Source organism: Falco biarmicus, chromosome 8, assembly GCF_023638135.1.
Source record: "Falco biarmicus isolate bFalBia1 chromosome 8, bFalBia1.pri, whole genome shotgun sequence".
Taxonomy (NCBI): Eukaryota; Metazoa; Chordata; class Aves; order Falconiformes; family Falconidae; genus Falco; species Falco biarmicus.
Window position 1 is genome coordinate 47093307 of NC_079295.1, and position 65277 is coordinate 47158583.

Below are 65277 nucleotides of genomic sequence, written 5' to 3' on the forward strand. Positions count from 1 at the left end.
AACATTAGCTGCCACAATCGAGCTTTGCTCACGGAGGGCTCTGGGGCAGGCACTGTGCCTGGATGCTGGCAAGTCTGGCTGGTGGAGAGGATGCTGCTGTGGTGCATGGCTCTCGAGGCACAGCTGGCAGCCAGAGAGGAGAAAATCCTAACCTTTGCAGCTTGGAATTCATCTGGAACAATGGTGGGATCGGGCACCTCCTTGGAGTGCTCCTCAAGCACGATGACGTGGCCTTCACAGATGCTGAAGGTCAGTGAGGTGCTCGCAAAGTCCAAGAGCACCGAAAGCCCCGCAGGCAGGGCACCCGGAGATGTTGGCTGAGTCCCCGGCTGCCGCAAGGCACAGCGGATCATTGCAACCCTCTCCCATTTTTAAGCCAGTCTCACTAAGTCCTCTCTGAACTAATTTAATTCATTTTGCCATCTTAGCTCTGATAACCGCAAAGATTATTCGCCTTTACCTCACAGCAAATTCTGACTCTCCTGAACCTTCTTTTCATTTATTGATCTCCTGCAACCTCCTGGGTAACCGTTTCCACTGTATCTTTTTAAGGCTGAGTTTAGATATTATCTCTCTCTGGTTCTGTTTGTGTTTGCATAGCGCATCCTCATTAATTAGGATGTCTTGTTGGACAGAGTGTAGTCTTCGGGGAGTTCCTCGAGTGATTTGTTTACAGATGTCAAGTTAGCAATAAATGGGGAGAAATAATTGACCTTTCCTGTAAGACTTTGCTAATCCTGTTTCTTCTTAACTGTTTCCAATTTTTAGTGTACTGCGGTGTTTTTCTTAATCAATTGTTCAGACTGTGAGAACATTAAGGGAGATGCGATCAGGAACACATCGTGGTGATGCAATTTTAATGATTCATTCTCTGTTTCTCATTAATTCATTGCATTTCATGTTTCTTCAAGTGCTGACTTTGGAAGTTTTCAAGACTTTAAATAGTTGAGGTTTTTTAAAAAACAATTACAGTAGCCTTTGTGGATGAGTTGTGTTGCGGTAGGGCTGTGGGCAGGATCGGCTTAGCGGGCAGAAGGCGGGCGCGGAGCAAAAAGCTCGTCCCAGCCTCCGGGACCTGTCATTGTGCCTTTAGATTCCAGCTAACATGCAAGCAGAACAGTCAGCAGAACATTTCTATTAAAAACTGTTACTTTTAAACAAGTTAATTTCCCCCATGAACCAAGCCACTGTGAAGGGAAATCCCACGTGGCAGGCCAAGTATAATTGTGATACTCTCATTAGAAGTGCTCAGACTGATTTTTATTTTTTTTTAACTGAAGAATTCAAACTTTTGGAAGTTAAGTGACTTGGAAGAGATCTAGCTTTTGTTTTAAAGGAAATTGTTCTGTTGTTATATTGCATTTCAGAAATTATAGAAATGTTTCAGATTTTTGAAAACAAAACCTGGGGAAAGAGAACATTGCATTTCATGAAAAATTAAAAGATTGAGGCTTTTCTACATCAATTATTTTGAGTGATAACATCCTTGTTAAATCAGCTGCGCTAACATCTAATGCTGCTAATATGCAACTGCAGGTCCTTACTCCTGATCCTTGACAATTGCTGAAACAATGATTAAGTGTTCTGCAAGAAAATCCTTTCTCCAACTAATTCCCTAATTAGAAATTCAGAGATTGACTTAAACTTATCAGATACAGTCTATCCAGTGCAAAAGCATCTCTCCTACCAACTGCGATAACCCGCAGCCAAGTGGTTTCTGCTGGGGTGGGGACAGATGTGACGTGAGATCAGGTAATGTGTGCCCCTAATCTGCCTTTACACAGGCTCTGATGTCATGCTAAAAACACTGTTAGACCCATCAGTTTATAAATTACAGGTTCATTAGAACAAGCTGTTATCTTGTTTCACACTAAGCTGTCAATTTAAGGCAACATTGCAAATTACGTGTTATCTCCGGGCTGTAATTGCCTTCGGGATGCTCTGCGTTATTATTTTGCAGCATGGGATACAGCAGCAGTGTCCTCTGCCAGGAGCACTGGGATGAGGAAGTGTGATGAATTTTCCAGTCCCAGCACTCAAATCACCACCAGTGACTTTGGGCATCCTGGGTGCAGGTCATGCAGGAGCAGAAAGACACGTGCGCATCTAAAACATTCAGTCTTTTTAACCCAGCTATGCCCTCCATAAGGAATATTTAAATGAAAAGCCAAGCCAGTGGAGTAAGTGGCAGCATGTGCCATTCATCAGGTGGAAGGAGACTCTGGATGTTTAGTTTAGAATTAAAAAGTCATGTTTGTAATTTAAAAAAAATAAATAAATCTCCATGCATTTCAGGCAGCCTCTTGCCAACGGCATTCTTGCCCCCTTGGGTTTTTAAGCAAGCCTTGGAAAGATGAGCTGGTGGCTGAGCCTTTGTAGCCAGGAGGCAAATCTAGTTTTCTTGCTCTCATTCAGAAGCTTTGGGCTTATGAGGTGCAATTTTTTGAACGCCGCTCCCCAGAGCGCAGCAGCATTGCCCAGACAGGGACCAGGCTGGCATGTCCAGTGTGCAAAGCCCCTCACTTGGACTCACTTCCCAAAGCACTTCCTTAACTGGTCTGCACTGGGCAGCAGTGCAGGTGTGTGCCTATTTGCAAACTCCAAGTCCATCAAAAGCCAGTCTCCCCGGGGCTGAGCACCAGGCTGCTCTGCACCGGGGCAGAGGCTGCTCATCGTGCTGCAGCCCGCAGGCAGCAGTCCCTCCAGCTACGGCTTTAGCCAGGGGGAGACAGATGCTAATTAGTTGCCGGGCATTTTATTTGATTTTATTTTATATTTTATTTCATTTCATTTCATTTTCCCTTCTTCCTTCTTCCTTCTCCCTTTCCCTTTTCCCTTTTATTTTAAGACATGCCCCCACCCCAGGTGCAGGGACTTCCCATGCAGCGTGCACACAAAACCAGGGCTCTGACAGCACCTCCACAGTGGCTGTGCCCTGTCCCCAAGGGCAAGGCAGCCTCCTGGGAGATGACAGCACAGCTCTTCCAGTGGGCCTTGTGCACCAGCAATGGTTATCTTCCTCCATCCTGGGAAAACCTTCTGATCTGGGAATATTTCTTGTCTGTTCAGGTTGGCTGTCACCACGTGCATTTGTGATAGCACTCTCCCCCTCTGCCGAAAATCACTGTGAGGAGGGATAGACGGAGAGACACATCACTGCATGCCTACTCAGAGGGACAGATGGCATCATCGTCACAGAGATTTACGCTCATTAGGACCAAAAAAAAAAAAGCTAAACGTGTTTAAACTGAGGCCATTTCCAGCTGTCAGGATAATGGAGCGTGCTGGAAGGACTGCGAATTCCTCTGTCTTTCTCCAGTTGCTCATGGCTTCGTCATGCTGCTTCCCTTCAGCAGCAACAAAACTCCCCCTTGCCAGAACACAGCCTGGAAAGGATCTCCTGCTCCCTCCCCAATTAAACAGCATGCTCACACTCCCATCCAGGAGGGTGAGTTTAATTATAAGCTAAAAACAGATCCATCTAGTTGGGTGAGTGTGGGGTTGGCTTTTTTTTCCCCAAACTGATGGGGTTTGGTCATTTTTCTCTTAATTTTAGGTGCAAAGAAATAAAAATGATTAGACTCTGGCATGAGTGAAGGCTACTGCAAACTGTACCACACCGAGCTGCCTCACTGGCTTTGGAGGTAGAGAGTAAAAGAAAAGGGTGATGAAACCCCAGTCCCATGTCTCCATCCCTTCCCTTCTGTTAATTCTCACCCTTCCATCGTGGTGTTATGGTGAGCCATCAGGTTCCCATGGGCTTTGCCTGGAAGAGCACAGTGGGAGCCATCCCCCTTCAATTCTGGGTTCATTCAGGGTTATTTTTATACATTTCTAGTTCATACCTGTTAATGGGTTACACTCCTCCCTCCCCTGTTGGTCCATGCGGTTAGTCGTACCACGGTTATTTAGGTTTGTTTGAACTTATCTCTGTACAATATGATTTCTTTGATGGATGAGAAAGTCATGCAATTGCACAAAGCTAAGCAATGCCTAAGCTAAAAGAAGTCAGTAATAATATAACTAAAATAAACCCAAACCAACAGGACAGATAACAGACACCAGCTCGGGCAAGCTGCGCTAGTCATCTGAATGGTGCAGGCATAGCAAAAGTTCCTGGAATACTTTTTCAAAAGTTATTAAAGCTAAAATAAGTATATTTTAAGCTAAAATAAGTTCAAAATCAGACCAGACCTGAAAGCTCCTGAAGCTGGTATGACTAATTTCTTACCAGCGGAGCGGCTGGGGCAGGGGGCTGCGCTTCCTGGGGAGGTGGAGCGAGGTGCTCGCCACCCCCAGGCATGAGCCAGGAGCTCCACACAGGAGCACGGCAGAGGGGCAGAGGGCTCAGACCCAGCCGGTGCGAGCCGGAGAGCCGCCAGCTTGAAATGAAAATGAAATGGGAAAAGCTGTTCTTCACAGGGCTGCAGGCGTCGTCCCCGTGCATGCACCAACGCAGCTGAGGCCTCAGGTCTACCCAGCTGTTCTCACCGCTTGGCAACTCCTTCGTGATGCTGCAGGCTCCACTCCCGAAGGGTTATTCCCGCCTGAGGACTTCAGTGCCTACTTGCCAGCCAAAAAAAGAATTTCCGGGCCTGTTGAGGAGAAGGATGTTGACTGAAAGAGGCCGTTAAGCACTGCAGGTGGAGGGGTCACTCCATCCATCCCTGGCTCCGCAGCAGGATTGACTGCGCTGTTACATGGTGGAGAACCACGATCTCTGCATAGATTTAACCGCCTGACAAATGGAGGGCCCGAGTAAAGGTATCTGAGTTTAAAGCTTGTTTTATGAGATTGACCATACAATAAATCAAATAGCGCTGAGCTCAGCAGCCTTCCCCAAGCAACTGCAACTAATGACTACCTCCAGAATTGATACAAGTGCAGCACGGTTTGATGTCTGCAAGGCTGTAAAACCAGAATCTGCAGAAGTAAAAACTGCAGCGAGCTGGCGGTGGGAGCCAGCTCTTTGCCAAGAACTGTTAGCAGACCTGGGAAAAGTGCCTGAAACTCTGGGGCATGCACGGTCAGAGAGAGAGAGAGGCAGATGGGCCATCCTGGGTGATGTTTGACTGAAAAGTATTGGGAGTGGATGTGGGGAAGGCACAGCTCTGTCCTTGTGATAACTGTGCTCCACAGCTTCTGGTCCCCAGCCAGCCCCACCTGAGAGATCATTTGAGTTTGACTTGCTTGTGGGTCTTCTGCTGATTGGAAATAACTTTTTCTGCTGGTAGTGGTGGTGGTAGGAAAGGTACTAACCCCCTCCCACATCAAAATGTCGACTGGCTTTGGGGGGAATGGGGTTGTGTTGGGGCTTTTGGGGGGTGGTGATTCCTGTGAGCGGTGTCTGTTACGCACATGGCGATGGGCACCGTCTGCATCCTGTAAATGACTCTCAGTTGTTTTCCTCTTCCCCTGTCACTGTAAGGGTTTGTAGGATAAGAGAATGAGAAAAAAAAAAAAAAAAGGGCCAATTTCTGCTCTAATCCTGTCTCTGCTGCCGATCCCATGTGTGGGTGGGGATACCTCTCCATCGGTTTGGTTCCTGCAGCCTTGCACCCCCCTAAGCAACCTGTAACATCTGCTGTTTCATGGTCTAATCGCATTACAGGGGCAATCTAACACCATGCTCCAGGTCGCAAGTTAATCTCCTCTTCCCCCTCCAAGGAAAGCCTGGCACAGCAGCCATGCGCGATGGAGACTGCGCTTCTCAGGAGCCAGGGTGGACCATTGCCCAGGACCGGACACCCCTCTGGCAAACCAGTGCCCTCACCCAGCATGGCAGCGACCCCCTGAGCTGTAACATCACGATGAGTGAGGCCTGGCCAAAGGAACAGAGAATCCCTCAGGCAGAAACAAACTTTGCAAACCCAGCTACCCTCCATGCCCCAGCGGCGGGCACGGCAGGGCTCCTCCTTGGGTCACATACCGCTTCTTCATTAAGGAAAAACATCTAAAACTCACACAGTATCTTCCATGATACTATGATATCTCTATTCGAGATCTAGCAGACTTGCCCTTCCTTTTCCAATCTAAATTTGCTCATTTATTCAGCTTCTGGGTGCTGACAATCCCTTGTGCCAGTGACTCGTGCCGGAGCAGAGGGAGGCTGTCCAGCACGGCTAGTCCTCGGCCACGAGCCCTGACCCCACTGGTGCAGGAGAATTTGTGCTGCTTTGATTTGTGCTGTGCCTGGCTGGGAGATGTTCTCACCATCCCTCTGTGTCATGGGCAGAAATAGTAATTGGGTGGTTGGCAGGCAATCATCACGCATTTCACTTTTTTAATAAGCACTTGCAAGAGAAATGATCCGTTCATCTTCCCAAGCTTTCCACGAGGAGACATAAAGCTGTAGAAAGCTTGCAAGGCCCTTCAGCCAAATGCCTGAGCAGGAATGCTGCAGGAGTGGGCCTCCTTCACCAGTGAGCAGGAGGAACCAAAGCAAACCAAACCAGCATGGCACATGGCACAGGGACCGGTTCAGCCCAGCGCCGAGGGGCAAATACCGCAGTGAGCTCCTCAGTTCTGAATGTTACCTGCATGTTACTGGAGGGGTGATTTGGGTAACTGGGTCTTAAAAAGCAAGATAATACTGCCTCTGGTTTTAAGAACAGTCAGTAATAATTGTATTAACAGAATAGGTGCTGATGATTTACTAAAAGATGTGAAGATCCCCTGGTTATACTATGGTTTTAGGGTCACAGCTTATTGTACCTTCAGGTTGAGAGTGTGCAGCATGTTAATTCTCTGTGGGCGTGACAGGACCACTTCAGTGATGTTTTGATTCAGCTCTCAGAGAAGCACTGTGATTTCAGAAGGTCCTTGATTACATCTAACTCGAAGCCAAGATCTTTCCAGCTCCTTGTTCTCATGCGCTTTGCTGCCCTTGCGGCACATCCCTGGCTGACCGATGACCCCAACACCAGCTCCATGGCACAAGTTGGACTCTAAGCTATCGTAAGGCTAAGAAAAAAGATATTTTTTTCCTAGAAGAGTCATATATAACCTTTGAGAGGTAGCCTGGCTTTTGGATTGCATCTGCCCCTGCATTCCTTGATGTAACAGTGCATGAAAATTAGAAGCTGAAGACATAAGCAAAGCTGAAGCACAGAAGCAAAGCTGAACTCTGAATCGTGCAGTCACTCAGAGACAGCTTTTCTCTGGGCCCTCTGCATGGTACTGCCTTCCCACCTTGCTTTTCCTCACAGCAAAAATGAAAACCAGGGCACATTTTTATGATCTTATCTCACTGCACAGAGCTTTGGTAGAAGTGACAAATGGGTCTTGTTCTTCTCCTCCAAGGCTGGATCTGAGATTGCCAGGGGCATCACTGTGCATGGCTTGCTTTCCTCACCCATCCTTCCAGCTTTTGTTTTTCTCCTAAGATCCACCCCAGCCCTTTGGTGAGCTTGTCCTGTTTGCCCAGGAGAGGACCAGAGAAGTGGGGTGGAATTTGTGGTTCCAAACAGCATGACCCAGAGAGGAAAATCTGCCTGCCCTTGCCCTTGCCCCTGCCCCTTTCCTTTTGCTGAGCTCCCCCCTGAGATGCTGAAGATCTGGCCACAAGTCCCTGCTATGCCACAAGACCTCGGGAAACCACTGAAAACCAGCATTACATCCATACACACATATGCACACTGCTGAGCAAGCCAGGGATGTTCAGACTCAAGCCTATTTATTTGCTTATAAATGGATGCAGTCATGGCCACGCTGCTTGAGGTGCTTCACAGCTTTTCATTCAAACACATGAAAAAGCACTTGAAGGAGAAGGGATGTGACACAGTGACGGAAAGCAGGGCATGTGGTCTAGGAAACAAAATGCAGTTACAAATAATTTGGGGCTCCCCACCCATTTGGCCACAGTTCACTGGGGAAGGGAAGGCAGCTTTCTCCAGCAAAAATGCACAGGGTGACAGGCAAGCACTGGTGCTGTCAGAAATCCTTTGGCAGGAGCAATGGCAGGGAAAGTTGGTGGACCAGGGGGCATCTCTGCAGCGGAGTGTTGCTCTGAGAGCAGAGTGGGCTACGGCGCTGGCAAACATTAGCTTGCAAGGAAGCAACTGCAGCAAAGCTGTGGCCACATGGACTTTGCAACGCTCTGGCAAGGACAGCGCATCTCTGGGGTCCTCGGAAGTGTTTCCATCTGATGTGCTAATGCTCAGCGACGCCTCTGCGCTCCCCTTCCCTGCCAGTGGTATTCTGCTAGCATAGCTCAGCCAGCACGGGGACCTCATGTGCCTTGTCATCAGATCTCTGCTTGCTGTGTAGATACGGCCACGTACCTAACACAGTTAAATGGGCACAAAACGTGAGCAGGGAGCAATGGCAGGTCACACTTCAAAGGTCAGTTTTGTTTGCTTGTAAAGTCTCAGTATCTATTCACCCCTTTTTGCAGGAACACAGTAATCCCACACATGCATTGGCACAAAGGGAATGGAAACCAATTATTTATTATTTTTTTTATTGCACAAATCAAGACTGACGTAGAAAATGCAGAAGGAGACAAAACACTGAGCAGTCCCCAAGATTTTGGGGCCGGTATTTTCGAAGGAGCCTCATGGAGCTGCAATGCCATGCTCTACTGGCACACATCCCCCCAGGCACACTTTAAAATCCTGGCCTTAAAACTCAGCTTGAACAAAGTGCTGCTGTTAGTACTTTTAGTAACGGCAATAAAGATATTTTTTATTGTTGTTTCTTATAGGATTTCACAGCGTGTCCCTATTGTTATTTTGAGGTCACTCCTCAGATCCAGCTGCTACAGCTGCAATAATTGAAGAGGCCAACACGGAGCATGTTCTGCACAGCATTGGGATGGCTGTAGCCGTCTCTAAAAAGCTGTGCTGGAGCAGAGAAAGATGCTCACATTCCCTTGATGCGGAAGCCCTGGGAGGGCCCTCGGCTGCTTCCAGAGGATGACTGAGCTCTTGGGAAGGAGCTACAAGGCTTCTCCAGCAGAAAGCCAGGAGCGTACAGGTGCGTGGCAATACCAGCCCTCCCAGTTGGCTCCCAGTCCCTGCCATGCCCCACACCCACCCCACGGTGGGATGGGGAGCTGATGGTGGCTTCGCAGTGTTCATCCCACCCAGGCACTCAGTGGCTCAGCTCCTTTGCCGGAGAGGTCAGGCCACTGCGTGAGCTGCTGCTTTAACATTCCTGAACATAAATCCTCCCTCTAATACACCGACAATTGATGTGCACGCTGTTCCTCTTGTAGCTTTGCAACGACGCCCATCTGCTGGGGTGGCACTGTGCCCACGGGGGTGTAATGCCAGTAACACGGCTGAGGTGCCAGCTAAACAAGCACGGAGGGGAACAGCCTGCGCAACACGGAGAGCCAACAGATCCTCCTGTTTGCAAACAGTGCCAACTTTGGGCAACTCGCTTCACTGCAGAGCGTGCATCTGGAGCGGCTCGCAGGCACTACCCCCCTGGCACGCACCTCGGAGCTGCTGCTCTTCTGTCCGGCTGCCTCCGTGCCTGCTTTTCTGCACGTGGGCGGTGAGCTGGGAGGGGAAAAAATATGTTGCTCGCTTTTCAGACCAAGGGCAAATGATAACTCACTGGAGCAGTGCTTCACAGGCAGTTTTTGCCAAGAGCTGGCTCATCGGATGTTCCCTGTGCTTTACCTCCCTTGTTTCCAGCTAGGTTGCCCATTCTTAGTATTCACTTTCACCAAGAGTTTTTCATGTCTGGAAAAGGGGAAAGGCAGTTCCCGCTATCGCAGGGGGTGAATTCATTGCCCAACGTACAGGCTTTGCATTAAAAGGTGGCCTTCACCGGGAAGCACATAGGGAAACCACTATATTTAAAATGTAAGCCTTGATGGGAGAGTTGCTCAGGTCCTTGTGTGGAGAGCAGCCCCCTGCCCACGGCCAGGGCAGTTTCAAGATCAGAAGGGCTGGCTGATGCTGTTTTGGGGGAGACTTGAGTTTCCCAGTGTGCGGATACCCTCTGCCAGACCTTTCAAGTTCCAGATAATTGGAAGGGATCATCTTGCTGACAGTGCTTGTTCACGGCCTGATGCTCTTCGCTGTCAGCCAAGAGATGGTAGGAGTCAGAGCGAGGATTTGTTTGATATTAGGTATCTGTCCCAAATCATTATTTTCTGCATTTGCACTTATCGTGACTTCTCGGAAAGAGGTAGCGCTATGCAGACATAACGATGTTCAGATCATAGCTGGACTTGGGGAAATACTTGTCATCATGAAATCTATTTTATACGGGTACCAGTTAGTCTGGTCTTGTAGCTGAAAGGCATGAAGGATGAGTAGGAAAGCAACTGTAACTAATGGAAGCTTTTCTCAAATGTATGTAGTCATAGGAGTTAATGAAAAAAGGAAAAGAGCTGGCTCTTGAACTCTCCATCAGGAGAAGTGAAGTGTAACACTATGCAGAAAAAGAAGCTATCATTTTCAGATTCCTTTCCAGCAATTATTTTGTATTTTCAAGTCTCTCCGAGCTCCCAGATCAGCTTAGGAAACTGTATTTTCTGAATATTTCCTGGAAAGACCCAACACTGCTGCAAGAAACCCCGCTCTCACCACATTCCTACTCTTCCTTGCAGAAGCAGCAAGTGCAGGGGAGGATTAGCTGAAGTCCTGTCCTGCTGGATGCTTATCCCAAATGAACTATTTTATCACCCTAAGCCTGGCTCTCGCACCTCTCCCTGTGGTATCTGGCTGCCACTCCTGCCATAAGCAGCTCAGCTACCAATTCAAACCGCTCTTATTTATTGCCTTCAGGAGTGTAAGTTCGAGCGGCTTAACTTAATTGCACTGGGAAAGTTTGTAGGAAAGGCTCCTCTATGAAAGCAAATGGAGGAAAGTAAGCAGCACCGAAAAAACTCTTGATTTATGTGAAAAGTTAGAGCCGGATTAAATATTTCTGGTTCTTTGTAAGAGATGACTATGTGTTGTACAGTGGATTTTGAGGTCTTGCAAAGACCTCCCTGCTCCTCAGTCTGGGCAGCGAGTTTGGAGAATTACTTTTTCTGCATCCGTGGATTAATCGGCACTTAATCGAGGCTCTGTCCTCGGCGGGTCGCTTGGCACATGGACCGAGCACACAGCTTGCAGCCTGAGAGTCTCTCCACTGCTTCCCAGATCCTCTAGACCCAGACCATGTTGCTGGTGTCATACTGATCATTTAGTTAGCATCTGTTTCAGACATTCAAACAGAAAATGCCTCACATGATGCATTTATTTGATTAATGCAAAATATGTCCTCCAAATTCGGAATTCAGGCAGCCCAACTGGAGCTTTGTAGCAACCCCCCATGCCAAGACAAGCCTTGGGAGTCCACGCTTTCCCAGGCTGGAGGCAAAGCACGGTTTTCTCTGGGATGCAGGGAGAAGAGCACACAACCCTCTCAGCACCCAGGGCAGGCTGTGCGCCCCACACGCCCGAAAACCCAAGGCTGCTGCCAGCTGGGGAACCGCAGCCCAAGCAGAGCTCTTGGCACATCCCAACCCTCCAGTTTGTGGCAGGGCAAGGATAAAAGGAGCTTTCTTGAATTTGGCTCTTTTATTCTAGTTACATAAAGCTATTACCCAGCTTCAAGAGAGCTGGCCAATACCCTGCTGGCTTCAGCTTGCGTCTACCCTGACAGATAAGAGCAAAGCTGCCTGCTTCCATCAGACAGCAACCAATCTGGGTACAGCAGGTGCTTAAAATATCTGCAGGAAGAAAAATCAATTAAAGAAATGAAGGGCTGCTGGGGGAGGCCAGGTGGTTAAGGACTGGAGGAGGGTGAGGACAGGAGCTGGAAGGGTTTTTATGGGTGGGGGATGCTTGGGCAGGGTAGGAAGAAGTGGGATGGGACGGGACGGGACGGGACGGGACGGGATGGGATGGGATGGGATGGGATGGGATACGATACGATACAGGTTAGGGAAGAGCTGTGAGGTGATGCTGTGCTCTAGGATTGCTGGCTCTGCATGAGGGAGCCATCTCCCTGCTCCTATGTGTAAGCTAAGCCCATGGGCTTTTTCTGTCCCTTTTATCTCCCCTTGATCCTCACTTGAGGTCTGTGTTTGCCCCTGGCTGCCTGGGCTGCTGGTGGGGGAGTAGGGAGATCTACAAGGACTTTCTACCTGTTTTAAGCAAGCTGGTTTTTAACAGGAAATCTCCTTGGGTAAATTCTGGACCTGATAACAGTTAATAGCAAAACTTTATTGACCCTAGAGGAACTAGGATTGTCACTAATTAGTCTTTGATAAGCCTGTTATTTTTTTCTTCTGGGTCTCTGGAGCCAAGGACCCTGATGGCGCAGCAGGGCTCGCTCATCCTTGGTACCAGGTTTGCTGTACCTCTGCTGGGGCTGCCCAGTGCATGTCCCCAAGCTGCAGCAGGCCCACTGAGTGAGGCCTCGAGCAGTCGGGTCACTGCTGCCCTCCCCGAGCTGCTGCATGTGCCCGGGAAATCCCTGCAGTGGTGCCGGGAGCACCGTGTGCCCTTGGTGCCGCAGCGAAGGTGCACCCCAGCCGTCTCGGATCTGTAACTGCTCCATCCCATCCCTGGTGTTTCTGCCTTCCTTGCCAATATGGGTTTTAACCTGCCCCCTTGTTTGCAGTTGCAGCAGCTCTAAAATCAAGGTGTTTGCAGTTGCAGCAGCTCTAAAATCAAGGTTATTGCTGGCTGGGAGGTGAGTGGCAGCAGGAGCCATGGGAAAGTGATGGGTGAGGCAGTTTTGGGGACAGGCAGGGCTCCGGTTGTGTATCACCTTCCTTCGCTCCTTTTTTTTTTTTTAGCGCTGCTGAAAGAGCCAGGCTGAACAAAGCTGGGGTTTTACTGTTGAGGGGGTTTTAATGCTTCTTCCTTTTTTTAATCAATAAGACAGCTTTCAAACAGGCAGCCAGTTTCCCAGCTGGTTTCTTCTGGGCTTCCCAGTGACTGCAATAGCTGTCAGACAATTTTAGTCCTGCATTTTGTGTAACTGAGCCCACATCCCAGTGTATCTACCAGAAAGCGTGCTAGATCCTGGCTGTATATGTTGTATATGTTATATTCTGGCTGGGTTTTGTTTTCTGGCTCTCAAACTTGTGGAGATGCCCATTGAAATCAATAGCGGCAGCAACAGTGGCTTTGCTGTGGATTTCATGGTTCTGGTATTTCCCATGTGCATCTCCTGTAAATTATGGTCTGGGAAGCAACAATGTACCTTTGTGGGTCTCGATGTGAAAATCTCAGTTGGCATTGCTAGGGGGGGAAATCCACAAAATGTTGCTAGCCCTGAAATGAAGGGGGAAGTCCTGGCAGCGTGACCCCCCTGCAGGTCGGAGCTGGTGAACGAGACCCGGATTTTATTTAGATTTAAACATTCTGAGATTTGAGACTCTTGTTTGAGGGGGCAGCTGGGTGATCATTATTGAATGGTCAGCATCAGAAGCTGCCATCAAAAGCGTTGGTCTCCCTGGACCGCTGCCAGTGGTGGGTTGGCGGGGGGCTGCGCTTTGCCTGTCCTCGCCTGTAGGTAGTTATTTACACCAAGGCAAAGTGGGAGGTAAATTACCCCCAGGCATGAGCTGTGTTGGTGTAAGTGACTGCAGAGGTGCAAAGCAGTCACTGGTCTGGGGCCTGCTCCACCGGCAGCTGTGCCCATCCCCCCTGCCACTGCCTCTCTGGGTCTCTGGCTGGCTGCAGAGCTGGGGCATTGATCCTGCATCTCGGTGTGCTGGTGGCCCAGCACGGGGGGATGAGTCTGAAGGACTTGCTGTTGCATGGAGCTGTTCAGAATGATGTTGATGACCTGCTACAGCCTGCCCAGCAGCACAACCAGCAGATCTATAATGACCAGGAATAAACATTTTGGTAAAATGCTGGCGTGAGCCTTAAGGACATTTCAGCCCTTTCCCTTTGGGAGATTTTAAGCAGACTGTTTGCCCCGGCAGCAGTTGATGCCACGCCAACCTGACTAAACAAACAGCTGAATCCAGTCCAGATCTCCTTCACAGAACCATCCATCTCTTTTTCTTTTTTTTTTTTTTCCCAAATCTCTGCACTTTCTCCATGCTCTGAAGCAATGCTCATACATCTGGGGGCGGGGGGGCAGCACACCCAGGCTGCAGCCAGGCTCCAGGCCACACAGCGAGGGGCATCTGAAGCAAGACCCCACCCAGTGGCTTCATGCAGAGCCAAAATTCAGCCCACCAAGCACCAGGTGGGAGTTGTCGCCTTTACCTCCCAGCAGTGCCCGGCGGGGTGTGCTGCCCAAAGTCCTGGCTGGGTGTTTTGCTGGGGGTTTTCCTCTGTGTCGGAGGATGTACTGCTCATCACAGCATTGCCTGCATCAGGTCATGGCCTCGTTGGGACCTCATGTGCCCAGGAGTGATGCCCAGAGCTCACCAGCCAGTCCCATTTGTTTAGGGAGCAATCCCTGTGCCGTTTTCTCCCTGCCGGGCAGGCCCCTGACACACTCATCAGTGGATTAATGAATTGACTGCAGCAAATATTTATCTCGCTTTCACATCTGCATGTTCGTACCAAAATAACTTTTATTTATTGCAGCCAGTCTGGGATATCCTGCTGAGGGCTGAGATGGGCTGCAGGGGCTGAGCCTGATTAAACGAACCCTGTGCTGTGGGGTGCTGCCTTCGGCTGGAGCTGCGGGGGGGGGGCAGGTGCTGGAGAGCTGTGGAGCAGCATCCTCCCTCTCCTCCCCCTAACAAGGGGTTAACCCCCAGTCTCACTGACCAGTGAGTGCCCTGCAGCTGTCTTGCTGGTGATTTCAGACTGATCTCGGAGACGCTCAGGTTGGCCTGAGCCCCTGCTGTGGTGCAGGGCAGCACTGGAGCCATCCGCTGGGACAGGACGTGCTCCAGGCTGCGGCGCTGGGAGGGTGAAGCTGCACGTGAACAGCAGGACTTCAGTGGGACATCACCCACACGCCACTGAAGTATCTTCTGGCTGTTGTCAGGACCTCTCTGGACTGGAAGAAAAAGCATGCTCAAACATTCCGCTATCATCAGGTGCCTCTGAAACATGTGAAGATGTGTTCTTCGTTGACAGATCTATGTTAAACTGGCCAGGAGACTGAAACCAGGACATCCCCACAACACCTCCCCCATGGCCTGGCCAGTGCAGGTGCTGGACACACTCTTGCTGCGCCCTGCTCCATCTCCGGGTTTTCCTTGCAGGGCACCTTTAGACATTTCCATCCAGATACACTCCTGACAGCGTCATTCAACATGTAGCTGGAGCACAACGCTTTTGCCATCAGCCATGGATCTGCAGGTCCTTGACGTCTCCTGTGTCTCGTGCCCATTGGAGGCAGCTGCCTTGGCCATCTGGCTCTTGGCTGGTGGCCCCGAGCTGTGACGAGCTGCAGCCTTTGGGCTCTAGGTGTAGGTGAAGCAGATCACAGCAATTGTGATGGATCTTGGTGGCCTGGAGAGCAGAGCAGCCTCCTGTCCTGCCCTGGCTGCCTGTGCTTGTAGAGCTATGGGGGGCAAACGGGCTGGTCACTTTGGGAGAGACCATAACAGCGTGAGGAAAGTTTACTTTCCAGCGTCTTGTTGATTTTTAGGCTTTTGAGTAAGAACTCTCCCTGACACCAGCAGGGACATCAGAGGCATCTTCAAAAGGGGGAAAATAGATATCGCCTGCTATTACACTTAAGAGAAAAAACTATGGATGCCAAAGATGCCTAATGCTCACTCTGGCCACTTTAAAGCCTCTGAGATGGCAACGTCATTAGCTACACAGCAGGACAAGCATTATCTCTGTATTCCAGTTTCCCCAGTTGAGTCATCCCAAACCACAGAAGCACCAGAAGATGATCCCAGGAGGGTATTTCTGTCGCTCATCCCTGCAGCAAGAGGTGGTGGGCACAGCTGGCTGAGATGTGGGCTTTCCTTGTCCCGCTCCCATCACCAGCGCAGAGCATGAAGGACACTAATGCCCTGTAGTCACAAGAATTACTTGGGTTTTTTTCCCAAATTCAAATGCATTTTAGAGACTTTCCACTGCAAATCACAATCATATTAAGGATTGTTTTTCATCAGTACCCACACCGGCTGCTTTGGAGGCTTACAGCATGTAAACCAACCAGCTGCCCGTGAGAACGCGCCCCGCAATTTTGGGTTCTGGTGTGTAGCATTACAGGACGTGTTTAAAGCCATCAGACTGAGGTTTCCAAAGGACTCTAAAGCGATTGATTTCCCCAAACCCCTGCAACTGCAAATGGAAATTCTGTGCCAGCTTCCTTTCAGCCAGCATTTTCCCAGAGAGTCTAAATGTGGATCTCAGATGTACTTGAGGAAGGTGGGACTCGCAGTTCTCTCGTTAGCCGCTGTGCCGAGATCTCTTTCCTCCTTAGCGGTAGCTGAAGGACACGGGCTGCTAGCAGCGACATGCTGTTCTGCTCAGGCATGCCATGCTGTAGTTTTTCCTGTGATTCAGGATGTCTGAGCATGTTTTTCCTGTTGGCTCCCCCCATGCATCCTTCATCTTTTTTTTTTTATATATTTTTATTTGACTGAAGGTAAAATCTGGCACCTCCAGCCAAGCTCAGAAGCGCTGGGATCTGGGGCAGGATAAGGCTCCAGCTCCATTTGCACACTCACAGGAGGGTCAGGCTGGGAGGACGCGCTTGGCAGTCGGGGTTACACAGCGTGATGGTGGAGCTCCTTCTTGAGAGCCTCCACCTCTGGGCACCGCACCAAGCTGTGCGCAACACCACAACCAGCACAAGGCCAGGGCTCAGCCTGGTCCCGGCTGGTGGGCGTCTGGCCCCAGGGCAGAGCCTGGCACAGGGACACGTGGCCACAGTCCTTCCCTGCGGGTGGTAGCAGTCACACAACCCCCGTGACACCCTGTCAGTTCATGTGCACTGGGGTGACATGGCGAGGGGTCTTGCTGCTGTTTGTCAGAGCTTCTTGCAGGGCTGCACCTTGGGTGGTGGCACCAGGAGTTTATGCTCTTGCTGCCAGGGATCCGTCTCCCCTTGCCTTGGGATGTCCCCAGGCGTCATGATGGCTGGTACATCCCAGGCATTGGTCGGTCTGTCTGTCCAGCTCCCCCCATTTCCCTCCCCGGTGGGTCTCTAGAAGTGAATGTTCTACAATGAGAGCTGGTAATCAGGCAGATGATGCACTGGGAAGGGATCTGGGGAGCCTGTGTGCTTTTCCCTACTTGAGCAGTGACCTGATACCTGCATTACTGTTGGTATCTCCCTCCTGCTCTAGTTTCTCACATCCCTGCGTGCCCCTGCCCAGATAACATACACTGCAGAGCTGTGGTGTTTTTCCAGGGTTGGATGTTAACGTTAGTGAGGAAGGACCTGATGCCAGGAGCTCACTGGCCTTCCCAAGCACATGCAGCAGGTGAGGACCAGGACAGAACAGCCTGGAGCCTTCGGGTGGCATCCCTGCCCACCCATTCTGCTCTCAGCATTCCTGGTGCCTACCTGGAGGTGAGCAGCCAGGTGGCACCAGATGATCGCAACACATGAAGCCCGGGGTGGCTGTGGAAGGGGTGGGTGTCCCAGTGTGTGGCACAGAGGGGCCACCAGTGACCTGCATGTGGCACCCCGACCCACTTGGCTTTGAGCCCGAGCAGCAGCAGTGGGGCTTTGGATCTCTCCTCGTGCTGACAGCAATCGTTCCCGTCTCATGGCAGTGAACTCCAATAGTAGTCGCAGTGCTTTGCCTTGCCAGTGCTGGAGCAGACAGGCACTTTCACCTCAGCGGCAGAGAAATGAGGGCAGAGAGGAGGTGCTGACTGGGGGAACTGGTGCGAGGCTGCAGGCAGCTCTCCTGCTCCCGCCTGCCATGTGTCCCCTGCAGCCGCTTGTGCTATAGGCTTGGGAACGTTTCCCCAGCTCAGCCCAGAAACGCTAAAACAGGCTCTGCCTGTGCTTGCCCGAGGCCAAGCTTGCGCTCGTGAGACTCACACACCACGGAAGGCAAACCCCCCAGAATAAGGCCAAGGAGCACTGTCCCCAGCCCGTGTCAGGGAACACTGAAACAGCACTGGCTTGAGAAGAAAAATTAGGCAGGATGAAAAGAAGAAACATAATCATGTCAATGCAAATTTGGGCTGAAATGATGTGAGTGAAATCCCCAAAGATGCGATGCCAACAAAAATAAAACCCAACAGAACATCAGAAAACCAAATTGCAACAAATAACATAAAGGCGGGGCAGAGGGGAGAAGAAGAAAAAGACTAATAATGTGGAACAGGCAGAAGAAAACGCAGGCAATTGGCAGAGGCAAGTGGCATCAAACCAGGTGGTGCAAATCCCCAACGCCAGCCAGTCACCAGGGAAAAACCCAGAGGAGACGACAAGTAACGTGAGGCAGAGCCAGGGCAGAGCGATGCTGTGCAGAGCAGAGACGGGGCTGTGTGGAGGCACAACATGCTGGGAGGGACTTGCAAACCAAACAGCGATTCAAGGGCAGGAACAAACTCATCTGAAGAGCAGAAGGTAAACTGCAAAGCCAAGCGATGTCATGCCGAGCACAAACAGGCAGGGCTCCTGGAAATGCAGCTGTTTGAGGTGGATCGATGCTTGGTGACAAAGAAAGTGGAGCTGGGATGGGTGCTGGGGACAGGCTCTGTGCAGGCTGGAGCAACATGACTCCCAGGATAGGGCTCGTGAGGTGCCATTGCCACCCACCGGCATTCCCTGTGGCACTTGAGGGAGCTCAGCCACCCCATTCTGCAGATGGAGAAACTGAGGCATGGGGAGGGCAGGCAGCATGACTTTCAGGTGCCCTCCTTGATGTTCTCCCAACCCTGCTGTCATCCCAGGGCTGGGATGGGAGCAGGAGCACCACCCAGGTGTAGCCCTAATGTCACTGTCCTGTCCCTGCCTCCCTGCTCCCTCAACTCTCCTCTAAACCTCCGCTTGGCTCTTGCTACAACTGAAAAGCAAATTATAGAGCAAACCTCAATTTCTACTTCTGCCCTGATGAGAAGCACCAGTAAGCACCTGGCCCGAGGTCAGGCAGCGCTGGGGAGGTGGGAAGGGCAGCGTGGACATCGGAGCCAGCCCCAGCCGTTCCTTCCCACAGTGCTCGTGCGGCGCAGGCAGCCCTCCCCAGCACAAAGCCCTCAATGTTAAATTCATGCTGCATGCCTTACAATAAATGGAGCTGCAGAGACAATAGCAACCCTGGTACATTTAGTTCATAAATAACTTTAAAATATCAGTATTGTGGAAGGGAAATCTCTGTCATTTCGCTGCAGTACTTTTCCATCAACGCTGCGCACTGCCTGCCCTGCATCTCGCGGCTGGGCAGGAGGGATGCACGGGCAGGAGCAAGGCAGGGCTTGCACAGGTAGGGCCAGGCTGTTTGTCTGCCGCCAGGGAGGACATGGCCCCATCTTCCAGCAACTTCATCTGACCTTTTGTACTTGGGTTTGTGCTGGGTTAGTTTTGTTCTATCACCCTGTAACAAGATGGGGAGAAACCCTCATCCCACCTGTGAGAGAGGATTTGGGCTTTAATGAGGCCCTGTCTCAAAGCAGCAAATATATCGGTTTTCCTTTTAATTTCTCCAGGAAATCTTTGCTCTTGAAGGCTGAGTGAAGCGTGAGAGCTGAGAAGTCACCTGGGAGGGATGTGAACTGATACGGACAAAGCCCAAGGGAAGCCGTTCCTCCTGTCCATTTCCTTCCTACGCTCTCACCAGCCTGTTCCTGGGGGCTTGGGGTCAAGGACCAAACCTGCCCTGTCCCCATCCCATCCCCTGCCTTTCGACCTCCTCGCAGTGGGGACAGACTCAAAGCAGTGCTACCAACGCCATTAGTCATGCGGGGAACGTCACCCTGCAGCGGGATTCATCCCTCCTCTGTAAATAACTCCTTCCTGCAACCTCAGTTGGAGGATTATTTATATCTGGCATAAGTCGTCCTCAGCAGGAGAGTGATGGGAGGCCACAACGCTCTGGAGAACACCTTGGCGTGGGGGACGTTGCCATCCATGGGGAGATGTGACGGGGTGGCTCCGGGCTGGAAGCCCCCCTGGCTAGCCCTTGGCTCCGGGCTCTGGGGCACCAGGGCTGAGCCCGCCTGGGATCAGCGCCCGAAAGGAAAAGCCTCTCGAGCAGCCAGGCTTCGCCGAGCCTTAACCCAGGTTAAAGGGGGGGCTGGGGGCTGCATAAGCATGCCGAAGGATGCCTCCAGCGCTGGCACTCCCAGCTCCCCCCACCACCTGCTGTTCGGGGGCTGCTGCTCAGATCTCTGCCGGGGTTTGGGGTCAGCGCTGCCTCTCGGTGCCAGGGTTTCATCCCTGTGGGTCCCTCGGCACCCAGGGGTGTTGCTCTTTCGGACACCACAGGACATGTAGCTGTTCCACCAGCCAGGGAGGGGTCCAGTGGGGTAGCATTTAACAACTAGAATTTACTTCCCTTGCCTTTAAGTGTTGTGCATTGAAGCTTTTATACACCGGTGGCTTCTGCAAATTAAAAAAAATAAGCAGGAGAAAAGGAATAAATATTTAAACGGTAAGAAGCTCATTTAGCCTCTCACAAACATCTATATCCCGGAGCAGTTTCTCAGTGAGCAATTTGCGTTTCATTACCGGGAGAGTGGACATGTGCTAGGAAAATCCATCCTTTGTTTATACCTCCAGTGACCGAGGCGCTAAGCAGCCTTCCTATCTTTTTACAGCAGCCTTCCAGCAAATCAACCCGCTCCATGGCCCATTAAAGCCTTTAATCAGCCACCTTGGTGACTTGCAGCAGCCGAAACACAAACCAACCCCACGAAGGCAGTAGGAGGGCCCAGTGCTGGGCTTTCAGGAGCAAATCCTGCTTTCAGCGGGGTTTGGTGTGGTGGGAGCCCCAGCAGTGCCTCAGTGCCCCAGGTGCTGCCTCGTCTCTGCGTGTGGGGGTGAAGATGCCCCCCAGGAGGTGGGAAGGCACGTCCCCTGTGGAGCCGTGCTGGGACCAGGTATGGAGGGGGCTGTGGACAGGCTTCTCCCGGGAATGAACCCCGTGGTGCAGAACTTGGGCACGTCCCGCTGATGCCACTGGTAGGGCTGGAGGTCAGGCAGGAGCAGGCAGTTTCACAGGGCTTGCATCCCTTCTACTGGTTCCCAGCTCCCAAGTGGAGAGCAACGGAGAGGCTCAGGCTGGCAGGGAGGGGACCCAGCTCAAATCCTGCCCAAGCCCAGGCCACTGTGGGGGAAGCTGGAGCCTGACCCTGTTTGTCTTCTGCAGCGAGGATGGGAGAGGTGGGAGCAGCAGGTGGCTGGTGCCCAGCTCAAGCCTGGCTGCGCTTGTCCCCAGCCCACGCCCAGCAGCGCAGCAGGTAAGCAACTAAGAGCTAGCTCACACCGATGCTTTACACTGTGATTTCTTCCAGAGCCCGGATCCTCTGCCCCGAACGAGCGGTCTAATTAGAGGCTATGCTATGAGGGCTGCCCACATACAGCTACAGACCCTACGCGCAGCTCCAGACCTGCAGAGGGGCCGGCTGGGTTTAATCAGCCCTCCATGCCGAAGGATTAGCAGCAGCAATCTTGCTTCCAGCCAACCTCCAGATGATACAACATAATAAGACTTGTAACAGCCTCTTGGAAGAAAGAAAGTTATAGTTCCCACAGCAACTGTAACTCAGCCGTATTACACACACATATATATTAAGGCATAAATTTAACAACATATATTTTAATGCAAAATACCAGCAATGCACATGGGGACAAATAACAGTGGTTGGGGGATCCATAACATTTGGCTCTCCCCACTTCCTACCACTTGCATCTCACCAGCAGCGGCACGGCGAGGAAGACGAAGCCATCCCGGTGGCAGACCCTCTTGCTCCTGCTCCCGCGTGCTGGCAGAAGGAGCAGCACAGGGACACGCAGACAGACCTGTCTGCACGCACAGACACCCCCAGCCCTGCACATATAGCTGGTCACCCACGCGCACGGATGTGGCACGAAGTATAGAAAAGCTATAGAATGTAATAGTGCATCTCACGGGGCACCAACAAATGTGCTTGGATGAGGCAAGGATTTCTCCTGTTGCTCATCCGGCTGAATGCAGAATGAGATCCTTTCAACAGATTTCTGGGGGTTTTTCAACTATCTGGCGGAATTGCACAACAGGGATATAATTCTCTATTACATTTTATGAAATGGCTCCAACCCATGTCGTTTTAGCTCATTTTGCTAGCCATCTTCTGGACGCCGACAGCAAAGCATGCGCGGTGCTTTCCCTGCTAATGCCACACAGGTTGCTCCTGATGGCTTGCTGGGGATAATTGCAGATGCAGTAACAGAAAACATGGTGTGGGCAAGTGCCAGTCTGACCGCTGCCTCTCCAGGCCCCTTGGAAACGGAGGTCCCCTGCTCTGGTCCCCTGCAAATGGAGTGGTGTGGCCAGCAGCACCCATCCTGCCCACACCATCGCTGCTTTCCCTCCCAGCCAGCTGAAACCCACTGTGGAGGAAGCAATTCCAGCTGGGGAAGGAGCGGGCATTAACGCATGCCATAGAAGTGCCTGAGAGGCTCTGAGCACGAGGGTCCTGGTGTGGCACAGCTGCCCGGTGCTCCTGGGGCAGGTGGGTGCTAAGGAGGTGGGAATAACCTCACTGGTGACCTTCCTCCTTAGCGTGGGAGATGCATTTAAGCTGAACCCCTTGCTCTTTGCTTGAGCTATGGGGTGGCTTTGCTATGTGCCTCAGCAGCCCTGCTTTGTGGGCATGGTCCCCAGGCTTGTCCTTTGTCCTGCTCACAGTGATAACACTGTGGTCGGTGTTATGAGCGGGCTGGCTCTGCTCACTTCCAACAGGTACCATGGGTCTGCACCCCTGGGGGGCTCTGCTGCTCCCTGGAGCAGGGAGACGCCTGCTTCCTCTGCGTGTAGTGTTTTATGCCTATGTCTTAACTCGACATGGCTTTATATCATCTTGAGACTGCAATAACAGCAGCTGAACTATTGGCTGCAGTTATGGCTGATGTTGCCTGAGTGTCTGTGGTATAAGCACCTACATTTGCACTTAAATTAGTTTGCTTAATTGCATCATCCCCTATATAGCTGCCTTGTGGGGAGGGCTGGTCTGTGCCACGATGCTTTGCTGCACTGCCACGTCCCCTCTCCTGAGATCCAGCAGGGAGGCAGAGCTGGGACCTCTGCAAGTCTGAATCTTGCACTGCCTGATTTTAAAATATAAATAGATATGTATGTGCATTGTTTACAAAGCAAACCCAGCTAATCTCTCTATCTAGCTAGGGCTTTAGGATGTCCTTCCAGCAGGGATTTGTAGAGTTTGCTACAGTTATTTCCTAAGAATGCATTACCCAGGGTTTCGGATGAATAATGTAGGTCCTTGTTCGGCAAGTTACTTACAAATGTTGAACCTTAAACCACTGAAGTCAATGGATCTGCTTGTGTGCTTAAAGTTAGCCACAAGCTTAAGTGCTCCAGTAAATCAGGGCCTTATAGCCTAATCTGGCATTCCTAATGTCTGCTGATATAAATAGCAAATGGTATTGACCCAAGGGTATGTTTGCCTTGGTCAATGCTGTATCCTGCGAGACAAATGCTGATGGTGGCGGCAGCAACACCAAAACGCCTGTGTGGCTCCACTCCAGGTGTCCTCGGCGGATACGTGGCACAGCCCCCTCCCAACAAACACCAGGTAAATTCAGAAGTGCCAATGCTTCCTGTCCCGGGGCTGTGCTTTGCAATCCCGGGGGGGGCTTTTCATTTTAAACCCCTGCTCTGAGGAAGGGGAGGGAGTCCCCTTCCTCCTGGAGGTGACGGATACGTGTGCTGAGCGCCCTTCCAGGAGCTGTGAGTTGACCGAAGGGTTTGCTGCTGACGGGAAGGGGACGGGAAAACTTGAGGGCAACTGCTGGAGTGGGCGCTGCCAGCTGCCCACGGCCAGGAGTGGGCTGACCCGGGGTCCCCTGGCAAGCCCTCTGTGCTGCCTGCCCCTCTTCCTCTGCCAAGAAAGACGACGGGGCTCTCCAGGAAGGGGTTTGGTGGCAGAGCTGGGCAGGCGTGCTGCAGAGCCCTTTGGAAAAGCTTGCAGGAGTAAAATCCCAGCTCTGCTCCCTGCAAAGCCTTGAGAGGAGGGTGCCCTGGCGGTTGGGTGCCCCCGACTGCCACTGGCCCCACTTTGGCTGGTCCTGGAGCACATTACTGGGATGGCTTTAACATGTGCTGAGCCATCCCAGCCGCCCCAGCAGCTTCGCCCCGAAGGCTGAGCTGAAGAAATAGCAAGCACAATAGATCTCTGTTGGGTGCTCCTGGCTCAGTGCCCTCGGCAGAGCTGGAGCTGCGGCTCTTCCCAGGCCAGTGGGAGCGTGATGTGAACTACTTCGGTCTTGTCAAAAGTGATTTTGATTTATGTTTTTTCCCCCCATTTCTGTTTTTGGCTTGTGTGCGTGCAGCATGTGTGCTCCCGATGTGGTGGCACGGGCAGAGGGACCCATCTCAGAGCACAGCCCATGGGCACAGAGAGAGGCGATGTTTCAGCAGAGATCTAATCAGCAGTTCTAATTAACCCTGATTTCCTCTCACCTGCAGGACTCAGCTACTGGTCAGGCTGCATTACAGAGCTAAAACATCAAGGGGGACACACAGGCAGGGGATCCGTCACAGTAGAAGCACCCTGGGATGCTCACAGCCCTCCTCACCTCTCCGCTTCCTGCTCCTCCAGCCCAGCTGCAGGGACACTGGCGGGCACAGGAGAGCAGGTGGCGAGGGAGAGGAGAGCTAATTAAACTCTTCTCTAACCTCTGCCATGCTTTGGCTGGCAGGGAGCTACTCCAAGGGGAATCGAGAGTCGTGGTAAAGTAGAAAAATGAGGGCATGGGGTAGAGGGGCAATAAGGTATAAAATCACAGCTGGGCAGAAGAGGATGAAAAACACTTGCAAGCTGTGAGCTTTGCTCTCTTGTTTTTTTATTCCCTGAGCAGCCCTGGGAAGGGATGCTCCCAGGACACAGCCAGCCCAGCCTTCCTGGCACAGCTTGTCCAGTACAAGAAGCAAGAATCAAAGACACATCTTTATCTCACGCCTGTTGGGAAGTGGCTGGGGGAAGTGGCATGGAGTTTGGGAGGCCCTTTGGACAACGTAGAGCAGGAGAATGCAAAGCCAAGCTTGAAGCATATAAACCCATGGTTATGCTGGTGGAAAAGGAGTTGCAGGCGTGGTGCAAAGCAGAGGGAGATTCTGAGCTGCCTTGGAGAGGCGGGTGGGCTCTGGCTGTGGCACTGGGAGCCTGCGGGTAAAAGTCTTCATCCCCCATCACATTCCCTTCCCTGCTCTGCAGAGTCGCTCGTGCTTCCCATGATGGCTTGGACAAATTCTTGTGAGCGAGCCAGCAGCTCTCCTCTTGTCTCTTGTAATTACTGTCCCAGTATTCTCCTTGAGAGAGACCATCTGCTACTCCTCCATCACCAGTCATCTTCTCATCTCCCTGGCGTAGCCCTTTCCCCGGAGAATGTGGGTAATCGTGCTGATGGTGCATCTCCCGAGGTCCCGCGCTGCTCGTTATGCTCAATCAGATCAAAGGCAGACGCTCCATCGGCTGATGGACCAGCCATGTGCACGGGGGGCTCTGCTGCCCACCCCCGGCCTTGGACAGGACACGCTGGTCAAGAAATGAGAAGCCAGGGTGGTGCTCCTTGCTGTGGGCAATGGGACTGGGTCAGCCCATAACCCTCACCCCCATCTCTCCATGCCTCACACAGCTGCTGAGCAGAGCAAGGCTGCAGCTGCAGGGGAACCCCAGGACCTTTTCAGAAGTCAGGTGGGGGGGCAACGTCCACAGGGAGCCAAGGGCTGGGTTAGGACAGGCGGAACGATGGGAGCACTGGGGCAGCCTGGGAGCACTGGGGTGACACTGGGTGCTGTTTGGGGGTCTACCAGCTGAAACGAATGGTTTGGGGGTCAGTAACAAGATGCATGTCAGAGAGATTTGCTGCTCCCAGGAGCAGCAGGGCCAGGCTTCCAGTTGATGCCCCAGCAGCGGTGCGGGCGGGAAGCGGCACAGTGCTCGGCTGCACTGTGGGGCCCGGTGCTTTTAGTCTCTTGCTTTTAATCAACAGCAAATGAGTCTCTGGGGGCCTATTCTCTCGCTGCAGGATACCAGAAACTTTCATTGAAGTCAATAGAAGTTACTTGTACCCTTAGGCAGAAGACTGTGGTCTTGGGAAGTTGCTAGGGAGCTGTGATTTATGCTGCGTGTCGCAGACTCGACCAAAGCTAGCGCCTGCCTCTTGGTATAATTCAAAACTAAATGCACGCTTATATAAAAAATACAGTAAAACCATCACATTTTATTAGGGGAGGGCGCGCGATAAATTTTTACATCGAAGCTTCCAGCAGCCAAAGATGAAAAGCGTCTTCAGAAAAATCACTGCCATGGAGATAGGCTTTCATCCTGCCGTATCAGGTGGCTCGTTTGTATTTTTAAGGAATCTTATTAGAGCATTAAATGATCTGTAAAGGGTAAAACATCATTTTTTTTCAGTGGCTCTGGTGCTGGCCAAGCTTCGAGCCACTATGGAGCAGGGGGTGGTGGGCATGCAGCTCCAGGCACATGCTGAGCCCATTGAGGCTCACTGTGCTCCACAAAGCCCCGCTCCCACCCTGCCTTCAGAGCCAGGCACTCGTTGTTTATTCGTGCTGGCAAACATCCTCCTAAAAGCCCCTATAAAACTGATTTTCTGTCTGTTAATCAAAATTATTGTCTACAAAAATATATGTGCACCTCCTCCAGAATTTATCCCGAAGCTTTAGATGTGTATTCATACGGCTGTGCCTGCGGATGAGCCAGGTGCCACCTGTGAGCCTCCTCCACCCAGCTTGCCTGTGGCTTTGCATCGGCATGTACGTGGTCCCGTGTGCTGAGCACCACGTGCTGAGTCCTTGCAGCAGCCTCCAACCCTCTGGGCTGGAAAACGCAGCTCCTGGCTTTTGCTCCTGTGCTCTCCCCCCAGTCCTGCTGTCCTTGCTTCATTCACTTTCATCCAAGAGCTCATGCCACTCTCCCCTCGTGAAAGCGTCTGCTTGCCCATCTGCAAGGCTTTGAGAAGGGCTTCCCTGGCTCCAAGCGGCCCTTCTGCTCCAGCTCCGGCTCTCCCCTCCCAAATCCCACACCGTGACTTTGTAAGGCAACTGTATGTTGCAAATGAATGATTTTTAAAGACCACCAAGCACATAACATCAGAAATTCTTAAACTGTTGCAAGGCCAGAAATAAAATCTACGCTTGAAATCATGGAAGTATTTCAACACAACGTTTCAGGTTTAAAACTGCTTGAGAGTTGGTGAGGACAGTTTAAGCGTTTACAAGCTATGAGGCTTACTGTATGAAGGAAGAAATAAAATGATTGGGACAGCAAGAGATGAGCAATTTTGCAGACATTTGTCCCTTCTTTTGGCAGCATTTCAAGGACATCTGGCACCACCTGGACTTGAGCAGCTCCGTGAGTGCAGCAGCTCTGCAGAGGAGCTGGGGGACCTACTGTAGCAAGACGATGCACTGAGGGGTCGCCCCTGCGGCAGGGATCAGCCCTGGTGCAAGGAAACCCTTTGCAATGAGCCCCAAAGCTCCCAGTCATCGCAGTGCAGAGCGTGTGGTTGCTGCATCTCCAGCAACCCGGGGCCACGGGCTGGGCCAGGAGGGGCATGTGGAGGGAGTCGATCCGCAAACCTCTGTGATATCTCTGTTATTCTCCACGTACCAGTTCCCAGCAGCATGTGGTTAATTCCCATGAAAGCTTCCAATTCATTATTTCATAAGAAGATTGGTTTTCACAAATGAGCGGCTTTTAAAAATGTCTGAGTGTACATAATCAGAGCCTTCTGAACTTAGCCAAGGCTGAACGTAAAATAAAGGTGTGCGGTTACTTTGCTTGCACACCTACTATAATTTTAAAAGAGGAGTAATTCACAGAAAATTATCCCCATCCCTGCACAAGAAGGACTTGCAAAATTTGTGAAGTGCTCAATATTTTTTATGAAGTGTTTCTAACCCTCTTTTTTTTGTGAAGAAGAGCTTGGCAGGGGAGAAGCTTACCTGTTCATAAATTAGCAGGCAAATTGAAGAGGATGTATAGTCTTTTTTTTTTCTTTTCTCATTACATATAACCCAGCTCATACTTTTAAAATATTTTCGGGTGGTAGCACTGCAACGGTGCTCCAGGAGGGGAGACTTGGGTGCCGGCGTGAGGCTATGGCTGGCCGAGCACCAAACCCGGCCGTGCCCCCCTCGCCTCCATTGCACCGCCTGGGTCCCTGCCCTGCATTTGCAACACCCACAGGAGAAGCTTCGCTGTATCATTAGTTGCTGAAGTGCTGACTGATGGAGCCTGGGAGCATGCACCAAGGGCAGGATCATTTTATACATGGCCTGGATCCTGTATTTTTCCACTGGCTTTTGCTCCCCGGGTCTGTGGCACTTGGCCAGGCCATGAGCAGCCCAGCTGTGGCAGCCTTTGCCCTCCAGATGTGCTCCTGGGTTTCACACTGCCTGGTCACCCGTGCTGCTCATCACAAAGCTCTGTTATCCAGCATTTTATCCTCTCATTAAAAAGGGGGAGTAGCTGCAAAAAGGAACCTCAATTAAGAAAGGTGAAAGTTAAAACATCAAGAAAAGCTTTTAATTGAAGAGCAGCCCTGCAGGGAAATGCAAAGGCGAGTTGCCTGTTTGATAGTTTTACAGACGGTGATAATGTCACACTTTTTGGAGAAAGGAGAGGGAAGAAAAGCTAGCTGGGGTGCTCAGGAGCTTTGAAGAAGTAGGACGCATGCAAAAGGAATGAGAGGGATGGGAGAAAGCACCGTGGTGCATTGCCTGCTGGCTCCCCAGCACAGCCCACCTCCTGGGGATGGCCCCGTCCCTGGGACCCAGCACCTCCATCCCCCTGGCCAGCACCCTGGTCCTGGGTGCAGCAGTGCTCCTCAGAGCTGCCTGGCTCAGCCAGACCCAGAGAAGCCCCATTTGCCCCACCGAGTGTGTGCGACTCCCCAGGCTATGGAAAAGTTTCCCCTATTTAACTCCAAACGTCAAGGAAAACCAGGCTTTCCCATAATGGGAGGGGGCAGTGCCGGCCCGCAGCCCCCACCGCTTTGCCGTGCCTGCCTGGCAGCAGGGACCCGCGGGAGCAGGGCTGCTGCTACAGCCCTGCAGCTCTTTTCTGCCCTATCTTCATTTGACCTCCTTCTTCTTCACTTCCCTCTCTTTTATAATTCTAGTGGCATTTTATTGTTGCCCCCATCCTGCCCCTGGGGGCTTGCCCTGGGTGAAGAGATGCAGCCAGCAGCAAGCTCGGCACAGAAGCATCTTCCACATCTCTGTAGTTTATGACCTGGAGGAACAATTAAAGGAAGGTTTGAATCCTCCCTCTACATCCTTAGAGAAACCACCCCCAAAACTTCCCTTTGCAAACGGAGTAGGAATAACTCAGATAATTCAGTCTTTTACCATTACAGGGTTTTGGTGAGCTCAGATTTTTGCTTGCAAGGATTCACTGCTAATAAATCCTGGTGGGCTCACAGCATTCCCTCTCTGGCATCCCAGCTCCCTGATTGCCGCTCCCAGGAGAAGTTGCCCTCCACAGAACAGGGTTGCAATGCCTCTTGCCCACCAACGCAGAACTCCCAGGAAGATGAACACTGTATTATTTTGTCTGGGCTGTGGTCACCAGCGATGAATTTCTCTGGTTAGGAGCACACTGGCACTACCCCAGCCCTGTGCTCGCTTGCTCACGCGCAGAGCACAAAGCCAGCATGGGCTACCGGGTGGAAAGCATCGCGAGGAGCGCAAGGTATGGCTCAACCCCAACTCAATCAGTCTGAGAACATAAATACTCCCAGGGGAGGGAGTTACAGCCGTGAAGGTCCTGTAGCTCTTGAGATTCACTTAGGTTTTATCTCGCCTCCAAATCAGTGGGAAGCATCAGCTGCCATTCTTGTTAGAAAGATGCTTCTCTGAAGCACACCTTGCAGTGAGGAGGTGGGAACCTTGGGGCTGCTGAAATCGAGAGGGTTGCTCCTTTTGGCAGCACCTACGCCCAGGGCTGCATTTTCATTAATATCCAAAAGAACTGGTTTGCAAGCAGGAGCGTCAATAAAAATGGGATGTTTTACCAATCTGATCACATACTGAGAACCATGAGATTGGTGAGGATTAACACTGTGAGGAATAACACTGAAATCACAGAAATCTCAGGGCAGGATGGGAGCCAAATCCAATGCCGAATTTGTAGCAAGTCAACTATTAAGTCATCTTTTCCCTAAAAGCCTTTTCTAGGTTTCACGCTCATTAAATCAAGGGAGGAGACCTTCACATCTCACCAAAACTAACCAGGCTGGCTCAGTTCTCAAATTCTGGCTGGCACACTCTTGAAACGAGATGCTGAGGAACAATCTGCAGCTGGGGAGTTATTAGCAAAAATTATTCGGTGAGTGGTTTGGAACAAGGAATAAACTTGAGAAACTTCAGCACTTGTTGGCTCATCACAGGGAAAAAGAAGAGAGAGAACTCAGTGCCTGAATTATTTGTGATGAGTTAATTATGCTGGCAAAGGATGATGGAAGACAGGAACAGCAGTCAAAATTTTCTGCCTTTTTCCACCTACGCGATTTTCTTAGATCCACTCAAAATTAATGTGGTGTTCAATATTAGACCCTCTCAGGCGCCAGGTGACTCTTAGCCTAAACATTTTTTGATTTACTACTCTGTCCGGTAGCACTGTGCCTTATGTTTTTTGATCTCTCCAAGATGTAAATCAGGTGGGAAGTGAAAGGCTTTTCCAAGGTCCTGCTTCTGCAGGGGAGAGGACAGCTCTCCCTAGATGACCCTAAACACTTCCAAGATGGCAAAGAGCTTTCACCTTGCAGGAGCAGCCTAGAAATAATGCAATCGTGAAATTAGAAAGCAAAATGCAAAGCCCAGGAGGTGGTGGGAGACGAAGATGTGGCACAAAGACCATGAGCTGAGAGCTCCTGGGGACATTTGGGGTTGGGAGACGTGAGGCCAGGAGAAGCATCTCCCATCACGGTTGAGTTTGGTGAACCAAACCTCCCCACAGCCCTCAGCAGGATTGTCCGTGCTCAGCCCCTCAGGGCTGGCCCTGGGGGGTCTCTTCCCAGGTAGCTGCAGGATTTACACAGCTATAATTTTTCATCCCACTAAAAACTGGAGATCTTTCAGGAAAGCTGCCTTCCCATGAGACTTCCCACTGAATCTCATACATCCCAGGGGGCTGCAGAGCACCCAGCAAGCTCCAGTGTGTGTGGGCTACGCTAAATCCAGAAGCACGCAGGGTATTCCCCACGGGGGGTGCGTCACCTGCTCTTGTGCACACAGAAGCTACCGTCTGAGCAGAGATGAAAACCCTGCTGGGATCAGTGCACCTTTAATTAATGGCAATTTTGTGGAAAATACTCTATGTCCAAAATGACCCTGTGAAGAATTGAGGCATGCTCTCTCGCTCTGGTTTTTTAATCACATGTATCGGGATTTATTGAGACATCCAGGCTGTGTTCTCTGAGCTTTAGGAGGCTCTTTCTAGTAAAAATCCATGGATTTTAATGCATTTGGTAATGGAATTCCAATGGAATTTTGGAACTGGAAAGAAGCCACTAGCGAGACTCTTCGGGGCATCACTCTTGGCACCTAAAGAAAAAAAATGGAGACGGAAAAACTTAATGAAAATATATATTTGTATAAACAATCAATGAAGATCGTGTTTGTGCGTTAAACAACCACCTTGAAATTGGTCTGTCTCAAAGGACTGAGCAATTGCAGACTGCCTTAGCATGAATGATTTATGACATTCATGAACTTGGCAACTGCATCAGTTTTCCTAAACCTGGCAGCAAACACCACCTGCATATTAAGTGAAGATTTATGATTTATAAAACTCACCTCATTATGCAGAGGAACATGAATTGTCTTATGTGTGCAGTCTATAACTCCCGGGACAGATGAAAAGGCAGCTATGACACACAATTTATGTGTTCTTGCTGCTGAAGTTGGTGAGGGAAAAACAGGGAGAATAACTAGGTCTTTGAGTCGCGTATCTTCAAAGCTGTCCACATCCCACATCCCTCTCTCTCCCCACAGAATGATGCTGTGGCTAAAATTGCCTGCTCTCTTGGAGGGGAAAAAAAAAAAAAAAAGTCTTTCAAAGATTAATAGTGGAGGTCATTTGAATCAATGTGCTAAATTATGCCCTCCCTCCAAAAAACACAGGACTAGGAAGCATCCGAGATGCCTCTATGGAAATAACACGCTTGGTGCTGAGCTCATTGCTCGTATTTTTCCCCACCTTGTCCTTTTCTGATTTCTCTCACCCAAGGACGCAGGATCCCGGCTTCAAGGAGTGAAGATTTTGGTCTCAAAATGTGGCATGGTTAGGTGTGGATCTCACGTCCTCCAGAAAGGACTGAGGCAGAGAGCACAGGAGCCCAGGGTACAGCTGGTTTCCCTCCTTTTGGGTCAGGAGAGCATTGAAAGGCTTGAAAACAGGCAGGGCTGATGGACTGAAAAACAAGTGACATGATCCAAGGAGAAAACGCTACAGGGCAGAATTTACCCCAATCTATCACATGAATTTCAGCAAATTGTGCTTTGTGTGTCTCATTTCCTCATTTGCTTAAAAAAAACCCCACACACCCAGAGAGCAGATGCTGGTACAGTTTGGTAAGTCGTGCTGTTGGAGTGCCCTGGGGCTCTCTGCTTACTGCTGAGAGCAGAAGTCCCAGCCCAGGGCTTGCCCTGCATGCCCAGGGCACCAGAGGACACAGACACCGTTGCTGCCTTGGCTTGGGTAGGGCTCCCACAGGGTGGGTAGTGGTGTCTGTGTCGTCCCCAGGCTCCTGGATGCGTGCCCATGGAGGGCTGGGACCCCCGCAGGGACAGCAGTGGGGGGGGGGAATTGCTCCTGGGGCGAGGAGCGATGCCTGCTCACCCCCCCGGCCGCAGGCTGCTCCTGGACCTAACTGGTGGGTCACAGGCAGGACACAGGGGTGCCATGGGAGCATCGGGCCCCCTAAGCCCTCCTGCTATGCAGCAGGAACGCTATGCGTGGGTGTATCTGCTACGGCCGGGCAGGACCTTCCCCGCGTCCCGCCAGAGCCATCTCCTTCTGAAGGAAGGGATGCCACCTGCAAGCAGCAGTTTAGAGCAGTAGTTTGAGCTGGCCCCTCAGCCATGCAGCGTGTTGCTAATTACACCCAGGGGTTTTGGCTTCTGCAGGAGAAAATCATGTGCAAAGACTTTGGGTTTGTAATTGGCTGCAGTGCTATTTAAATCAATTTAAGCTGCCTCCATGCCTGGCCTGGTCACTGGTGTCCACCTTGTGCTGTAGCTGTCTGTGGAGGGAAGGGGCTTTGGGGAGTGAGCTGGGGAAAGCCAGCCTGGCAAAAGGCAAAGGTAGGGAGAGCCCTCTGCGACGTGGGTCCCTGCAGCCCCCCAGCTGAGCACCCCCTGCCCCTAAGTAAGCGGGGGCTGAGGGAGCTCCAGGAGATCAAGAGGTGGGTGTCTTGGCTGTGTCCTCCTTCAGCCAGGAAGGGTTTGGCTTGTGCCAAATGTGTCTGTACCCTGGCATGCTGATGAGGCTTGGCTCAGCAGGAGGTAAGGAGCTGAGGCTGGAGGCAGTCAGGATATATTCTCCTGCTGCTGCTTGGGGGGGACATGATGCACTGTCTATTTTCTGCAGTAAAAGCCTGCATTGAAGCTCTTCAAAATACACACTGGTGCTACTGGAAAGGAGGGAGTGAGGGATGTGAATGATTTTGTTTTTCCTCCCTCATTGTCTTATTGCCAAGGTAGCAGAGAAGGAGCATTTCTTCTGTTTAAGCACAAATCAGGAATTCATCTCTTCCATATGTTACCCTTTTGTTTCACACCTATCTTGTGAGGCTGATTTCAAACTGAAATTGTTGTAACTGTATGTATTAAATAAATTGCAAGCTCTACCTGGGCTGGGTGTGTTGGCAGCAGCTGATCCAACAGGAGCTTCTTGGCACAGGCTCTGCCAGGCAGGGAAGCGTCTTTCTCTCCTGGCTCTGTATTCAGTGAGCACAAAGCAAAGTGTGTTTGCACCAGAGGAGCTGCACGAGGTTCACAGCGCTGTAGTCCTCAAAGGAAAGGACGTGTATTTAGGAAGCAACAGAGAAAATAACAAGTATGTATCGACGGAGTGATTTATACTGTTTTCAGAATAACAACCTGTATTCTTTATCAAAAGACAAAGATGTTGCCTTGGGACTTAGGTGCTGGCTGGGGAGTTTTACATCCTCCGAGCTGCATTGGGAATGGAAAGCGATGGTTCTCGGCTGGTGGGTACAAATCCAGAGAGCAGGTTAAACTAGCATGGGTAAAAGGACAGTGGGCAATTGGTGCTGCAAGGAACTGGCTTGGAGGAGATAGTGTGGAAACATACCCTCATAATGGCCTGGAGGAGGGAGTACAGACCACTTAAGTTTCCACGGGCTGTAAATTTGGTGACTCTGCAAATACTAGAGAGCAAAAAGAGCAGAGAGGCTGGGGAGACAGGAAGCTAGCAGCGAGGGAGAGGCATGTGTGCTGCAGGGGAGCGATCCTTCCAAAGCCGTTTAATTAAGGGAGAAATGAGGGAAGCAGAAATGGGGAAGCACATTTGGGTCTCAAGTGGGGATGCTGCAGGGTATATGGGAGAGAAGATGAGCCTATTCCAAGACATCAGGCCAGAGCAGAGGACCGGTGTGTACTGGAAAACCCCTCTGTGAGCCAGGGTGAGAGGATGAATCCAGCCCTGCTCAGCAAAGGGCAGAGGGGAGACTTGTGTCAATGCACATACAGCATGAACCCCTCACAGACGGGTCCCCAGGGGCTTCCCCTGGCTGTGAGGGCAGCTGGCTGATCCTGTCAGCCTTCCCACCATGGCACGGCTTGGCTACAGGTGACCTTCAAGCCTGTGTGTCCTCTTGGCAGAGCTGAGACCAGCCTTCAGAGCTGCAGCATCCTTCCCAAAATGACTCTCCCTTTGTACCTTAGCTGCTTCAGATCAGGGTAAAAAAATCTGCAGAGTACAGCATTTGGAAGTTTTCATTTATAATACGCTAATTGCCCTCATTATTATGGTTCCTGGAGGCACCTCAGATCCTTATTACAGCAGCTGCAATTGTGTAGGGGTGAGATGTGCTTTGCTGCTCCCTCTGGTTGCCTGCATCCTCGGCTGAGTGACAGGTCTCTGCTACATGCACTGTAGGAAGAAGGTCTGATAAGCTTCTGGCAGACTCTCAGGCAGCCTTCACAACTGTCCTGTGGCTGGTTTATTGTTTCTGTGTTGCCTTCTGATTTATTTCGTGATGCTTTACAGGCTGGTGCTTGTTGCTGGCCCCACTGGAATCATGGGGGTGAAATTGGGACACCTGGAAGGATGCTGTCAGCCAGCTCTGTTGAATGCCCACCTCAAACCTTAATGTTCCTGCTACAATCCCCCCTGAGATGATTACCTAGCCAAGCACCTGGCTGGCAGTTCACTGCAACAGTGGTACATATGAACTACTAAATACCCAAGCCAAAGAGAAACGCCTGCATCACTTCCCCTCCCCCCCTTCCCCCCCCCCCCCCCCCCCCCCCCGCAAATGGGAGGGTTTATTTTTGCCCTGCTGCCCTCTTTTCATTACTCCTGTACGCTGCAGCCTGCCTTTCCCCTGGCCAACCCTTCACTAAGCATTTGGGGATAACCCCAAATCCAAATACAACTTTCTCCACCCACACACCAAGCGCGATGGGGCTTGGTTTGTGATTCACCCTGACTCAGGGTGCAGACTGATGCTATGCTGTGTTTGATCCATCACTGCTTTTTTCTACTAGACTCCATTTCGGTGAGCAGTAAAGTGACTGAAGTGCAGCTGTTTTGGCAGCTGCCTCAATGAGCCTTTTCACACCGGGTCACCTAAAGTCATGCCATCATCGCTCAGGGTAACTCCAAGGCATCTAGGAGCCAGAGAGCAGGACTGCCCTTAGATCCCTGCCAGTGGGAAATAATGAAGGTGGAGAAGCTAACACAGAGCTCCCCAAAGCTCTTGTCATGCTGCCGGCAGCCTCAGCCTGCCTCAGCACTGGCAGATGCCTCTGATATGCTGCTTCCACTGAAAACTGTGTGTAACTTCTTGCGTTTTTCCCATTTACAGTGATGTCCTTCTGAGACGGATGCCTACAGAGCTGACAAATGCAGCCAAGTGGCTTGAAGCTTTGTAGGAAAGGAGATACCCCTGATCTTCTCCTCCGGGAGTCAAGCGAATGCTCTGCTGCTGATCCCTGTGGGAGTAGGGACAGGACATCCACGTGGAGCCCTGCATTTGCAGCTGCCAAAGGGCTGCCTCACTGCGAAACCAGCCTCTGCAGTGCTTCAAAGCAGCCTCACGTCTGGCAACAGTTAACAGGAAGGAAGCTAATTGGGTCCCCAAAGGGCAGCTCCTTCACACCGTTTCTGTGTCACTGTTGCAGGCAGCTGCTGCCTGGTCCTCGCTGCGGATTGTCCAAGATGAATTGTATCACCTTGCCCTGCAGTCCCCCCGCTACCAGCCCCTCACAGTTTTTCCCCTTTCCCTAGGAAGGCTCGAGGGCAGGGAGGTACAGGCTCGGGAGCTGATCCTGCCTGATGCAGTGCATCCTCCAGGTCACTTGAAGCCAGTGAGCTGGAAGCTCTGGATCTCTTTCAGGGGTTTCTCAGTATGCCAGCTCACTGCCCGAGCCCCAAGGGCTACGGCCATGCATTTCGCCAGCACAGTTGGCTACATAGCACAATTTAGGGAGCAGAGGGGAACAGAACATGAGGCAGATAGCTTCTGACGGATCAATGTGCGTAGGAGCAGGGAGGAAAGCTGCAGTAGGTACAAAGGGCATTGCAAATGGTGCACTTGAGGGGAACAACTAACTGTAAGTTGAATCCCAAAGCCGTGGCTCTTAGTGAGCAGACGGTGAGCACCTCACCTTTTGGGAGTGGGGACTGAACTTGTCTGCTGGCCTTGCACCCGGGGGTTCTGAGGGCCCTCGCTGCCTGCGTTCCGCTGTGCTCTGACACCCGCAGTCAGCCAGAGCCCAGGTGCTGTGCCCAGGGCTGCTGCAGGTCACATCTGGCTCCTTAGAAGCAGCCAGAGGGGGATGTTTCGACCTTCAGAGCAGGAGGATTTCCTCGGTCTCTGCTGGAAGCAGAAACTGCTGAAGCACTTGCCTGTTGCTTTGTCGGAGCGGCCGGTGCGGCAGCGCAGGGTGAAGGGCCTGCTGCTGCGGGACGGGGCAGCCTGGCCTCCCCGCCTGAGACGGGGGACAGGGGGGCAGCGCGGGGAAGGCAGGGCTCCCCGAGAGCCACCTCCGAACGCGTCAGTGGTTTAATCGCAGCCCTGCCCGTAGCCGGGACTTGTCAGCCCTGTGAATGAAGCTGTCATTCTCCCGGGCTGGTGACTCACAGGAGCAGCCGGAAAACAGCGCTAGCACGGCTGGCTGCTGCCCCTTTCTGGCGACAGGGGAGGGTGGCACTTGTGCGTCCCCCTCCTGCCTTGTTGCCGGGTCGGGGTGGGCACCCCAGGGCTCCGCATTTACACAAGCAGCGATGCCTGCGGGATGAAGGCAGCCTTGGGGACGGCGCAGGGCCTGGCCCTGGCGGGGGGGTTAGCAGGGGTGTGCGCTAGCCCTGGCTCGGCTGTACCGGCTGGTGGGCACTGGGCCCCAGCCACGGGTCCTGGTCCTGCAAAATGGACCTTCTCAGGTGGCCACAAGCAGGTGGAGCCGTGCCCTGCCCTGCCTGGCCCCGGACCCGCGCCCGGCAGGCCCCGGACCCCGTGGGGCCGCGGGAAGGGCAGCCGCGGCCCGTGGGCGGCCTCGGGCAGCTGGTGCCGGGCGAAGTGACCAGCTCCATGGGCAGCCCCGGGCACAGGCAGCGCCTCAGCGTGTTAGTGCCGCACCGGCGCTGGGCCCCGCGGGTTTAGTGTCTGGGGGCGCGTAGCCGGTCGTGCCTGTGGGGAACGACATGAAACTGCCGTGAGGGGCGAAGAGCCGAGGGCGCAGGCAGCCAGAGGCCTGGTAGTACAGCCCCGGTACAGCCCTGCTCACGGCTGCGCCTTGCCCCGCCCGGGAGCGGCGCTCGCCACCGCCTGCAGGGGAAGGGCCCGGGGTGCGCCTCAGCCGAAGGGCCAGGCGCGGCGCCCCGCTTGCCCCGCCCCGCTTGCCCCGCCCCCGCCGCCCCGCCCCCGCCCCTGCCGCCCCCCGGAGCGCACGCGCGCCGCAGCGCTGACGCAAGCCGCGGCAATCGCCCTGCGCTTTATCCTGTCCGACCTTGAGTGCGCGGCTGCCGCAGGCCCCGGGCTGCCCCGTGCCGCGCCGGGCTGCCCCGCGCCTTTCGGGCGCCCGCGTCTCGCCCCTCTCCCCGCCGGCCGCCGCAGCGAGCTCTCTCGCCGCCTTTGAAAGGCAGCGTGCAGCCGTGTCGCCGTGCCGATAGCTGAGCGGAGCGCCGAAATCGAGCGGCAGGGCCGGGCGATCGGCGGGGCGGCCCGCGGCGGGGGTCCTGCGGCGCGATCTGCCCTCCCCCCCCCGCGGCCCACGTGGGTGGAGGTTTCCAGAAGAGCCGCGGCCCCACGCTCCCCCTGTTCTGCCTGCCGGCCCGGCCCGCCGCCGCCATGCTCAGCGCCCGCCGCGCCGCCGCCCGCCTCCCTCTGCTCCTGCCGCGGGGCGCCCCCGCCGCCGCCCCCCCCGGGCTGGCGCAGGTGCGTGAGGGGCCGGGGCAAGGCCCGGCGGGGCCGCGGCCCTGAGGGGCCGGGGCAAGGCCCGGCGGGGCCGCGGCCCTGAGGGGACGGGGGAGGCCCGTCGGTTATGCCCGGGGAGGAGGCCGTGGGGACAGCGGGGAGGCGAAGAGGGGGCTATGGGGATGGCGGGGGGGGGGGGGGGGGGGGGCACTGTCAACCTGCGAGTTCCCGCTGCGGCGGGGACGAGCCCGGGCCCGTTGGGCTGTGCCAGGTACTGAGTAGCTATTAAGAAAGTGTTTAATGGCGGTGCAGGGCGCAGCAGCACCCTGTGGGTGAGGAGAGGGTGGCACAGCGGGGACGCGTGCCGTATGCCTGGGTTTGTTTTCAGGGAAGCATGTAGTAAAATTGTTTAGTTCCTGAGCCTCCGTGTGAAAACGATAGCGGAGATCAGGCTGGGGAAGGCACGTGAAGGCAATTTATGAGCATGCACGGAGACCAAACCGGTGCTGGTGGTGGTCATCGGCACACGGCAGAGCAGTCTCTGTTGGCCTGCTCTGGCCAGGCCCTTGCACCCTTATCTGCTCATGGAGTGTGGCTAGGCCAAGTGTCTTGGAAGAATCGGCGAAATACTCGTGTCTTGTTGTGGTTCTGTCTGTATTAAGATGTTTTGTTAAAAACTCATTCGTAAAACAGAAACATGGATAATGCTTTTGGAGTTCTCAAAGATCCTGATTTGCACACACAAGGTTGTGGCCACTGCAGAAAGCTTAGAAGAGTTGCTGCAAAATCTCCATTGCAGATTCTTCAAGGGATGTAGTGGATTATTTGTTGCTGACCACACATAAAGCTTTGAGAAATGGGGTTAATGTTTATCTGCTGCTGTTCTTTGAAAGCTGAAGGTTCAGAGTTAATTTACTGAAATGTCTTTTACCTGGTAGGATAGCCATTGACTATTTAGTCTGAGGCAAATAGCTCAGTTCTGGTAATACAGATTAGGGTTCTGCCTGATGGATATTTGTAGTAACTGGGTTTTTTTGGGGCAGTCCAAATCTTTCTCAGTTTCTTCCTGAATTTGCACTTCAGTTATTAAAAATTAAATATTGTGGTATGACCCTGTCGCTTCAGAAGTTGTCTTCCTTTGAAAGTCGCAGCTTAAAGATCACTTAATATTTAAAACTGAATTTTCATTAGAATATATTTATTTTATAGACATTCTGGAATGGCCTCAGTCAAAATGTTCTCAGAGCAGCATCCAGCAGAAAATATGCGTAAGTATTTCCTTGTTTTTTTCATGTTTGGTCATTTGATATTTATATTTATTCTTCTCCTGATAACAGTACTGGTTATTTGAGTCGGAGATGGAAGAATGGAGCAAAACCAGCAAGATTAGACTAGAATCTTTGTGTATAACTTTTCTAAGGCTAGTTCTTTATCTCTTGTTTTTTTCCAGGGGAACTTTAAGAACTGTTCTTCCTCCCTTCTCCCACCACCACCAGTATTCAGAATGTGAATTGTTGACATTTGTTTGGTTAAAAAAGCAGCCCCGAGAAAACAAACAAACAAAAAAATACCCAAACACTGATGGAACAAGTTGTTTTACACTAGCATGAAACAAGCATGATACATGGCTCTGTTTCACTACAGTTAAAATTTATTTCAAACAGCTGATGCATTTTAATCAGTTGTTTTTCTTGTTGCAAGTTAATGGGAAGAGAGTATCAGTTAGTTGTGTAACACTGTCAGATGTTTTGTGGCTGATGCTGATTCAGGACACAGAATGGGAAATCTGTTTGTGTTAGGAAAACTGCCTCGTTCTGGTTAGTACAGAGAAGCTGAGCAGTTACACATTTTCAAGATCACTGCTTTGTTATTTGAACTGGAATTAGAGTGACTTAGCATCTTGGGGAGTGAGAAGGTGACATCCTGGTAATAAATGTGGTGCTGCTCCACCTTCATCCAAGCACATAGCTTTGTTTATAAGACAAAATTATGATTAAAGAATTCTCTCTAGCCTTGCAAGGGGTAATATGCTCTTCCTAGAAAGGAGAAGGAGGGTCAGATTTGTCTTGTGTAAGAAGCACCCCCATTTTTCAGACTTAATTTAATTTGTTGCTCCTCAGGATCAGAAAGGTGGTTATTTTTTGCTGTGGCTCAGAGAACCTGCATTGGTTGAGTATTTTGTTGTCTTTGTGCATTTTTCTCTTCATGCTAAACAATGATAAATAAACCAATACAATTTATTATTAGCATTCTTAACTCCAGCTGGATGTTTTCAAATGAGTTCAGACATCAAAAGTAACCCAAAACAAGTCCTGTCTGTGTAGGGACAGAATTAGTTACAAGTTTGTTTTCTCAACATCCCTAAAGATTTTGACATATGTGGTAAAGATTACTCTTGTGAAGAATAATATTTTATATGTTTATTTAAACAAGCAAGGATATACCTATGAGCAATCTGATTGAAAACAGAGGCACAAGATTCAGTTCTTGTGTAACAGAGAACACCTTAGGTCAAAATACAGTGTCTATTTACTTCAACATCTAGTGAAAAATCACTTTGGCTTGTCTTCAGGGTAGAAAGTGGGGTTTTTTTTACTATCTGGTTACTTTCCTTTAGTACTAATGTTTTCCCCATAATATGCTCTCCAGCTCAGAAGCAATTAAAGGTGCTGTTATTGGAATTGATTTGGGTACAACAAACTCCTGCGTGGCAGTTATGGAAGGAAAGCAAGCGAAAGTAAGTAAGAAGTGTATACCAGCTTGTGGTTACGTTAGAAGTTGAATGTCCAAATTAGTGTTCTCAGAGGCAATCTTTTTTGATGGCACCCTGTTAACATTTTTTATATAGGTGCTGGAGAACTCTGAAGGTGCCAGGACAACACCTTCAGTTGTTGCATTTACAGCCGATGGCGAGCGCTTGGTTGGAATGCCAGCAAAGCGGCAGGCGGTAACTAACCCACACAACACCTTTTACGCTACCAAGCGTCTCATCGGGCGGCGCTTTGATGACTCTGAAGTGAAGAAGGATATGTAAGTGAGGGTGGAGAGCAATTCAGCTACTAGCAGAAATGTGTAAAATATAATGCTGTATAACATGACCTGTTCTGTCTTAAAACATAACTTTCTTCTGGGTAAAGTAGTTATGCCCCCATGTCTCAAAGTTTCAATGCTTATATTGTGAGGGTCAAGCTGTATTTTGCTGTGTTAGTTGCTGATTTTAAGGTTTTCAGAAAGGAAGAAAAAAAGCCTTGCTGACGCTGTGCGGAGTGGTCAGTGAAGACTTCTCTTTCTTGAGGGTATTTACAATCAAAGCTGTATGATCATATCTAGGACTTGGGACTAAATGATGGAGCTGATGTAAAGCAGCATTAATAGTTCATTGGTACTTTTGGGAGTCTCGGGATCTGAGGCTGCTGCTGGCAGGTTCACTATTCTGTGTCTAGAATATGCACGTGTTCATCTGCTGATACTAATTGTAGGGGGAGTATGTGAAATTGAGTGTGGAATTCTTCTGTTTTTTAGTAAGAATGTTCCATTTAAAATTGTCCGTGCTTCCAATGGTGACGCCTGGGTAGAGGCTCATGGGAAACTCTATTCTCCAAGCCAGATCGGTGCCTTTGTACTAATGAAGATGAAGGAAACTGCAGGTTGGTACAGTTGGGTCTTTGCCGTCTGCACACACAGGTGTGGCCTTGGTGCTGGGCCTTGGTAAATGGAAGTGCTGCAGCCATAAAGGTACCTTTTTGGTACGGGAATCCTTGTACAGCAGGCCAGATCATGGAAGGGGTGCAGTGATGGGGGCTGTTACAAAGCTTCAAGGAAGATCAGTGCCTACCTCGATTTTGGGTCTTTGGCAAGATGTTAGTGCTTTACTTAAAACATACTCTTACCAAAATTGAATACTGATTGAGTTGATACTCAGTTTTAATTGAACTGGATGCAGACTTGCTCAGAAGGGGGAGCTCCTTTTCCTTGTAAGCTGCAGGCCTTGTGCCGCCCTGCCTGTGGCTGAGCACAGGCTGTGGCAGCCAGGGGTTTCAGTGGCTTTGCTTTGAATTCAGCTGCTAGTTATGTAGCAAGAAAGGGGTTCAAGGGACCCGATTGTGGGGCTGAGTGAATAGCTTCTGAGCCAGTGATGCCTTTAAACCTTCACCAGGGGAAAACATCCATTGGCCTGGAGAATATTTTTTTTTTTTCTCCTTTTCAATTCCTAACGTGGTTTCTGGGGATACTGTATATAATATGTGGAGATAATAGTCAGTAGCTGCCTTCTGCAGCCTCGTTTGGTAAATGTGCGTCCAGTGGTAAGTGTTTGGAGGGCAGGACTGAAGCTTCCATCGAAATGTATTTTTTAATTTTTTTTCCCAGTGATAGATCCTGGATACTTGGTAAAAGGTACACTGAAGAGTAAAATAACAAGTATGTGGTACATGAGCATCATGTGATGAATCTGACTTTCTGCAAAGCAGGGGTTTGTTTCCTGTAGGTCTGTTGGCTTTGGCCTGGATGAATTCAACTATGGAATGATCTGGCTTTGCAGACAACGCAGAGTAATGCAGTGTGTAAAGTCTGGGCAGGACTAATGCATAGGCATAAATTCTGTATGCAGTCTCACTGCATCATGCACGTTCTTAGTTTTTAGGAAGTCTGGGTCTATTTGATGACATCCTTCTTGTTTTTTTGAGGGAAGCTTATGACTTTAAATTAGGGTGCAATACATATTTTTTTCCTGACTTGCTGTCTTAAATTCTTATAAAGTTAGTATATGTCCATTATTTGTACCATATAAATGTTACTGACAGCAGACTAAACAGGATGAAAATGAGTAAGTTTTAAGTGCATCAGATGTTGAATACTACAAAGAAATGGAAAACAGCTTGTCTCACGCACTAAAAAGACAAGCTCTCAGATGAATTCTCACTCACTAGCAGCATCCAGTCACTGATTGAATTGTGGAGGTGCTTTGCTGTTGTCAGAGTCTACAGACTATCCCATGTTATATGGAATTACATGTTTTCTGCACAGCTCCCTCTGCACCTTTCCAGAAAGCAGCAGGTTCTTGGGCAGCAAGCCTATCTTCTTAGTTCAGGAAAAATACTTCAAACTACATAGTAATTTTGTGGCATTTGTATCTTACAAGGACAACTTTGTGTTTTGTCTCCTTTTTCCTCCAGAAAATTACCTGGGACATTCGGCGAAGAATGCTGTGATCACAGTCCCTGCTTACTTCAACGATTCCCAGAGACAGGTATTCACCAAGCTGTAAGATTTTCGGGCTTATAAATTGCATTTAGTTTCTCGCAGCAGTCAGCATTCCTCTTTTTTTCCTCAGGCTACAAAGGATGCCGGGCAGATCGCTGGCTTGAATGTTTTGAGGGTGATTAATGAACCAACAGCAGCTGCACTTGCCTATGGTCTGGACAAGTCTGAAGACAAAGTGTAAGTGCCTGTTCATAACACATACCCTCTCTTAAATAAGCATGCTGCAATTTGCTTTGTAAATGTCTCTCTTGCTTTCTATTTTTTAAATCATTGGTTGGAATTCTGCCACAAAGTAGACTCGCAGCTGTGAGTCAGTGCTGTGTAGTGTCACCTCTGTTTTATGCCAGCCATGCTTGTTAAAGACGGTGAGTTCATAACTTGCAGCTACAACTTAATTACGAAAGTGGAGTGGCAATTATCTTACCCGCTGGTAGCAGTGATATGTGTGGCTAAGGGTAACGCGGTGAGAGGATGTCACCGTTGGTGCTGAAGAGGTCCGCTGAGGTTTGGTGCCTCTTGGCCACACCTTCCATCTTTCCTGACTGCATTCAGCCTTCTGTCACTGTCAAGGGTGGTTATATAGGTGCAGGTATTTTGTTACAGAGTTTGTATTTCTGGTGTACATTATAGTGCTGTGAAAGCCTCACATCTTGAAAAACATGTTTCGTAATGATTCTGGTGTCCCTGTCCTTGTCAGTGGATGAGAGTGTGTTTCCTTGAAGAAGGAGGAACTGCCCTTTCTGAAATAGCAGGCAAGGTTAAATGTTGTGCAGCACATCTTTCGGAGGCTTCTACATGGACTTCGGAGTGCTCGAGGAATGCGTATACTGTGTAATTTGTTGACTGCTGTCTTTAGAGAGACTTACAACTTTTGTGGACAGCAACATGAATTCTGCGCGCTTACCTCCTGAGGACAGTGATTTTTTTGAGCCACACAACTTTGTCTAGAAACTAATGTTTTCTGCATCTGTTCTTCCAGTATTGCAGTCTATGATTTGGGTGGTGGCACTTTTGATATTTCCATTTTGGAAATCCAGAAGGGAGTCTTTGAGGTGAAGTCCACTAATGGTGACACGTTCTTGGGTGGAGAAGATTTTGATCAAGCTTTGCTACAGTATATTGTTAAAGAGTTCAAGAGAGAGGTAAGGTATCTCATCAGAACTCAATCTTGTGTTACGCTGTTTTTCAGCCTTGCTTAATTTCTCTAGAAGAATGTATTTTTCCTAAACTATTAGGACTTGGTTTGTAAACTATGACACAGTTGAAATTTAAGTGTGTTAGACACCTGTTAGCCAGGCTTTCAGTTCTTATGCTTGTTTTCTTGAGGTAGAATATTCTCCTGGAAGACATAAAATAGCTGGGCTTCTGCCTTTTTTTTTTCCGTCTAGTGTAGAAGGATTATCCTATACATAGTCTGCTTGCTTTAATAATAAAAATCTGTGGTTCAGTTGAATATGTCAGCATAGATTCTTAGAATACACAGTTAAGACTGTTGGAAACTACATTGTCATTCTAACTCCTTTGCTAAATCAGTCCTGCCTTTATATTCTGTGATATAGCACCTTTTCCAAGCTTTATCTGTAACTTACTGTATAATCACTTCCAGAGCAGAGAGGGCTAGCAGATGTTTTTGAAATGCTAAATACATTTGCCAGAAGTGAGAAAGATCAGCAGAAGTGCACATATCAGGCTGTATTTCTACAAACATCTTTACAGTCAGGGGTGGTAGGAGGGTGAACTGCGGTGAAGAAAAGCTCCCCGTGACTCCTGTGCAAACGCTGAGTGTTAACCCATATTGTTTATCACTTAGATGGGTGTTGACCTGACTAAAGACAACATGGCCCTTCAGCGGGTGAGAGAAGCTTCAGAAAAAGCAAAGTGTGAGCTTTCGTCGTCTGTACAGGTAGGTGGCTGGGTTCAAAGCAGTCCAGTAAAACATTTTGATACACGTGAGTTTTGCATTATTATTATTTACAAAGCTCTATGAAACTGCTGCTTTTTTCCTTGGGGTGGCAGAACAAGCTTCTGAGTAACCAAATGGCATCACTTTAACAGAAAGTCCTTTAGCAGAGTAGACTGTTAAGGAGCATGTTTAGTTGTTGGAAGCTGAGAATGTTAGTGGGTGCTGGTCTTTGCTTTTCTTCTGGCACCGTGTTTTCTGACCTTGCAGGGATTGTGAACTTGTTGCCAGCTTAAATGTATTTCAGAAGTACGGTGGGCATCACGGAATTTAGCTGCAGCTAGTACTGCTGGGTTACTGGAAGCGCTTGCAGTTTTGTGCAGGCAGTTCTAAAACCTTGCTGCTACTCATTCCTGAAACAGCTAATTTGTCCAGTAAGAAATAATTTCTATAAAGAACCTGTACTTACTTGCCTATAGAAGCATTGTCTAGGCAATGGGCAACATATACTCTTTTTTGCATCCTCTTTGTATATTAATGTGTTCAAGCATGTCCTTTATTCACTACTGAATAAGGAGCTGGAGAAGCAGCAAGTTGGGGGTGTAATAGTCTTGCCTAAGTGAAATTAGGGTCAATTATATAGTAATTGAAATGGGGACTCTGCCAATTTCTAGGCTCTGAATAAACTTTTTTTTTTGATGGTGGTCTTTTTGTTGGCCAGTAGGGAGCTCATAGCAAGGAGTTTAGCCAGTCACAATGGATTCATAGTTCTGCCAGAGACATAGCAGGCTCTGTTTTACTAGCTCAAGAGTTGGCAAATGCAGTCTGTTCATACCAGGAAAAACTGAATTCCTTAACTCTTTAGTAGTGAATGGAAAACAACTTGCTTTTGGCCCTGTTTTCCCCTGGTATTTTTGACCATGCTATTAATAAAGTGAACGCACACCTCTAGTCAGTAACACAGGTTTAGCTCTTGTTGTGTAAACTTAATCTCTAGATCTTAAAGCATTAATGTTTTTAATTGCTTTGATTTGTAGTGTCTTTTGATGTCAGCATGACTCAGCGCTTGAACAAGATGGTTTAGTGCAAGATTCACTGTAAAAATACAACATGTAAACTTGTAAGATCGTTCACAAATAGCCATGAAAAGTGGGGTTTATGGTCCCTGGCACTGATGAACTTTGGCAGTGGAGTTTTTGAGCATGAGTTGTTCACATTTGGGAAATGGTCCTGAGTTACTTCCTTCAAGTAGCTTACCTTCTATGAAATGTTAGTCGTTTGGCAAAATCTTGCAGAACTTTGAAGATAGGCTTTCTTCTGTGTTGGGGTAAGGGAAGAGGATTAAGGTGGTCACTTCTAATGTTTCAGTTCTTACCTCGTGGCTGTGATAGAAATTAAATTGTTTCTTTTATTCATAAAAGATCTCAAAATAACACAGTATTAAAATTGGAACTTAACAGTTGTAACAATGGGATATGTAACAAAATAATTTTCCTGTCCTTGTCTGAAATGTCAAACAAAAGTGTGCCTGCTGCAATTAAAGACGGGGCTGCAGAGTGAACAGGCATGTAATGCTTTGGTACAGGCAGAAAAGAATCTATAACTTGATCTAAAACCTGTATGTAGCTGCCTTATTTTCCATTCCCGTTTTTAATTCTGTGTCTGTTTGTGCTGCAGACTGATATTAACTTGCCATACCTTACTATGGATGCCTCTGGACCAAAGCACTTGAACATGAAGCTGAGTCGCTCTCAGTTTGAGGGCATTGTGGCTGATCTGATCAAGAGGACAGTAGCACCATGCCAGAAAGCCATGCAGGATGCTGAGGTCAGCAAGAGTGACATCGGTGAAGTCATCCTCGTCGGTGGCATGACCAGAATGCCGAAGGTATGAGATAAGTCCCTGTTACAGGCAAAGCTGGCAGAGCTACTCAGTGTGTTCTGTTAAGGGTGGTCTGTAACAGGAAAGTTGGGAGTCTGGTAACTTCAGAGCTCCAACAGCTGAAAGTTGCCAGGAGCAGAAATGCTAAGTAGTCATGTGAAAGCAGTGGCAAGGGGCTTTCTCATCCTGTTGAATTAGCTCAGCTTGGATCTGGGGGCTGTAGCTGAGTGGCACTTTACAAAGAGAAGTGGGAGGTATCAGGAGTTGAAAATTCAACATAAAATCATGTTTTCTGGTGTGGACTGAACATAAGCGGCATTGTTCAGATACACAGTGTTTTCTCTTGTTGTGAACTTCAGTTTGTGATAAAGGTACCCTTGAATGGCAAGAATCTATCAGTAATCTGGGCCTTCCAGTGGATTTCTTCACCTCTGTAGAGCAATTATAGCTAGCTCTGAAAAAAGTGCACAAGCGGAATGGCTCTGTTATCTGCTGGTAACTTGACTACTTGTTTGGGGCTGGGTGTTGTCAAGCATATTTAATGGGCTGTTCCAAATGCTCATTACCTAATACCTGGCCCTTGTATTCTGTGGTGATAAGCACCAACAGGTAACTTGGAAGCTTGCTCTGCTGACATGCACAGACTTGCAGGTAAGGCGCTGTCTGCTGGCAATTTACTGTTCTTGTTCATAGCAGTGCATACTACTGCTTAGGTCCCCTGAAGGCAGAGCTGAACATGTATGTACACAGCTGTCTTCAAGAGTACAGCTTGTCCTTTTCTTACGGAGATCATCAAAATCTCATTCCATAGGGATCAGTCACGCTTGGACCATTAGTTTGCTGCTAAGATTTGTGATTTGCAGGTCCGTTCTCGGATAGTAGGTGTGTACGTGATCCTACTTGGGATTGCTTTGAGGTTTGGTCGTGGGGTCCTTTTCCTTGCTGTGTTAAATGAGCCTGGTGGCTGGAGGTGATACTAGTGTGTGCAGAACATCCCCCAGGCAGGGAGATCGGAGCAACAAGACAAACAGAAGGTGCTGCTCTGGCCAGAGCTCAAATGGAGTAGCTGTGCTATACCTTCCCAACCTCCCCACTGTTCCAGCTGGATAAAGGAATAATGCTGTGGTTAGCTACGTATAAGTGGTGGGGAACACTTCTAGAAGTGGGGAAGCCGTTATTGAAACATAATGCATTCTTTGGGAGTGCAAGGCAGTACTTAAATATTGAGTTTATTTTTTAATTGTTACTTTTTTACTTCCTATTTATAAGTGCCCACATCTATGGCTTTAAGCTTACAGAATGCTTTCCTGAATGCCTTTAGTTACAACTTTGGCTCAGATCAGTGCCACTATGTTGCACAAAGCATAGAACCTTCTCTCATGTACTGTCTTTGGTTCACCCTGCTAGGAGGGAAGGTGCCTTTTTTTGAGCACTCACATGGGCAGTGCTCCAGGAAATGTACACTGGGTGGTTAGAAGTAATGCTTCTTTTATATTGTAAAATATGCCTCCACAGGGAAAGACTTGTACTTAATTATGTGTTCATACATAAAGTGTCTTCCTCTGTAATGAATGCTCCCGGCAGATGTCTCTTGGCTGAAGTGCAGAGGAGTTGGACATTTGCTTACAGCAGTTTTCCAGGCACATGCTCACCTGTGCTGCTGCGTGCCTGACAGGTGTACTCAGGAGGAAAGCTGTGACTGGGAACCAAGTCCCACACCCTTCTCTTGTGAGGCAGAGGAGTGAACTGCTGAGCTTTGCTTCATGCATACCTTACTGCATTCTCGTCTGGGTATTTCAGCAGCAAATCTGTTGCAATCACGAGCACATCCTTCCAAAAGGGCAGAGCGGTGAGAAGCTGAGTAAAGCGGCTCAGACTGTCTGCTGAGATGGCAAATCTATTTCTCAGGTGAAACAGCCCATTAAGTAGAGTTTGAAAATACTGTACTTGATACAGTCCCCACCCCTGCCTTATTACACATGAACAAGGTGAACTGTCCTGCTCTGGATTTTTTTGTGCTCTGCCTCCATAGCTGTGCTGTCCTGGGGAGCAGTGCTTGACTCCTGCTTGATAAGCATGAGTGATCCCTTCTGAATACAGCTGGGCCATGTGAAAAGACTGATGCTGACTTGCAGCTGGCAAACTTGGCTGCAAGAAAGTCTCCAGAGAAAGGGATATCTAGACCGAATGCATTTAATAGGGTCCATGGAAGATAGGAAGTTAAGGAGCCGTCACAGGCCTGAAGTTTGGTACTTCTGTCATGCCACAGGGTTACACGGCAGCAGGAGCATAAAGATACAGACCTCTAGCCAAGGCTGGCATGTTCTTTTGGCCACAGCACTGGGTGTTAATGGTTCACTCTGCATATGAGCTGTGCTTTCTCTCCATTCAGGTGCAGCAGACTGTACAGGATTTGTTTGGCCGTGCTCCTAGCAAAGCAGTTAATCCTGATGAAGCAGTTGCTATTGGTGCAGCAATTCAAGGTGGCGTGTTAGCTGGTGATGTTACTGATGTGCTGCTGCTGGATGTAACTCCCCTCTCCTTGGGGATTGAGACACTGGGAGGTGTCTTCACGAAGCTCATCAACAGGAATACTACCATACCAACTAAGAAGAGCCAGGTACAAATTGACTCTGGATGGGTGGGTCTTTGGTGGTGGTCTCAAACACCCAGTGAGGGCTACCCAAAGCATCCCAGTAGATAGTTTTGTCTCCTCCTCATCTGGCAAGGAGATGCAGCGTGTCAGCCACCGAGTATCTCTCTTGATTATTAGCATGCCCAAGGGGGGAGGTGAGTTGAGTTAATGTGTGCCAGGATACCCCAGAATGTTTGTGGCCTCATCAGGATTGCAGTGTGTGTGCTGTGATGTTAACTGTCAACACATCATTCTGAAGAATTATGTGGAGACCTTCTGTAACTGAGCACCATGCTTGTTTGAGACCACCTTTCTTGGTCTCCATGCCTTGGAAGGAATAATTTATGGGGTTTTTTCCTGAGCTGTAGAGCCCTAGTAGACTTGAGTGTGATCCTTTCTTTCACTGTGTATTGTCTGGGTCTGCTAGTGTGTGCTCTTACTGATAACACTTGTTCTGTCTGGGGTGTGGGGCTGGGGCAGGAGCCCTGCTGCTTCAGGAGGAAAAGTTTTGGTTATGTGGCTGGCTGCCACTGGAGCCTGCTGCTGGCATGGCATTACCACTTTTTGTGAGCTCATGTGCATACAGGACAAGATGCCAGTGAGCTTGGCTGTTGGCTAGTCTTGGAGCCTCAGTCTTTTGTCAGAGGAACCGGGGGATCAACAAGTTTTAATGATTCTTTACCTCTTCAGTTATTCCTTTCCTTGTTGTTTAGTCGGCTTGTAACTGCATCAGTTCATGTGTTGCAACTTCCTAGTGATACAGTAACTTTGTTCCTTTTCCACAGGTGTTTTCTACAGCTGCTGATGGGCAAACACAAGTGGAGATTAAAGTATGCCAGGGAGAGAGAGAGATGGCTAGTGACAACAAACTTCTTGGCCAATTCACATTGGTACGTCTGCTACTCAGTATTCATGACCTTAGACTTGACCTTCTTTGAGAAGGTCAAAGCCTTCTCCATTTCAGTTGACCCCTGAAAGCAGCGTTGAAGGGGGAGTCATCTTACAGAAGACATTTGACCCTATTTGTAGTAAAAAAGGAGTCTCTAAAGGCACAGCCTTATTCTGGGACAGCCTTTCAGTGGCAGGGGCGCAACTAGCATTTAACACAGAGCTTAGTTTCTAAGTGGCCCTATGTGGCACAGGGGCTACTATGGCTTTAGAGCCTGGTTACCTAAAAGGGTGCACTCTACTTCTGGGCGCAAAGAGTTAAAAAGATTTCTGTAGTACTAGGCCTTCGCAGCAGATAACCTGAATGCTGGCTTTTCCTTTGGTCTTGCAAAGACAACACTTGGAGCAGGCTCCATGATACCTGCAGTCCCTAGGGTAACCCATTTCTAGCCCAGTACTGGTTTTCTGTGAGTGCTTGTGGAACCCCCCTGCTTACTGGAGAACAGAGAACAGCTGCCTAACCAGCTCCTTGTGCAGAATTGGTTTGGTCAGTGTTGGCAAAGTTTGGCCCTGTTATAACTGTCCAAACCTCCTGTTGGTAGGAGGAGCCCCACAGAAAGGAAGGGCTTTGCCTTTCTTTTGTATTTCAGAAGGAAGCTGTACTGCCTGTCACTCGTAAAAAACGTTTGCCTCTGAGGTAGTCACTGGAGTTTAGTTATGTCATGAACTGAGGAAAGAAAGCATCCTGCCACATCCATGGAAGAGGGACTTGTTTAGCAATAAATCAGAACCCATGTCACCTTGAAACCAAACTTGGGGACTGTCTCATGGTTTCTGTTTATTTGTTTAGGGTAGAAATTTGTGTCCTGTCCAAATTTGTCAAGGTGCTACTGATTAACCACATGATGCCAACAGGTCTTTAGAGGATTCTGCTCTGAGGGTTAGTTAATAGTTGATTCAACTGACAGATCACTAAAATAACATGGCAACAGCAGAGCCTCACACCTTGAGTTTATGTCCACGTGGGAGCTGATGGCAAAGCACTTCTCGTTCTCAGGTTGGGATTCCCCCAGCACCGCGTGGAGTGCCCCAGATTGAGGTCACTTTTGACATCGATGCTAACGGTATCGTTCACGTGTCAGCCAAGGATAAAGGCACCGGACGCGAACAGCAAAGTAAGTGCTCTGGGGCGCTGCCTAGGATCGAGGAGGAAAGGTGTGGAGCAGGGCTGGGCCCCACACGTGTTGGGCTGGGGGTAACACTAAGTGACTCCGAAGGTAACGGAGTGCTGTCTTGAGCATCCCACAGTCCAGGGTGAGGACTGTGCAGCACATTACTCGATTAAGGGTAAGGATGACACAAATAATCTGTTGCCAGCGTAACATGCAGTTGAAGTAATCTTAGCCTAAATGCCTCTGGAAAGCAGGGCAAAAGGTTACTGAAAAATGAAGTAGGGAAAAGGAGACAACTGACCTGTAGGTTCATTTTAAGGAAGTAAAGCTTCTGTAAATACACAGCACTCAGCAGCTGCCCTCTCTGTTAGCCTGCTGACAGAGACCACCACCAACGGATGCCCTCTCCTTGCCCATTAGGCATAGATGAAGCATCTGCCTATGCCAAGGGCAAGAAAGTCCTTACTGGCAAAGGTTTACCATGTTCCAAGTCATTTTGCACTGTATGACAGTCCTTTCTTGGTCTTGCCATCTGCTGTGATTGCTATAGCAATATTTTAGCAGTGCAACTGTTTCCTGGGGTTTCCTATATGTCCTGGCTGTGCCTCAGTCCCCAGAGAAGTGTTGGGCATACCGGTGTCTGTGGAGCAGTGCTCCTGCTGCTTTACAGGGGTGTCCTGTGTCACTGAGGAGCTTGGAGCAGTGACATTCTGCCCAGTGTTACCCTGAAGGGACAGAAATCGGGGGAGTGGGAATCCAGCACCTTGTAGGAGTTGTTCTTGAGCTGTGTTTTTGTGGGCATGCTGTTCCTTTGGGAGTGCCCTCTGCTAAAAGTTTAAAAGGTTGCTGTCTGAGGCTGCCTGCATGAAGGTGTCAGCTTTTAAGGGAGAAATTGAATTAGGGAGATTTCTGTTGAATCCAAGGCATGTCACGTACAGCCAAACAGATCGGCCCTCTGCTGAGACTCTGTTTTCTTTCTAAGTGCTCTGTTAGAAAGGTCTTGGAATTCAAGTATTTTGAAGCAGCAGGTATTTTGCGGAGCCACCTTTGTTCATTTTCATCCATTTAGGCTGGAAACGTCTCTAAATAGCAGGAGGCTTGGGGGACTTCAAGCTGTCAGTGTTTTTTTTCTCTGTAGTGCAATGAAATGTTAGGCCTGGTGTTTTGGGGTAATTAACAACATGGTTGACATTTTCTAAAGCTCTGTTGTGGGCTCAGACGATTAATTTGAAGCATTTGTAGATTCCCCTGATACAAAACAGATCTCTCTTGTGCCTCTAACTGGGAAGCCTCTATACTGCCCTTCGGTTGTTTCTTGGAGGCAGCTACTTGAGCAATCAAATACATGCTCCAGTTATGAAAATATTGTTAACTTTGTATTGGCAACTTGAAAATATATATATATATATACACACACTCTTCATAATCATGTTGCTTGGCTTTTGGCAGAAATTTGTTATCAAAACCGTGCTGCTTGTTACTTTGATTTCCTGGTAGATTTTCTGTGTGTGGCAGCCTTCACCCTCTGAGTAAGTGTTTCCTGATAATAGACAACCAGAAATTTTTAGCTGCCCATCTGTATACCTACCTAATTATAAAGCTGAACTGCTCATCCCACATCTGCACCCAAAGGACACGTGTCTGTATGTGTGTCTTCTGTTCAGGGTTTTGTACCATTGACAAATATTACATATAAAACTTACTTCTAGCAAGGATCTTAGTATATCCTTTTTTGGACTTTACAATATCCTTGATGGACCTCTGTTTCACGGTGAAATTATGCTTTACTGCAGAAATTGGATTAAGTCCAGGCTCTACTTCTTTCACTTTTTTTATCACTAATGGAAGATTAAAAAAAAGGGGGTGTGTGTGACACATTTATGAGCATGCCCATGGAGTCACACTATGTTCACTTTGTAAGGGCAGTGTGAGGAGCTGGGTGGGGAAAGTTGTCTTATCCTACCAGCCCGGGCTTCTTTCCAACAGTGAAAGGAATCTCTGTGCCCTGGTAAAACAATTCCTTCTGTTTGGATTTTTTTTCTTTTTTGGTTGGTTTTTTTTTTTCCTGTTGGCTTTGGGTTTGTTTGGATTGTTTGGGAGTTTTTTAGTTTTATGGTTTAAAACTTGAATATTCCTTTGGTCTGGGGACTTTGTGTGCACGTGCACTTTTCAAGAGGAGTAACTGAAGAAAGGTCAAGTGACTTGCAGACCAGTGGACAGGAAGTGTCTGGCAGAGCTGGGGAGTTCATAGATCTAAGATGTCAGGCTTTTATCTTGCAGCAGCATCACTGCCTCTTCAAAGACTGGCTGTCTTTGTACTGGCCACAGGGTCTTCACAGGTGCAGAGTTCTGAGCAAGGCTCCTGCCATTGAGAGGGTTTGAGAAATAATACTCTCCTCAAAGATAGAGCACATTATTTATCGATGCTTCTTCTCTAATGCAGTTGTTATCCAGTCTTCTGGTGGCCTTAGCAAAGATGAAATTGAGAACATGGTGAAGAATGCAGAGAAATATGCAGAGGAAGACAGACGAAGGAAGGTAATGTGATCGTTACAGCATCTTCCAGCTAGTAGTGTACCTGCTGGTTATAGCTGTTCTGTGCTAATAACTGTGCCCACCTTTGGAGGAGCTGTAGCTCTGGCCTATATAATCTTGAGCTGCTTGCTTGTGCAATTAGCTGAATATCTGCTTGCTTTCTTATATTCGGTTTACACTCCAGAGTTGCAAGGAGGTGTATGTAGAGGCATTTGGATCTTGGGTTTGGGTTGAATAACTAACGCTGTGCAACTGGCATTCTGATTCCTCCCTGAAGAATTTCTGGGACGTGGAGGCAGCAGTAAGCAAATTCACCTGCTTGTAACTCATAACAAACAGCTTTGCAGCTCTAGTTATGTCTTTTGCCATCAGTGCTCTGTCCTGTCCACATGCCTGTTACTTGGCTGTTTATTTAAAGCCAGACTACTACAGCTGGGCTCTCAAAGTGATGTTCCATTTAAGTGGAGGCAGTATGGGATATTTAAGCTGCTTTCTCCGAGTTTATTTTAAAGCTTAATTAATAGAACCTGCCAAGCAAAGCTGCACCTTGGCCTTTTTTTTTTTTTTTTTTTCAGAAGTGGGAAGCTGCTTTCTGTAGTGCTTCAAGTCTCACTGTGGCATCCTGAATGCTGTATCAGAGCACAGGGTTTGCCCTCAGTGCAGGTGACGCCATCAGGTGGTGTTTGAAAGCCTCACTGACTTTGTCAAGAAAAGAATGACACTTGCCATGGTTGAGTGACTGAACCTGTAATATAGGATTAATGGTTGGAACTAATTGGTTTAATGAGGGTAATACTAATGAATTACGCCACTAAATATAGAGAATTGATTTTTTTTTTTCTTCTTTAAGCAGACAGTGCAGGCCTACTCTGGGATATGGCACCAGCATATGTTTAGTGATTTGCTGAAACCGGCACAATGAACTGATCTACTTTGTGTTCTAGTGTGTAGAAACCACTCTCAGGTGTTCAAGCAGCACTGTAAATCCTCACCCTCAGTAGTAAAGGGATCAGAAGAGGACTGAAGTGGAAAACACATGGAATAAATTCATGTGAAGCAGTATTGCCTTACCTCAGAACCTCTAAAGCCACAAAGTGTTGGTTTATTATCATATGTAGTTTAGATGGGACTTCAGAAAGTCCCGCTGTTTAAGTAACCACAGCATTGACATGAAGTGTAGGTGGTGGCCTAGCATTTGAAGAGGCTGCACTGCAAACTTTTTCCTCTTGCCTTATTTTGACTTTGTATCTTAAATTGGCGAGTAAGTTCTTCCCTGCTGTAATCCTGAAGTGGACTTACCTCAGTCCAGTGACCCCATCGGGTGAAGGTGATCAGGTTATTTTAACTATCACTTCTCTGGACTCGTGTAACTGTAACTGTCAAAATTCCCTTGTTATACCTTTCTGATCATGGTTTTACTGCTGTGGAAATATCACAAATGCACAGTTGCCACTCTGCAGGACTTGGCATCATGTGAACTTTGACATCCCACAAATGGTGAAGATGTAGTGTAGAAACAAAATTATTTTTCATCGGCTTTCCACTGCAAGTGGTTAGTCTCCTGAGAATATTACCACGCCCTTGTTCAGGTAGACAGTTTTTTCAGATGGAGAGAGTTGGATATACCAGAGACTGCTGCTGGTGGAATAGTTCATGTTGACACTGGGACTGAATTAAGTCTCAGCAAGACTGCTCTGTACTTACAGCCTACCTTGTTCCCTGTTGGCTGTCTTGGCAACAGTAACTTAAGGAACTGATATGTCTTACCTAGCACAGTGGGATTTTTCCACTGTTGAGATGTTACAAGCATTTGTAATTCAGGGATGTGAGTAAAACAACCCATTATTTTAGTTGTCTTGAGGGCCCTTGTTGCTGAAGGAGCTGAAAGCTCTGTTGCCTTCCTGAGGAGCAGGGCAGAGCGCGCTGTGCTGTCTGCAGTTGCTGGCTCTTTCAGTGTGCCAACAGTCATGCTGCATTGGTTGCTTCTACTTCCAGGGAAGTGAGTTTGAGTGTGAAAGTGTGAGGACTGACTTGCATAGACTCAGTGTTCAGGCTTTCTGGTGCCAGAATGCATCTAGAAATGGTTTTCCTGCATTTCCTCTTGCCCCCTTGCCAGTAAGAAGGATGCTGGGTGGGAACCAGAGCAGAGTTTGGCAGTTTGAGGAAAGAAATGTCAGCTCATATGTACACAACTTGTATCGCCAGTGATGTGTGCAGTAGGTCCTTATGAGCTCTCTTACCCAGGAACGTGTGGAAGCGGTGAACATGGCTGAAGGCATCATCCATGACACAGAGTCGAAGATGGAGGAGTTCAAGGATCAGTTGCCAGCAGATGAGGTAGGTTGTTTCTGATCCTGTAACAGTAAAGGAGGTAAGATTACTTACTGAATCATTGCTTAAATTCTCACTTAACTCGCAGCTGGCTTTGACCAGTGGCACCAACTCCGTGCATATTTCCATACTGTGCAAAGATGGCAGTCATTGACTGACGGTTTTTGCACTTGATGAGTGCGTGAGTGTGGCTGATAGGAGGATATAAGGACATAGAAGAATATGGTTTAGATAATAGCAAATACCCTATTTCAGAGTGCAGGTTCAGTGTCATTGAAGATCTGAGAGCCTGAAAAGCCCTTAACGAAAGGCTTCTGCATGAATTATGTCCTTGGCTTGGGCTCGTGGTGATTTGACAAGAACTGTACTGTGGCATGTGTGAGAGAAGAGTTTTGCTTGAATCCAGAGATTACTAACAGTGCCCACCAGTGGACTAGCAGAGGGACGAAGGCAAAGTTGCTGTGCAGTCCCTGCAATACATGCAGGGCAACCCAAGAACGTGGAGACAGTGAAGATTACTGTACCCACTTAACTCCAGTTTTTCTTCTATCTTTGGAGTGAAGTGGATATTTGGTATCAAAAGAGTGCTTTTCACCCCACTTCTAAGTGGCAGTTTAAGTTCTGTGTTATGAACTTCAAAAGTCAAGTTTAAAATGGAGCACAGAGTCTTCAAGACAGCAAACTCTTGGAAGCAGAATCAGAGGGCTCTTAGGGGCTCTGTGAGGTGTTTGAGGGAACAAGATTATAGTTTACTGGTAAGTAGCCTTTGATCAGTTTAAATGCTGTTTTTCAGCCCGGCTCCTCTCTGGGATACTGGCTGACTCTGTTTGGGATTGTGATTACTAGTTTTCTCTCGCAGGAGCACAGAGCCTAAATCCCTGTTACCTGCAGGGACTGTTCCCGGTAACATTTGGGTGAGGGGGAATACCAAGGGGAAGTGGGTGGCAGTGCTTGGAAGAAGCCCTGTGCTGTCTGAGTGGGGCTGGTGGCCTGACACAGGCGGCGTTGATCGCTTTCCCCTTCCTGCGGGTCTGAATGAGAACTCTGCCCACGTTTTGACGGCGAGCGCTGCTGAGCAAGCACTGCCGGCACAGCTGTCCCCCAGTAACCTTGCTTCTCCAGGCCTGCCTCTCCAGCAGCGTGCCAGTCTGACAGAGAAATGCCAGACTGGGAGGAGGGTTTGACAGATGGCTACAGGGGCTGGGATGAGACCGTATTGCTTTGGTTTGCCTCTCTGCTCCTTCTCCCACATGCCACTAAGGGATTAAACAGGGTGGTGAACAGCCTTACTTGTTGGCTTTCTGACAGTGCCTTAACTATAGATGAAAACCAGCTTTCTTTTCCCTTCATCCTGGCTCCTGGGGTGACGGACTCACTGGCGAGGTGTGCCAGGGAGAGCAGCTCTCATCCTTGGCAGCCTGTTCAGGCTCTGCAGGGCTTTCTGTCCTTGGCGCCTCTGAGAGACGCAAACAAGGGGACAGATTAATGCCAACTGTGGCACATTTAGTGAAGTGGACAGGTGCCCGTTGGGAGCTGAACACAGTCCTAGTCCCTGCAGACCGTGTGGCTTGGTCTGAGATCTAACTTCATGGCTTCTGGCAAAAGAAAGGTGGTTTTGCTGTGGCAAATAGGTGGGTGAAATGACAGAAAAGACATTGTCTGTGAACAAAGTGCAGGATTTAATCTTTTTTTTATTTTTTTGTGACTTACTGCAGTGCAACAAATTAAAGGAAGAAATTGCTAAAATGAGGGAACTTCTGGCTCGTAAAGATACTGAAACAGGAGAAAACATCAGACAGGCAGCAACCAGCCTGCAGCAGGCTTCCCTGAAACTCTTTGAAATGGCATACAAGAAGGTAGGTTCATGGTTGCTTCCGTTTTCTAGCCCTTGGATGGGGAGGGGTGGGTCAGGACACCAGACGTTCTGTAAGAGCTGTGCTCGGAGGTAGCGCTGAGTCTCAGTGCAGCTCCTTCTGAGTGACACTTGCTGATGGGGCAGCTGTAGAAAGGCAGAGTTGAAGGCCTGAAATCTTGGCCATCCTACTGTAGGTAGCCCACCTCCCAAGCTCTATGTTACGTTACTGTACAGTGTTGCGTGGAAAATGCTGGAACTTCTTAGTAAGGAGCATCAAGAGCAGCACAGGCAGGGCTTTCCCCTAGGTGTGTAGAGTGCCTAAAGAAGTGACGTCTGGATTTATTGTAAGGATTCTTGTTAAACAGGTTGCCTGTTCAGTCTGCCTGAAATTACAGTAGTAAGGCCATTGCCACTGGGACTCCTTCCCAGTGAAAGGCCCACCCATTTGAGCCCTGGCAGAGACGTCCTGTGCAGGGAGGTGTCTCAGGATGGAAGTGGCACATGCTGCCCAGGTGACCTTGGTGGTGCTGAGCTGTCCTGTTTGTGGAAAGCTACTTTTCTGATGTCGAACTGAAAATGTTCAGTGCTGCAATGTAAGCTCGTTACATCCACAAGGAAAGCGTAAATAATGGGAAGATAATTTCCTCCCTGTTAGTAGCAGTCATGCAGAGATGAAGATGGTTTCCATTCTCCAGTGGACAGTTACCCTTTTCACTGAAGGAAGGGTTTCTTCAGTCTAGAAGCAACCTAAGCAGCCAGCTAGGAAAAAAATGTCTAGGACATACAACTAATAAGCCGACTTTTTTGCAGATGGCCTCTGAAAGAGAGGGTTCTGGAAGTCCAGGGGATCAGAAGGAAGAGAAGCAATAAGAAGTCTCTGTCTTGCCTTGACTAAAGTATGAAGAAAGAGATCGATTTTCTTGACGCTTGGGAGAGAAGGGACCTTCCTGAGCAGCAGTGGGCAGAATTCAGACTTACTGTGTTTTTGCAGTATTCTATATATAAAATTCTTTAATGTATAAACTTAGTGATGCGTCTGCTAGATAAATTGCCACTTGATGAAAGTTAATTCATGCCAGATGAAGTTAGGTGTTTGGCCCCCTGGTATTCAACTGAGGCACCTGGGGACTCTCTGATGATTTATTTCTGATACTTGACACAATGGTGTACTAAATCTGATGTCAAAGTTTGGAAACCATGTCACTAAATTTAAGAGGTGGAGATGGAAGTCCTGCTGGAACTGGGAGAGAGGAGCACCTGTATGGACCCTCCTTGTGGATCTGAGTACTTGCGAGAAGGTAATAAAGCCTGCGAGCGGCAGTGATGAGGCTGGTTACATTGCTAGAGAGCATTCAGATCTGCGGCTAGGTTAGTACCCTTGTTCTGAAGGAGGGGGGTTACTTCAAATTTAGCTGTAACATTATTTCTTACAAAAGAGGCTATGTGGAAGTTAAATACTTTGCTTGTCTGAGCCTTCTGCTCCATCCTGTGTCTGTTCTCTGCTTATGGTAAAGCATTTCCTTGATAATAAAACTGTTATTGGATCCATTCTGGATTTTTTTAAAATAAAAACAGAAAAGTGTCTAACATGGAGTTCTTGGTATCCTGGCCTTTGATGGAGAACGTGAGCATGTTGACGGCCTGTGAGAGCTCCTGGGGGCGAACGGCCAGCCAGCTGTAGTGAGAGCAGCTTTCTGGAATTTGTGCTTCTGTCACATGTAGAAAGAAGGTACCTGGTGTCAGACCAGCGTCCATCGCTTCTAGGAGTACCACTGCTGCACTCGCACAACCTGCAAGTCCTGCTGCAATCCGCAGTAGCGGTGGGACTTCACCTTCAGGCACTTTGTGCGTGGTCTCAGCCTTCTGAGACAGGCTGTAGATGCAGAGCAGCAGTTGCCTGCTGCTGCTTCCAACAACCGTGTCTTCCAGGGAACTGCACTCTCCTTGCCACGATAAATTTTATCTGTTTCTCCTCTTTCCCTTCTGTTTGTGTAATGGACTGGAAAGAAAATGCAACGTCTAGGGCTGCTTTGTCCTGACGGCTCAGGAATTTAGGAGGGAGGAAAGGATTCTTCCTAGGCAGTTTCCTAAATAGGAGAAGCTATTAGGGAGGCTGCAAGCCCTGGTTCATCAACTTTTCCTTAAGTTGGGGATAGAAGGGACCAAGAGCATCTGCTTCAGCCACAGAGCTCTCCCCAGCAGTCCTGGCAAGGACTGGAAGCAGCTTCCACTTCAGAGTACATCAGCCTAGACTGGGGAAGCGGACAGAGGGGCGGGAAGAAACTTTAGAGGGTGGTCAAGCTGTGCAGCGAGAGGAAGCTTGAAGCATTTTGACCTGGGTGTAAAGTCAAATTTTTTCATTTTAATAAATGAGGAAGGGGCCTGGTGCAGCTGTAGGAGCAGGTAAGAGGTAATGCCTTAGGAGCCTGGAGCATGCTTGGTGTGCCGCGGTGGGGTAGGCAGGCATGCAGGGGGGTCTTAACAGAAACTCGGGGTGTTAAGCAGCCTTACTTCTGGTGGACTGAGGGCTTCCAACCCAAATTTTAGTGCTTTTCTTTCAGCAGGAGCGTTGGTGGGATCTCAGGATCCAAACTCTGGTTGCTACGGGGAGGGTGGTGTAACAGCATGCCAGCCTGTGCAGCTTTCATCTGGCTGGTTCTTCCACAAGCAGCCAAGTGACATGAACAAACTGGTTGTGTGTGGGTCTGTGTCCTGGTTGGTTATGTTTTTTTTAAGTGGCAGGGCTTTATTTGTCACAGGCAGGTAATGGCAGGCCGAGGTGTACAGAGATGCTGTGGCTAGTGTGGTTCCTGGAAGTTCTGAGGAACGCGTGGCTAAGGACATGCACGTTCACAGCAGCTGCTGCTCCCAAGAACTGTTTGTGCCATCTGGGTGTGTTTTCTGTGCAAAGCTGTGTGCTTCGTTCTGTCACAGCATAACCCTACTCCTCTCTGTATGTGAGTTTGGTAATGGCAGGGAGCATTTGGCTGGGCATCTCCTGGGAATAATTTCCTTTACAAAACTTGCTTGTAGAGGTGACTTCTGTCCTGAATTTCCCTCTGCTGCTGCTCCTGTCAAAAGTGGTCCCCTGTATGAAATGAGTTTGAACAAGAGAAGGAATTTCCCAGCAAAGCAAGCTGGGTATTTCAGGTGCTGAAAGGAAATGTCCTTAAGTGAAACACTGGAAATCATCCTCTGTGGAAGCTTTTCCTGTCCCTGAAACCACAGCCAGATGTTCTGCAGCAGAGCCGGGGCAGCCTAGGACAGCGCTGCTGCGCGTGGGGGCTGCTGCTCGCGTGCTCTTGCCTCTGTTCTGGGCTCGCTGTGCCGTCAGGGCCAAGGCGATGGATCATCATCTCGCAGCCTCCAGGGTCCTGAATCATTGATCAGGGTTGGCCTTTGCTTCTTCAATGAATTATTTTCCCTGTCACGGTTTAAATACATCTTTCATAGATGTTCTTTATTTTTTAATGCACTGTTCTTAGCTCCTCCTTTATAAGCTAAATTATTGAACTGGGGAGGGAGAAGTGAAATCAGGTGATGTGTGTCATGCTGAAAACAGTTTCTTGCTGTGAAAAACTGCCAGGAAGGCAGGAGATGCAGCAGCTGGGCTGTTGTGTTGTGAAAAGGAGTGACTCCTGTCCAGCAGAGTTAGCTGCTGCCGTCCCACCGCTAGGAAGGTATCTGTCAGCACCTGGAGAAAGGAGGTTTTGGGGTTCATTGCCTGCTGTCACTGTCCTTGTAGGCTGATACTCATTTAGGAAGCCTGTAGCCCCAGCAGTGCAGTAGCTCTGGAATAAATTGCTGGTCTGTAGGATAGTAATTAAGAAGTTTTGCACATGTTCTTTGGGGGAAAAAGGTGACCAAGCCATGTTTGTGCTGCGTGCTTCCACCTGTATGCGTCCTCTCGCCATGTCCTCTGCAGATGGGAGCAGGTCTGTGCAAGTCGCGGCCTCCCTGGGCTCTGGAAGTCAGACTGCCTCAAACCCACAACATTCCCTAACACAAACAGGACTGGGATAGTAGATTCCAGCATCACTGCTCCTGCCTGACTGTAATGGGGGAGGGAAGGCCGACATGTCAGTCGGGTGCAGGGTATCTGCAATGGCTTCTTTTCCTTTCCTGAAAGCGTTTTCCCCCAGCCCAGAGCACTGCAGCATGCCATGTTAGGGGAGCGTGGCTGGTGAGGACTGGGACCTACTGGGCTTCCTGGGGGATCGCAGCACTGCACAGGAGGAAAGTGAGATGGAGCCTCTCCCCATCCTCCGCCAGACAGTGGCTGTCAGTGCACTGCGAAGGCACGGCTCCTTTTTAAAACCCCTCTCCAAGTAGCACGGCAGCGTATTGAAGAAGTTCTCTCCAATTCAGTGGCTGTGTCCCCGTCGCTGCTCTCGGCTCCCTCCTCATTCCCACGGAGCTGTGCCGGCTGTTGGAGACAGGCGCTGCTCGGCATCTGTGTCAGCCAGCCAGCGGGAGAGCTGCGGGGGGAACTGATGGCAGCGTCTGTCGCATCGGGAAGGCTGGAGCAGAAAGTGCCATGGCAAAGTGGGTGCGTCGCACTGGGAGACAGTAACTGGGATGCTTAGCAGGTGCTTTCTGGAGTCCAGTCCCTGGGTTGAATTGGAAGGGCAGGATTGCCAGGGAAGCACGGGGTGACTTGTGTGTACGCTGTCCCTGTCCTATCAGGCACATAAACTTCCATCTCAGCAGATCATCTCCTAAAGCCTGGCATAATCCAGTGTCTTACTGTACCGAGGAGGATTATAAAGGGCTGTGTGGGACCAGATGCATGTGGAAAAAATATCTAAGTGTTGAAATTGGTATTTGCTCAGCCTCAGGAAAACAGAACTTTAAATCCAACCAGGTAGTTCAGAAATTCACGGCATCTCCCTGGCATGACCCTGTTGATAGAAAAAAGCAGCTTCAGGCTGAGTCCCAGACCAGTCTCTGCTCAGGTGACCGTGCTGCCCAGCTGTGCCCAGCTCCCAGCAGGGCTTCACTGCTGCCTTACTGGGGCGTGCTGGGCCGGGGAGCCAAGAGGCAGTGCAGGAGGGAGAGGAGGCTGCAGTGGGCTTGGGGGGCAGGGCACAGCTTGGAGGCCAGGCTGCCCTGGGCAGGGCAGTGGTGACAAGGCTGACGGCAAACACCAGGGCTGGTATGTCCCAGGGAGGCAGACTGGGGCTGGAGGGACACCTCGTCCATGAACCCCCACAGCATCCAGCTGGTGCCTGCACAACATCACCAGGAGAGCATCACCTCGGGGGTGGGGCGGGAGGGGGCAACCTCACTGCTACCGCTTCATAAAAGAAAAAAGTAAATGGCTTCAGCATCGTTTCATGCCCCGGTCCCAGCCAGTCCTGCTTCAGGCACTGCCAGAGGCAGAACCAGCAGGCACTCCCCGGGCCATGGCGCTCCCAGCCCTGCTGCCTGGCGCCTTTGGGGCCAAAAAAGCCGGTTGTGGCCTTCAATACGCTGCCGTGCTACTTGGAGAGGGGTTTTAAAAAGGAGCCGTGCCTTCGCAGTGCACTGACAGCCACTGTCTGGCGAAGGATGGGGAGAGGCTCCATCTCACTTTCCTCCTGTGCAGTGCTGCAATCCCCCAGGAAGCCCAGTAGGTCCCAGTTCTCACCAGGCCCGGGCGGGGAGGCTGGGGCTGTGTTTGCTGTTTATCTGCAGTTCTTGAACCCATGCTCAGACACGCAGAGGTGGGTCGCCCCCCACCGCCCCGCTGTCCTGCCGAGTGGCAGCACCAAGGGGGGGCCTGCCAGCCTGTCACCCCGGAGCGGGGCTGCCGGGCCAAACCCCCTCAAATGGTGCGTTAATAGGAGAGGCCCCAGCCCCGGGGTGCTGCAGGGGCACACGGGGAGCCCTGCTGCCCCAGCCAAGCCACTGCTGTGCCGGGCACGGGCTGGCGTGAGCCCCCCCCGCTCGCCCGGGCCCCGGGGGGCGCTGCAGGAGGTTGCCCCCCGCCGAGCCAAGCTGCGGCCCTACAGGGCACGGGGCCCCCACCCGCCGGGCAGCCCGGTGCTGGCTTATCTCCCCGGTGCAGGACAGGGCCGCAGGGGCACCACCCCCCCGCCAGCCGGGTCCCCTCCACCCCGCGCCCCAGGTCTCTGGCCGCCCCTGAACCCGGCCGCTCTCGCTGCCCGCCTCGGGACGTGGGGACCCG

The 65277-nt window shown here is 49.8% G+C and overlaps 1 protein-coding gene, 2 long non-coding RNA genes and 1 other non-coding gene across 4 annotated transcripts; 3 read left to right on the forward strand and 1 right to left on the reverse strand.

The window, feature by feature from the left end:
* The first annotated feature begins 23485 nt into the window (after positions 1 to 23485).
* On the forward strand, positions 23486 to 38148 carry LOC130153854 (uncharacterized). The gene is made up of 3 exons (XR_008823519.1): positions 23486 to 23591; positions 35280 to 35453; positions 36100 to 38148. It is a non-coding gene; the product is annotated as an uncharacterized LOC130153854 (long non-coding RNA).
* On the reverse strand, positions 31844 to 34777 carry LOC130153855 (uncharacterized). Its single transcript, XR_008823520.1, has 3 exons — positions 33896 to 34777; positions 32244 to 32457; positions 31844 to 32068 (listed from the first exon to the last, which is right to left on the reverse strand). It is a non-coding gene; the product is annotated as an uncharacterized LOC130153855 (long non-coding RNA).
* A 351-nt stretch (positions 38149 to 38499) lies between the features above and the next one.
* Positions 38500 to 60701, forward strand: HSPA9 (heat shock protein family A (Hsp70) member 9). The gene is made up of 17 exons (XM_056349231.1): positions 38500 to 38670; positions 39859 to 39917; positions 41299 to 41386; positions 41498 to 41679; positions 42172 to 42296; positions 43824 to 43897; positions 43982 to 44088; positions 44891 to 45053; positions 45722 to 45814; positions 47489 to 47698; positions 50085 to 50312; positions 51113 to 51217; positions 52273 to 52390; positions 54831 to 54925; positions 57167 to 57259; positions 58969 to 59109; positions 59919 to 60701. Exons 1-17 carry the CDS (start codon positions 38584 to 38586, stop codon positions 59976 to 59978), a joined length of 2028 nt encoding a protein of 675 aa, XP_056205206.1. The 5' UTR covers positions 38500 to 38583; the 3' UTR covers positions 59979 to 60701.
* On the forward strand, positions 50550 to 50618 carry LOC130154513 (small nucleolar RNA SNORD63). Its single transcript, XR_008823777.1, has one exon. It is a non-coding gene; the product is annotated as a small nucleolar RNA SNORD63 (small nucleolar RNA).
* Positions 60702 to 65277: the final 4576 nt, after the last annotated feature.

Excerpts from the sequence above, each read along its gene's own strand:
- HSPA9 (XM_056349231.1), top strand. The coding sequence starts at position 38,584 with ATGCTCAGCGCCCGCCGCGCCGCCGCCCGCCTCCCTCTGCTCCTGCCG. Across the intron at positions 43,898-43,981 it reads TCAACGATTCCCAGAGACAG|GCTACAAAGGATGCCGGGCA; the intron begins GTATTCACCAAG and ends TTTTTTCCTCAG. Across the intron at positions 52,391-54,830 it reads CACCGGACGCGAACAGCAAA|TTGTTATCCAGTCTTCTGGT; the intron begins GTAAGTGCTCTG and ends TCTCTAATGCAG.